Genomic DNA, 63,704 nt, shown 5'->3' with positions numbered 1-63,704 from the left:
TGTGTATACTCCTCAGCAAAATGGAGTTGTTGAACGCATGAACATGACTCTTTTGGAGAGAGCAAGGAGTATGCTGAGTAACGCTGGTTTGCAGAAGGAGTTGTGGACAGAAGCGGTGGCTACAGCTTGTTATGTGATAAATCGATTGCCATCGACAGCGATAGGTTGCAAGATTCCTCAAGAGGTATGGAAAGGACACCCTTGTGATTATTATAAACTAAGAGTGTTTGGTTGTGATGCATATGCTCTAGTGCCTAAACATCAGCGAACTAAATTAGATCCGAAATCGAAAAGGTATATCTTTGTTGGGTATGGTGATGGAACAAAGGGATTTAGATTGTGGGATCCTACTACCCGCAAAATCATCATCAACAGAGATGTAAAGTTTGATGAATCCTCTCTTGTACAGTTAGATGTAGATAATAAATTGAAATAGGATGATGTATCTGATTTTCAGCAAATTCAGTTTGACAGCACTACTGATGATAGTCATGATGACCATAGTTCAGATTCTAGTCATGAACAGGTTTCAGAGTCAGATTATGAACAGGGTTCAGATGGAGGTCATGAATAGGTCTCAAATGGCGATCATGAAGAAGTTCCTACAGATGGTAGACAACCAATTGTGGAAGCACCAGAAACATCCTTAAGGATGTCTACAAGGATCAAACGTCCTCCGAGAAGGTATGATGATTATGTTACTTCAGTTGCTTTGACCGCTAACGATGATGAACCTTTGTGTTATCAGGAAGCTGTAGAAGGTTCAAAGAGTGACAAATGGAAAGCAGCCATGAAGGAAGAAATGATGGCCTTAGGTAAGAATGGCACATGGGATCTGGTTGAACTTCCCAAAGGCAGGAAAACTGTGGGATGTAAATGGGTTTTCAAGGTGAAACGGGGTGTGAATGATTCAGAGGACAGATACAAAGCAAGGCTGGTTGCAAAAGGATTTTCTCAGAAAGCTGGCATAGACTTTCATGAAATATTTTCACCAGTTATTAAAATCGTTTCAATTAGAATTGTGTTAGCGTTAGTTGCTTTGCTTGATTTAGAATTACAGCAACTAGATGTTAAGACTGCGTTTTTACATGGTGATTTAGATGAGGAAATTTATATGGAACAACCGGAAGGGTTTGTTCAGCATCGCAATAAGAAATTTGTCTGCAGGCTCAAGAAGTCATTGTATGGTCTGAAGCAGTCGCCTCGACAGTGGTACAAGAAATTTGATTCTTTCATGTTGAGTCAAAAATATATAAGAAGTGAATATGATCATTGTGTTTACTTTAAGCAGTTAAGTAATGGCATGTTCATTATCTTAGTGTTGTATGTTGACGATATGCTTTTAGCAAGCAAAAGCATTGAAGAAATCAACCGGTTGAAGACTCAGATGGCAAGGACGTTTGATATGAAAGATCTAGGAGCAGTAAGACAGATTTTGGGCATGGAGATTTTCAGAGACAGGAGCAATGGTAAGATGTGGCTATCACAACAAAAGTATATTGAGAAAATACTTGTGAGGTTTGGTATGAAGAAAGTGAAGCCTGTGTCAGTCCCTTTAGCTTCCCATTTTAAGCTTTCTTCCAGTTTATGTCCTAATACAGATGAAGAAAAGGATTTTATGTCTCGAATTCCATATGCCAATGTAGTAGGATGTTTGATGTATGCGATGGTTTGTACGCGACCATATATTTCACATGCAGTTGGGGTTGTCAGCAGGTATATGGCAAATCCGGGTAAAGAACACTGGTCAGCAGTGAAATGGGTGCTTCGGTATTTGAGAGGCACAAGTAGTTATTGTATTACTTACAATAAGAGTAGTGAATCTGTTTGCAGGTATGTTGATTCTGATTTTGCAGGTGACTTGGATAAGAGAAGGTCAACTTCAGGGTACGTCTTTACTCTTGCAGGTGGAGCTATTAGCTGGATGTCAAAGCTACAAAACATTGTTGCTTTATCCACTACTGAAGCAGAATACATTGCTGCTTCGCATGCTTGCAAAGAGGCGGTTTGGTTGAAAGGTTTGCTTGGTGAGTTTGGTAGGTTACAGGACAACATCAGGTTACTTTGTGATAGTCAAAGTGCAATACATTTGGCTAAGAATCCGGCCTATCATAGTAAATCAAAGCATATTCCAATTAAGTACCATTTTGTAAGACAGGTAATCACTGAAAGGGGAGTCTCTCTTGAAAAGGTGCATACAAAGGAAAACTGTGCAGACATGTTCACGAAACCAGTTTTGTTGGAGAAGCTGCGTTGGTGTTTGGCTTCTCTTGGCTTGCAAAAAAGATAAAAATAATAAACAAACAGGGTATCAGGCTAATTGTTGTCAAGGTGGAGATTGTTGAGATTTTTTCTGTTTCACAAAGTAGGCAAAAATATCTAATGTGTGACAACAATAGGAATTTGTTGCTAGATTAGCTCCAGGTTGTTGGGAGTGAGTTAATGCATCCTATATTTGCTGTAGGAGGATTTATGAGGTAGTTAGATCCTCTTAGCTATAAAATAGGTGTCCAGATGGATTGGGTGCATAGTGTGAGCGTTTGAGAGGAAATTAATTCTCTTGTAATCTCCTATTTTGATAATAAGATTGCCGATGCCTATGTTTGGTGGACGTAGCCCAGAATGGTTGGGTGAACCACATTAAACCCAGTGTCTCTTTTTGTGATGTTTGTGATCTGCTGTTGCTTATATTTTTGTTTAGCTGCACTGACTGCTCCAACAAATAAAAATGACAAATATTCCTTATACTCAACAATATGTATTGTGAATCATATGTCAATTCTATATTGAACAAAAAAAAATCGACACATTTTCTTCTTATTGAATAACATGCAATTGAAATATTTTAACTATATATATTACATATAAAAATATTATATTTAAAATATTTATTTGATTTTAATAAAAAACACTTATCAATATAATAATAATATATATATATATATATATATATATATATATATATAAACTTAATCTTAAATAATAATAAATTAACACATCTATCTCATACTAAGATATAAAAACTACATACAAAATTCACTTTTATTTACGCTGTATACATAAATTTCTTATTAAAAAAAACCTCTCACATGCCATATCCTCCAAATACAACAACACTTTGTTATGGTGTAAATAAGATTATTGTAACTATAATTGATACTCAGATATTATTTTTAATTATTTTAAACATTTATTTTTAATTTAATATTAATATTTTTTAATCTCAAAATAGTAATAATAAAATGTAATTTTTTAAATATAATATAATATATATTATTGTATAATTTAATAAAATAAAAGATTATTTTATTATTAATGATATAATATACTAAAAAAGTGGCAAGAGGGAAAGGGATAAAGGGATATTAATATATTTTGATAGAAAAATAGTTGCCTGATATTTTTGGAAACTTGGATGAAAGACCAATAACAAAAAAGAATGGTATGGTTTCTATATTGGATTGAATGTTGTCAGAGATAAAGGTATTTCTAATCTCACTGTTTTAGGAGACTCTCAGATAGTCATACAACACTTGAGCTTTGGTTCCTCACCAAAGGACAACTTATTGAAACTTCTTCTTCAAAGAATTTGCTCTGTCATTGGCCTCTTCCATTTTGTCTCCTTTTTAATATCTTATGAGCAAACATGATGCAGGAGCATCTGACCCTTTTCTTAATTAAAGAAGAATCCAAGTGGAGCGATGAAGACGTGGACAGTCAAGCTGGAAAACGGGAGGAAAATCTGCTCAAAAACAGATTTAATGAGGATTTGGCGGATATATTATCTGCGTGCATGCATTATGGAGCTTTCGTTGGAGGAAAATAAGGATCAGATCTTATCGATCCTTCCGATCTAACATTCTTATATGTATATAATAAGACACAGATAGAGAGCGTAAGAGGCAGTGTGATAAATAGACGTTTGTGAGAAAAATTGAGTGAGATGTAGCCGAGAGTGAGCTTGTTTCTAAGGCTGAAATGCCTTAGCCTGTGATTGTTCTATATAATATATAAAAGCGTGTTTTACTGTGAGTTGTGTACGCCTGTATATGTGTATTGTATAAATGAATTAAATCCTGTGTTGAGAGCTGGTTGATCGACCATCGATCACTCGTGGATCGATGGCGATCTAAAATATCGTTTAAACGTTTATATATATGAAGTCTAATTTGAATTGACAGAGATTGTGAACAGCGTGGAATGTTGGGTTATGTAATTGCGTAGTGAACCCAATGTGTGAAGGTGTTAGTCATAGGAGAATGAAATCTCAAGTCGCAGAGAAGGTGGTATGGCAATTGTGTGGAAAGGCGTTATATCGCATAGCAGATTCAAATCTAGTGTAATAGATCGACTGAGTTACAATATTGAGAAGCGGATAAGGTATGGATGCACAGGATCCATTGGATCACTGTGATCAATGGAGCGTATAACATCGCATCGGATCAGCGATGTATGATCTTCGATCACCGATTGATATTAAATCGGAGTTGAATGTGCATGCGACCACCAATATTTATAAAGACGGCTATATTATGTTTTCTTTTAAATCCATATATTTTCCTGTAATTTGTATTATGAGTGGCGCGGGGTTTTAACCCTTAACGCCTATATTGTAATAAATGAAAAGGTTTAAAAGTTTTAAAATGCTTCCGTTTCAGCTAAGTGGGCCCATAACCCACAGGCCCACGTTCGAATTTTTATATGAAAAGAGATTTTGGCATACCCCAAGATTTCTTTTCATCAAGTGGTATCAGAGCAGGGAAAGGATTTCCTGCGAGAAGAAGAATGCAAGCAGAAGGGGAAAGAGGTACAATGAGTTAAAGCTGGAGAGTTTATGGTCTTACTGTCGTGCAGATGGTGGCAGGGGAAGGTGAGAAGATTTGCAGCAACCTAGAGCAAGGTGTGCTCAATTGGTTCCAGAGAAGAGAACCAGAAGGATGCCAAAAGACCGAGTGCGGAGGGCTTGGTGAGGTATCGTGTAACAGAAGGAGACTGTTACTGCAGAGGTTGGTTGCAGCTCACAGAAGATCATGAAGGCAGTTCCACTGACGAGATACAGTGGGTAGAATTGCTGAGGACCAGGAGAAGTATATGACCAGGAGGTCATAATTTTTTTTACCTCGGGAGTCTGATGCAGGAGCATCTGACCCTTTTCTTAATTAAAGAAGAATCCAAGTGGAGCGATGAAGACGTGGACAGTCAAGCTGGAAAACGGGAGGAAAATCTGCTCAAAAACAGATTTAATGAGGATTTGGCGGATATATTATCTGCGTGCATGCATTATGGAGCTTTCGTTGGAGGAAAATAAGGATCGGATCTTATCGATCCTTCCGATCTAACATTCTTATATGTATATAATAAGACACAGATAGAGAGTGTAAGAGGCAGTGTGATAAATAGACGTTTGTGAGAAAAATTGAGTGAGATGTAGCCGAGAGTGAGCTTGTTTCTAAGGCTGAAATGCCTTAGCCTGTGATTGTTCTGTATAATATATAAAAGCGTGTTTTACTGTGAGTTGTGTACGCCTGTATATGTGTATTGTATAAATGAATTAAATCCTGTGTTAAGAGCTGGTTGATCGACCATCGATCACTTGTGGACCGATGGCGATCTAAAATATCGTTTAAACGTTTATATATATGAAGTCTAATTTGAATTGACAGAGATTGTGAATAGCGTGGAATGCTGGGTTATGTAATTGCGTAGTGAACCCAATGTGTGAAGGTGTTAGTCATAGGAGAATGAAATCTCAAGTCGCAGAGAAGGTGGTATGGCAATTGTGTGGAAAGGCGTTATATCGCATAGCAGATTCAAACCTAGTGTAATAGATCGACCGAGTTACAGTATTGAGAAGCGGATAAGGTATGGATGCACAGGATCCATTGGATCACTGTGATCAATGGAGTGTATAACATCACATCGGATCAGCGATGTATGATCTTCGATCACTGATTGATATTAAATCGGAGTTGAATGTGCATGTGACCACCAATATTTATAAAGACGGCTATATTATGTTTTCTTTTAAATCCATATATTTTCCTGTAATTTATATTATGAGTGGCGCGGGGTTTTAACCCTTAACGCTTATATTGTAATAAATGAAAAGGTTTAAAAGTTTTAAAACGCTTCCGTTTCAGCTAAGTGGGCCCATAACCCACAGGCCCAGGTTCAAATTTTTATATGAAAAGAGATTTTGGCATACCCCAAGATTTCTTTTCATCAAAACAATGGGGAATTTGATGAGCAGATTGATCTTTCTTACCAACTAGAGGTTACTCAAATGGAAATCAATGGCGATAAAGGTCAACTCTTCCATCCATAACATCCTGATGAGCCCTTGAGAATATTATTATACCACATCAACCCCTCCAAACAAAGTCATTATTGCAACCAATCATTAGAGAAATTTTGAGGTCTAAAATAGGCCTCAAAACAAAAGCGTACAACCAAAATCAACTCTATAAGAACCAATAGGATTCAAGATTACGACGTTGAAAATAAAGACAAGAAATGTTAAAAATAACATCAAGAAAAATCCTAATTTAATTTTGTCCTTGAATTAAATTGGGAATAAAATTGTAACTCCACATCTCATGACAACTTGTAATAGTTAACTAAGTTAATTTGATTTAGTTAGCTCAGTTAATTCGAGTTGAGGGTCTAACTAGAGTCATGTAGAGTGTCTCCTACAATTAGGAGCACTAGTTGAGTTTATTTTGAGTTGTAATTATTTAATTCAATCTAACTGAGTTAAAGTCAGTTAAACTAGTTCCAACTGATGGAGGAATTAGTGGGAGGTCTAGTAGTGGGGTGTAACCTGCAGTAGTGGGGTGTTGTTAGGTCCCTATAATACTAGTGTATTCCCTAATTGTTATTGTCAGTGTAGACCCCTTATTGTTGTTTTTGTGCCCATGTAGTGCCCATACTATTATTATTGTGCCCCATAGAATCCCGCTATTGTTATAGTCGTGTCCTTACTTTATTATTGTTATTGTGACCCCTTAGACTCCTATATATAGAAAGGAGGTTTTGTTATTTGAATCATCCAATAATTGTTCATTTGTGTAATGTAAAAGATGTTTCCCCTTCGAAGAGGCTAATTTTTAAGTCGTTGATCTATCTCTTCTTCTATTTTGTGAGCTAGTTGCATAACATTTAGTATCAGAGCTTCAGATTCTAGGGTTTCGCTTCTTCAAATAGGTGGTCTTGGAATTTTCGCTATAAATTTCTTTCTACAAGGCTTCTGAAGCTGAAATTTTTACCACGTGGATCTTAGATAGCTTGGTGTAGAAAGTTCAGATCTTGATTCACTATATTTCCAGAGATATACTCTGAGGAAGTTAGGGTTTTCGTGGGCTCCAGAATTATGTCTCAAACAGGTGACCTAGGGAAAATCATCATAAAGTTTTTTCTACGAGGCTTTAGAAGTTGAATTCTTTACCACATGGAGCCGCAATTGCAGAGAAATTCATGTAAAAAATTCAGATCTTGGTTCACTATATTGTCAGAGATATACTTTGAGGAAGTTAGGTTTGTGTAGGCTCCAAAATTCTGTCTCAAATGGTGACGTGGGGAAACCATCATAAATTGTGTTTCAGGCATCAGATTTGAATTCTATAAAAAGTGGATGAAAGTGCACAGACTGTAGGTTTTCGTGTAGTAATTTCATGGTATAAGTTTGAAACAGTGACACATGGAATCCTGTACAACTTCTCTCTACTAAACAAGTCCATAATCACGTCATCTTTAGAGATTTGGCATAACCCTTTCTTGAAGAATCCAATCTCGATCAAACTTATGGGGTTGGAAGGATGACTCACAGAGCTACGACAGGAAGAAATTTCAGAACTTGGAGATAAGAAATTACAGAGTTACAATCGTTACAAGGTAGAGATCCTAAAAGCAAGAAAAATGTGTGTATTTTTTAAAAAATTACTTTTGTTTGAAAAATAAGTTTGAAGTGATTCAAAGGGCATAGTGAAGCACAGATATCATTGTTTAATTTCAAAATTCCTTGAAGCAAGGAAATGGAAACATCTAGTAAGCAACCAGAAAAATTTACTATGATACATGAAGAAGAGGAAGAAATGCAACATGATATATCAAAATTACGAGACCGAGTGCAACAAATTTCGATCTCGCAAAGAGTAACATAAAATGAAATGGAAGCTAAGATAGATGGTTTGAAGAATGGTATGGAAGCTAAGAGGGATGGTATAGAATACAAAATGAAAGGAAACATGGAAGAATTAAAGAATGGTTTAAAAGCAGACATGGAAGGTTTGAAGGAAGGTTTAACAAAATTGCTGTAAGAAATGCTTCCTAATGGTGAAAAGGTATTTGATGAAACCCATGATGAGAAAAAAATAAATTTAATCTTGATTTTATAGACTCTAACATTGGATTGAAGGCCCACCATACTCCAAAGATCGATATGAGGAAGTTTGATGGCAAAGATTTGGTAGCATGGATACTACAAATGGAGCAATATTTTGATCTTCATAATGTGCAACACATGCAAAAGGTACGCATTGCAACTTTGTATTTAGAACCCAATCAATTTATGTGGTATGAATGTCTTTGTTCTCGTAAACCACTTGTCACTTGGTCAATTTTTATGGAGCAAATGATATCACATTATGAGGATACAAAGAGCAACATCTTCTTTAACCAATTGATAAATCTCAAACAAAAGGTTTCAATGGCAGAGCACATTAAGGACTTCCAAAAATTTAATATAAGGTTAAATGATATTCTAAAGGAGCATAGAATTGATGTCTTCATAGGGACTTTAAAGGATAACATCCAACATGAGGTTCACCTTTGGGAACTTGATTCATTAGATAAGGCATTCAGGTTGGCAAGAAAACTTGAAAGAAAAATTATGGCAACAAGGAAGCCTACCACTCACAACTATAAATATGGGAGTGTTTTTTCTCCTAGCCTTCCAAAACCTACAAGGTTGACACCACAACAATTGGAAGAAAAAAGAGCAAAAGGGCTTCATTATAGTTGTGATAGAAAATACACTAAAGGTCATAAGTGTGCCGAGAATAAATTAATTTACATATATTGGGAAGAGGGGGGATAAAAGGAACAAGAAACGTAAAAAAATATGATATACACCAGGAAAAAACCCCAGAGAAAGAAGAAATGAATGTGACCATATCTTGTAATTCATTGGCAAGAATTACCACTCCTCAAACTCTTAATATAGAAGGACATATCAAGAAGAAAAAGGTAATAGTGTTGATTTTTTCGGGTAGTACCCAAAATTTTATTCATTGTAAGATAACCAAGGAATTGAATTGCTTGCTATATCAAACACCAAAGTGTTAAGTGATAATTGCAAGTGAAAGAATCATAAATTCCTCTAGAAAGTGCCATAATATCAAGCTATCCATGGGAGAATATGTATTGAATAGTCCAATGTTTTCCACTCCAATGGGTGGTGCCGATGTTGTACTAGGATTCCAATGGTTACAAACTTTGGGTATGATAGCTTTTAATTTTCAAGAACTTTTCTTGACATTTTTTTGGGAAGGAAAGGAAGTTGAATTAAGGGGCATCGCAGGGAAACCAGGAAAGATAATCAGCTGTAATGGCATGAAAAATCTTCTAAAGAAATAAAATCGAGGCGTAATTGCACAATTATGTTCATTAGAGGTTCAAACATCGAAATCGTCTATTTCTCTAGATGTCCAAAAAGTCTTGGAAAATCATTATAAGGTTCAAGCAACGGAAGATCACATCGAGCATCAAAAACAAGTTCTGCAAATCTTAAAGGATAAACTCACTTTGGCACATAATAGAATGAAATAACAGGAAAATCAACATCGCAACAAAATAAGTTTTGATGTAGGTAACTGGGTATGTTGATGGTTACAACCAAACAAACAAATGTCCCTCTAGCAAGATAATAAGGATAATAAATTATCACCAAAGTATTATGGTACTTACAAGGTGTTGTAAAAGATTGGTACTATGGGATACAAATTGGAGCTTCTTGCATCTTCCCGAGTGCACCTAGTTTTCCATGTTTCATGCTTAAAGAAGGTTATAGGTGACAAGCTCCGAGTTCAAACAATATTGCCAGAACTTGATGAGGAAGGAAAAATCATATTGGTACCTGAAGCAGTTGCTGAAAAAAGAACTCGACAATTACGAAATTGATCAATTTCAGAGTATCTCATCAAGTGCAAGAACTTACCCGCTGAAGATTCCACATGGGAGGATGAGAATTTTATACAGAAGCATCTATAACTACTCAAGCGTTGAGGACAACACCCTTTGAAGGAGAGGGGCATGTTAGGTCCTATAATACTAGTGTATTCCCTCATTGTTATTGTCAGTGTAGCCCCCTTATTGTTATTTTTGTGTCCATGTAGTCCCCTTATTGTTATTATTGTGCCACATAGAATCCCATTATTGTTATTCTTGTGCCCGCACATTATTATGTTGGATTTGATTATATTGTGACCCCTTAGACTCCTATATATAGAAAGGATGTTTAGTCATTTGAATCATCCAAGAATTTTTCATTTGTGTAATGTAAAGGAGGTTTCCCCCTTGAAGAGGCTAATTTTGAAGTCGTTGATCTATCTATTCTTCTATTTTGTGAGACAATTGCATAATACGTGCTACCTATAGTAGTGGGGTTTTATTTGTCGAAAAGTGGGGTGTCACGTGGTGATCAACTAGTAAACTGAAGATTCACTCATAATTTACTCATGCATGTCAGATCATAGAAAGACCCAGTTGAGATTATATTTTAAGGACAATGTACTATCAGTTGTAAAATTATCTAAATTAAACAGATGGTGCATGCAGTTGGAGGAAGGCCTATGAGCATTGCACAATTCATAATTGAGGAATTTCCACATTAAATAGGGGCTAATTCCTTGAGGAACAACGGAAGGAAGTAGGATCTTGGAAGGCTAGGAATTTGGTTAAGTATTGGACAAAGGTAGTTAGTCAGGCAAAGGATAGAAAATACTTGTTTAGGTTGAACTCAAGGTTGAGCATAGCATATTATATTCATCCAAGGCTTGCCTAGGAAGCAGTGAGATAGATAGAGACAATGTAGAGGTCTATATTTGTAGAATTTTCTACATGGTATCAGAGCTAGATTTGTAGAAATTTCTACATGGTATCAGAGCTAGATTTGTAGAAATTTCTACATGGTATCAGAGAAAGATTTGTAGAAATTTATACATGTTATCAGAGCTAGATTTGAAGAAATTTCTACATGGTATCAGAGCTAAAATCACAATAGAAGAGAAGAATTCGAAGTTGTCCTTCTAGATTGATGGAACTCTAGTCCAGGGCAGATCTAGAAGACCCTATGTGCAAACTTCTTAATGGAGCAAGAAGGTTGGTATTGGGCAGATCTAAAAGACCCTATGTGAAAAATTCTTAATGGAGCAAGATGGTTGCTAGTGGGCAGGTCAGTGAGCCAATTCTTAGTGACACAAAAATGAGTTGTGATAATTGATATTGGCTAATTGAGGAGCAGAGAGATTTCCGCGGGGAGATCGAGACTTAGAGGAAGTCTAGTTTCAGAGGGAGCAACCCTATGGAAGCTAATACTTTAGGATATGGGGAGATCATACTTGTTATTGCAGTGGCTGAAGCAGCATTACAAAAGTTAGAATAGAGTAGTAGCAACAATAATATGAGTAGATCAAATTTATCTCATGCATGAAAAGCCTTCAGGATGAAGGCAAAGACTAGAGATTTGGTGGTTGAGAGGGAGCATGAATTACCTCTCAACATGCAACCTTAGAAGAAGCCTCAGCAAGTTGTGGAGCAAACAAAATTGGAGAAGCAGAGAGGAGACAGAGTGGAAACATCCACTCAAGCAGAGACTTCCAGTAGGGGGAAATTTCAAGCCAAGTGGGCAGAGAGAGCACATGCAACCATACCTCTAGGTGTGAGGTGGGGTGATATTAAACCTTAGTCTGAGAGTTTCAAAAATTGGGCAGGATCCATTGAGGTGTTTTTATCTCATGGATCATTACCTTGCTACGGGGTCCCACTATATTCAGTAGCAGGAGGATCAGTGTCAGTAAGGTACTGAGGAGTGCAGAGCAGAGTTGACAACAAAGCAGGAGGCTCAGTAGTAGAGTCAACAACAACATAGTTTTCCTAGTAGACAGTTGCAGACACAATTGATTCAGTTTATTTTGTTTGGATGCTTTTTGGTTGCAGATGTTGCAGTAACAACAATAATAGTGATAAGAGTTGCATGCACAACATCCGAAAGGTACCGGATCAGGATAGATTTGAATTCCTTTCTCGTTGAGAGGGAGTGTTGAAAATAGAAACAAGAAATGTTAAAAATAACATCAAGAAAAATCCTAATTTAATTGTGTCCTTCAATTAAATTGGGAATAAAACTGTAAATCCACATCTCATGACAACTTGTAATGGTTAACTAAGTTAATTTGACTTAGTTAGCTCAATTAATTTGATTTGAGGGTATAACTAGAGTCATGTAGAGTGTATCCTACAATTAGAAGCACTAGTTGAGTTTATTTTGAGTTGTAATTATTTATTTCAGTCTAATTAAGTTAAAGTCAGTTAAACTAGTTCCAACTGATGGAGGAATTAGTGGGAGGTCTAGCAGTGGTCCCTGTAGTAGTGGGGTGTAACCTCTAGTAGTGTGGTGTAACCTGCAATAGTGGGATGCAACTTGCAGTAGTGGGGTGCAACTTGTAGTAGTGGGGTGCTGCCTGTAGTAGTGTGGTGTTGTCAAACGGTGGGGTGCTACCTGCAATGATCAACTAATAAAATGAAGATTCACTTGTAATTAACTCATGCATGTCATATTAGAGAAACTGGAGCAAAAAAAGTTCCTTCTATAGATTAATTACTGGAATTTTGTAACAACTTGTCATCATAGGATTGGATTCAGGTTACATCACTCTTCTTTGGAACATCAATTTGTTGTTTCTGTTCTGAATGGTCTGGATACGAGATTTGTCTACTCTCATGATTCAGATGCTCATAGGGAACTTTTTTGGTTTGACATTCCCTTATTAAGTGTGTGGAAATTTTTTGATTTACTTCAGGGGAAGATGTCGTTGAGTTGGTTACAAAACCTTCACTTGGGATGTTAATCATCTGAACTGCAACATCTAAGTGTGTCGTTTCTTCAATTGACTTGTCTTCTTGAGTTGTCGTATTCAATGTATCGGTATTCGTTCCCTTATCTTCAACTTGGACTGTTACGACTGAAGATTTTGATACTTCTTCTTGAGTAAATTGTTCTAACTTGTCTTTTAATTCTTACTTATCATCCTTAAGTTTCTTAATTTGAGTGAGTAAACTTTGATTATGGTTTCTCAGACGTAAAATTTCTTTGGTTTCTGATTCATCAACCTTATTTTCAATGTTTTGACTTTTAAGTTTTTTATCTTTCAGATCTATGATTTGTTCTAATAAATTTTTATTAAGGTTATTTGAACGTAAAGTTTCCTCTTCTTGTTGAGATAAGTGCTTCTTGAGTTCTTTCTTTGTGACTTTAGTCTTCTTCACTTGCGCAAGTAATTTTTTGACGTGGTCCCTGAGACGAGAAATTTCTTCGTCTTTTTCCATTATTTCTTTGTAATGCATATCCACACTATTTTTATGTTCGTGTTGTAACGCTTTCTTGTTTTACCAAAGTTTGGTTATTTTGTCTTTCTCTTGATCTTCCAATTTCACTTTCTTGGTACACTAGATTACATCATTTTGTGGGAGTGTTGATGGACGTTCAACTTGCAGTTGGGATTCCATTTTAATTCCAGGGAGAAAATATCGTAATTTCCATTAATTTGTTGAAAATTACATGCTGTAAATGCCATAGGGATATGCAAGTATTGTGACCGTAGTCAGTTGAGTAGAGTTTGAATCGTAAGTTCTACAAAAATACCCTATATTGGGTGTACTAGTGGCTACTGTTCATATACAAGATAATTACATATTAAAAAAATTCACCAATGGTGTTTGTTGTTCTATTGCCAAAAATTGGTATTACAAAAAAGAAAAATAGTGTAAGACTGTTGATATTAGGGCCTGTCTGCCCTCCGTAGTTCTTGATCTATATATGGTCTGTGGAAGAATTGATAGGTCTACTCAAGTGTGTGCTCTGTGATCATCCATTCTCCTTGATGACAATGCGTTGCCTCATTTGATAGCTTGTCTGCACCTTCATTACGCTCCCTGTAAATATGAGTGCATGAGATATGAACAAAATGTGTTTTGAGAAAAATAATGTCATCCAAAATAGTTTTGAGAGTATATGCATGGCATGATGTTGTGTTTTTGAACCAGTTTATGACTATTTTGGAATCTCCAAATATTTGTATGTGTCTGCACTGTTTGAATATTGCAAAATATAATAGTCAAAAAATTAAAACAACTAAAACTCTAACATCTGTCGGCAATGCATCTCATATATCTATTTATTGAAATAATAAGAACAATATTCTACTTATCTTTCACATCTTGAAGATGAACCACCATTGTTGGTTCGAAATGTCGATCAAAAGAAACCTAATGCGATGAATCTGAAAGAAGATCTACACAACTATGACGATCGCAAAAACCTAAAAGATAAAATATAAAAGGTGTCGGAGTGAAAGAAACTCTGCATAATTATTTGTAACCTCTCCCAACCCCATGCAAATGTGAAAGTAATGTGTATTAGATAAATAAAGTATTATGCCTCCACCACATCCTTGTACTTGTGCGGCACCATCAAAGTAGGTCCAGGGGTGTGCTTTGTCGATTAGTTCATGTGTGATGTTCCGAGGCTTAAAAGCTTGTTTTTCTGTCGGGATTTCCCCATAGGTCATACATATTTTTGGTGGAATCAGTGTCCAAACTATCTTCCAGCCCATAAAATAATGTTATTGCGGCACATCCATATGTGCCAGTTGACCAAAAGCAACAGGTTCCTAGCTCTTGGCTCAGTTGCAGATTCCCACCACCTTTCCCAGGCATTTGGGATATCGTCCCCACTCCAGACATGCAGGATACTTAGTGTGTGCCAGACATGAGACCAGAGAAGTTGGGTTGTGGGGCATGAGAATAAATGGTGGTTCGATTCCTCCTCTGCATGGCATAAAACATACCAAGTCGGGCTTGGGAAAGCCCGTTTCTTGAGGTTTGGTCCTGTAGGTGTTTTATCCATTATAATGTTCCACATCAGTAATTTGGTGCACGGAGGGGCTTTGAACTTCCATAGATGTCTCCACCAGTTCATCATTCTTCTAGGCTTGTGTCCAACATGTATAATATCATACCCTTCCTTAGAGGAGTAATGCCCTTTCTTAGTATATCCCTAGATCAATTCATCCTCCTCGTCTCTTAGGCGCACATGGGATTCTATTAAAGTTTACAAACTATTTCTCCACTGTCTTTTCCATTGTTCCAAGATGTTCCATGCCTCCCCTATATGCCATGCTTGCTGTAAGATAGATGCGTTGCGAGGGTCTCCGAGATGTGCGATGAAATGGACACCGTTGAGGTTTAGTAGTGTAATCAGTTCTTGTGGGAGCTGAAAGGCATATCTGCTGCCAATCCATGGATCAATCCCAATCCAGACTAACTCACCATTCCCAATCCTCCAAATGAGGCCCCTTTTAATGATGGGAAGAGTGTTGATTACTGCCCTCCAGATTACTGATATACCCTTCTAGTTCAATGTGGGTTGTCTTAGCCGGTCCAATGCTGTGTTAGGCCAAATGTATTTGTGGATGACCACCTCCGACCAAAGGCTCTTGTGCTTCAGGAGAAGCCAGCCTAGTTTTGCAGCTAGAGCCTATGCGAAAATGGGGATATGCTTTAAACCCCAATCGCCCCATTTTTTTGGGGTTGTAATCCTGCTCCATTTGACCCATGCAAAAGGCTTTCCTTCTTTTTGTCCCTTCCAAAGGAAATGGCTGTAGAATTGTTTGATCCTACGTAGTATCCCTTGGGGTATCCATGCCAAGGACATCCAAAAGACTGGGGTTGCTTCCAGCACTTCTTTTATGAGCACCAGTCTTCTAGCTCTGGATAGTAAGCAGTGGCTCCAAATATTTAATCTTTTTTCCACCTTTGAAGTCCAATCTGCAATTTTATAATTATCTACTTTAATCTTGAAACCCAAGTACTTCAGACCGTCCTTCAGTGCCAAGGTTTGGTAGGGGAATTTTTGTAGATCAAGTTGAGTCTCTTGTTGTGTGCAATCAGAGAAGGATATGGTGGATTTATCCCTATTTATTTCCATTCCTATAGCAACACTGAAAAGTTTTAATACCTCTGTGAGGGTGATGATGTCCTGAATTCCCCCATCAAGGAATATGAGTATATCATCAACAAATAGTAGATGAGTTAAAAGGCAATGATCCGTGCTCTTGAGGCCCCGGAGTTTCCAGCTCTCTTCTCCATCGCAATCAATTTGCTCAGGCCTTCCATAACCAGAAGGAAAAGTAGGGTGGATAAGGGGCAACCCTGCCTGATTCCCCGCTCCGCTTGAAAGGTACGGGAGGCTGATCCATTTATAATGATTGCAAAGGAAATTGAAGTAATACACCCCATAATCCATCTGATAGACACCGATGGGAACCCCAGGTGGGTGAGTATCATCCTTAAATATAACCAGCTAACCTTGGTAAAGGCCTTTGAGAGGTCAATTTTGAGCGACACCCCTTTTAGGTTCTTCAGCTTGATGGAATGGAGGGCCTCTTGGGCAGAACCAATGGCTTCATGAATTTGTCTATTTTGAAGGAAAGAAAATTTCTCCTGAGAGATGTGTTCAGATAGGATCGGCTTGATGTGATTTGCTATTATCTTTGCAATAATTTTGTAAAGACAGTTGTAGAGGGATATAGGACGAAAGTCATTGAAGGAGAGCGGGGAGTCTGATTTGGGAACGAGGGAAATAAAAGTAGAGTTTATGGGGGCATATATGCGTCCAAGGATTCAACTTTCTTCTGCCACCCCAAGCAGGTCTGGTCCAATGATGTCATAGAAAGCAATAAAGAATTCCACAGACCATCCATCCGGTCCTAGAAATTTGTCCTTCTTGAACCACTTAAGGGAGCTTTCTAATTCCCCCATGGAGACAAGTTTTACAAGGTCCTCCATCCCATCAGGTTCCAAAAATCCAGGGAAATGGCCTGCAATGTTAATGATTTCAGCAATAGAATTACCATGGGGGGCTTTGAAAAGCTGCTTGATTGGAGAGATACCTAAATGGGTGAGCTGTGGGTGAATTTTGGCTATCTGATCCTGGTCCGAGGGCATCTTCTAGATGGTATTGTTGGATTTCCTTCCATTTGTGTATTTATGGAAGAACTTTGTATTGCCATCCCCTACTTGAAGCCAGATTACTCTGCTTATGAGTCTCCACGTTTATTCCCGGTCAAGTAGGATCTTAGATCTCTGAGCCTCCAAATCTACCAGATGTAGCTTAGCTTCAATGGATAAGTAACCATGCCCACTTTCATCTGTTAAGGAGGCCAACTGAGCTTCGATGTTCGCAAGGGTGTGGTCATCCCTAACCTTTTTCCTTTTTTCCCATTCAATGGTTAATCTCTTTAGTTGTTTCAGGTTGTTGCAGAAACAGCCTTCATATGGTCCATGAGTGGGGGTTGGGCTTGCCAAAAATCCGAAACCATCTTAATGTATTCAGGGTCCTTTAACCATGTGGAGTTAAATTTGAAAGGTGGCCTAGGTTTTCTGGTTAAGCCAACCACTTCCAAGTATATGGGGGAGTGATCTGAAATGCCCCCCGAACCCACCCATTGCTTGAAGATGGAGAGGGAATGGATAAGTTCGTCCTAAATGAGGTATCTGTCAAGCCTTCGACCAAGGGCTGCTTCTCCAGTCCATATTGATATAGAAGGGAGCTCAGCTGATTAGAAAGAGGGTCTAGTTGTGAGTGGTGCACCCAGGATTCCTCATGTCCATTGGAGAAATTCAGGTCTCCTCCGAGAATTGTGGAATTGCTGATCAAAGGATTTTCCAGAAAGGTTTGCTAGAAGGCAAGCCTGTTTTGATTTGGAGCATATATATTAATGATACAAACCTGTTTTCCTTATTCAGTCGAGAAGATGTCCATGCCCAGGAAACCCTGTCCTCCCCAAGAAGAAATCACCCTTATAGATAAAGGATTTATCCCGATGGCTAGGCCCCCAGATCTGCCTGCTGCATCCAGGGCTTGGAAGTGCCAGCCGGGTAAGATGGCTTGAAGGGTCCTAACAATCTGTTCAGATGGCCCTAGGGTTTCCTGTAGAAGGATCATGTCACAGGGTATACATTGCAAGAGTCGCTTGAGGGCCAATTTTTTTGGGGGGCTGGCCAAACCCCAACAGTTGTATGAGAGCCACTTCATTAGGGAACAAATTCAAGGGTGTTAGATGCTCTAAGTTCCATTTCAATGGTGTTCTGGCGCCCCTGGGACACATCTGCCCCCGCAGATTTGATGGCTTTGGAAATATTTAAAGGTCTGCCCGTGATGGGTTTGAGCTCGGAGGAGGGGGGAGGGATGCCCAGTCCTAGTAGGTTAGGGTTAGTCAATGGATGAGAGTGAAGATTGTAGGAGTGAGAGCCCGAGGCAGTAGGGGAGTGGAAGGGATGATGGAAGGGGCTCAGGTCTTGTACTGTCGACAGAGTGGTAGAAAAAATAGGGGAGCGGGGCTCGAGCGCACAGTTAATGGGGGTATTCATGCACGAGAAGGATGCAGATTGAGCCAGGGATGCATTTATATGATTATAAAACAGAGCAGAGTGAAAGGGAGAAGAAGCATTACCATTGTAGGAGCAGCCTTTGCAGCAGACCGGGATCGAGTCAGTGGAGGGGATGTAGGTGGTATTTGTGGAGAATTGGTTTACTGAGCAGTGACTCCATTTGCAACCTTTAAGTGATCCAAACCTGTGGGCTACTCATCCACAAGTGGGTCTTTCGGCTGGCAATGATTCGTTCCCCTTGCAGCCGCCTATGTAGTAGGAGTTAGCAGTGGAAAATCCTTGTAGAGGTGGCTAACCTTATGGCATCTTCTGCAACGAAAGGGAACACCTTCATAGTCCAGATTTTGATGACGCGAGAAATGTCTCCAATGGAGGGTTATCTTTTCCTCCAGCCCTTCCCTTGTATCCAGATGCACCAGGATACACGCCATTGTCATGATTCCTGTGTTTTTGAAGGATTGATCATGTTCCAAGTAAGTTCCCAGGGCATCTCCAATGCACTTGAAAACTACAGGGGTCCAGAACTGCATTGGAAGGCCCGACAAGTGGACCCAGATCGACCCAGCACCCAGTTGTTCCCTCTCTGGATCAAATAGTGGATCCCATCTTTTTAGCAATACCGAAGCAAACTTTATGTGCCAAAAACAGGATAAGATCTAGTCTGTGTATTCTTCCCTATGGGAATGCAGGGCAAACCACCCTCAAGCCAGTACCTTGACGATGGGAAATTCTTTGAGCAAGGAGCCCCAAATCTCCGTGGTCTAGAGCTGAAGACGTTCAACAGAGTAGTTTCTACCACGCACATGACCCACCAGAACCTTCTTTGTAGTCTCTGTAACTTCACCCATCGAAATGTCTTCGCCCAATGCTAGGTTAATGTCTTTATCCACTGTTTTAAGGCACTTGCCTTTCTTGGGTTTGTTCGAGCGGCGTGCAATCGGGTAGTCCTTGAGAAGACCACGACAGCCCTGATTAACAGTCTAAGGGGTGGACGAGGTAGATTTAGGATTAGGTATCGGAGAGCTGAAATAACTTGAGCAAATGGGGGCATTAGGGTTAAAGCCTCCAGGGTTTAGGGTTGCACTGGAGAGGGCAGGGTTATTGGGGGGGTGGCCCGGATGAAGGGATGCGGGAGGTGGAAGGGGTGCAGTGCGACACAGAGATATGGGGGAGCTAGGGTAAAGGAGCATCGAAGGTGGGCGAGGATTAAAATCAACATGTTGTCGCTTAAGTATTGTCATTAATTGTTCTATATCTCTTGCGATTGACTATTTTTGTGCATCACTGAGAGATTCCATTTTTTTTTAATTTACTTCTTTTTTTCACCTTTTTAATCATTTTTTTTAAAATAATAATAATAATTTTTTTAATATATATTATAACTTATATATATATATATATATAATTTTGATTTATATATATTATATAATTATAATTATATAAAATTTATATATACTTTTTTCTTTTATATAAATTGTACTTTTAAAAAAAATTAATTAATTTGATTGTATAATTAAATTAAATAAGTTATAGTAAATTAAATTAATGATATAATATGTAACTCTCTAATATATAGTTACTAAAAGGTCTGACGTTTGAAGGGGTCACAACCATTGACTACGAACAGTCACTTGGTCGTGAAAAGAGAAGTCGGCGATGGCAAGAGTGAACCGTCAGGCTGCTAAACGACAAAAGTGTCAGATAGTGGGAAAACGCGAGCTTCAGGCGGCTTGTCCTCGACACCACGACTGCAGCGTACGACAACTATAGTGCCTTGTTGGTTGCATGCTGGGGTTGGTTAAGTTGGTGGAGGAATTGGCAGGGTTAGCGAGCGGAAGAGAAGACAATTTGGCGGTTGTATATTGTGGTTGCGACACGGTAGGCAAACATATATGCCAGGGTGGCGGCCGGGAGTTATGTTACAGGGTTGCAAGCGGAGGTGAAGGTACAATGGGTGACTATGGTCCCATTGTCAACTTATGGTGACGGTGGAACAACAACGCAAGGTTATCGTGAGAGCGATCAAACAAGTGATTGGAGGTTCCAGTCAAACGTCGGGGAGGCGGCTAAGTAAATTAAAGAATTTCATTTTTTTTTCTTTATTTTAATAATCCTTTTATTTTATTTTATTCCATTAGTATTTTCTTTGAACTCTTTTTTGTTTTTGTTTTTATTTTTATTTTTAATTTTGAAACTTTTTTTTATCACTTTTTAATTGTTTTATTAATAAATAATGGCAAAAGGCCTGATTGGCAGTATGGAGACACTCCTACTTTTCGTAGCGAAATGCTTCAAACTTGACAGAAACAATGTTGACAAAAAATTGTTGGCCAAGGGCCTGGTGATCAACCAACGTGGCTCCGATACCAAATGAAGCAAACGAAGTTCATACTTCCCATTAAATACTCCAAAAAACTTGGAAAATACAGATATCCATGAGGATACAAATATTATATATTAAATGTATGAATGAGAAAGATGTTACAATGAGAATGAGAGGCTTGCTTATATACCAAGCAGGTGTCTCTTAATGGAGAGCCATGTCTCATTTAGACATGCCTCTTCAGCCTAATTAGTAATTAGCTAATAATTATTTATGATTATTGTCATTTACATTATTTCCTTTATATTTATTCATAACATGATACAAATACTATATATTAAATTTATGGATGAGAATGATGTTACAATGAGAATGAGAGGCTTGCTTATATACCAAGCAGGTGTCTCTTCATGGAGAGTCATGTTTCATTTAGACATGCCTCTTTAGCCTAATTAGCAATCAACCAATAATTATTTATGATTATTGTCATTTACATTATTTCCTATATATTTATTCATAACAAAAACACGAAGTTGAGATTGGAGTTTAGGGACAGTGTACTATCAATTGTAAAATCACCAAAATTAAATTGATGGTGCATGTAGTGAGAGAAAGGCCTATGAGGATTGCGAAATTCAAAATTGAGGATTTTCCAAATTAAATAGGGGTTAATTCCTTGAGGAACAATGCAAGGAAGTAAGAGCTTGGAAGGCTAGGAATTTGGCTAAGTATTGGCCAAAGGTAGTCAGTCAAGCAGAGGATAGAAAATAGTTGTGCAGGTTGAGCTCAAGGTTGAGCAGAGCATATTGTATTCATCCAAGGCTTGCAGAGGTCTAGATTTGTAGAAATTTGTAAATGGTATCAGAACTATATTTGTAGAAATTTCTACATGGTCTCAGAGCTAGATTTGTAGAAATTTCTAAATGGTATTAGAGAAAGATTTGTGGAAATTTCTACATAATATGTCAACCATGGAGGATGATTCACTATTTTTGGAGTAATAAAGTATAAAAATAAAAATAAAAAATAAATAAAAAAATATTTCCAACTCATATTTTCAACTTATCTCCCTAAGGTTTTACTCAAATTTCGAGCGTGAGCACTTTTTGGATGCAAAATTTAATTCCTCATCCAAGGAGTACCCTTGTTTCATAATTACGATAGACCTTGCTACACGAAAAATAAGAAATACATGGAAAACATGATTGCAATCACATTTTTCATGTAGAAGGGTCCATCAAAATCATGCAACATGGGTACTCCTTGGTCGAGGAATTAAATTTTTCATCCAACGAGTGTCACGCTTGAAAGTTGAGTAAAATCGTAGCGAGAAAAGTTGAAAACTTAGTTTTTTTCTATTTTCCCTCTAAAATTTGATGATGTAATGTAATCTTGTTTTATTATTTCCACTATCATTTTTACAGTATTCCTTAAGAAGCCCATTTTAGACCTCAAAATTTCTCTAATGGATATATGTTATAGCCTCAAGATAAGTCTCATCGGTCATCGCCTCTGATCCTCCAATAGAAACACATTGAACGTGGCTCTCACGGTCACAATTGCTCATGCAATGGGAATTATGGAAAATTAAGTTCGTCACCTTAAAGTTATGATAGGTATATTGGATTTCATCTTCAAGGGTTTTCTCAATCATTTCAGGAGGTTGGGCAGTATACTTCTCATCGTTCTCCTTGTTTCAACTACAAGTGCACACTGAAATTTCTCCATATGAAGAATTATGACCCACTTCATGACTCAATCAACAAGAGGCCACCATTTCCTTTGTTTTCGATGAAATACAGAAGTAGCAGGTTAAAATTGTTCATTTGGAGGATGAAGTTGATGCGTACAGGGGGAAAATTGAGGACATTAGGCACACCAATACATCTATGACTCCGCCAATTGTTGATGCTCAAGTTCAATAGTACACAAGAAATTTTGATCTAAACCAACCGGTTGAGGAGTTAGTTGACTCTCCAATCCAATGAGCAATTATTTTAGATGCTTGCTAATTTTGTCAAAGTTCTGTAGAATCTACATTAGCAAAGATTCCAAGTTAGAATTTTAATATATATATATATATAATTTTTATTTATTTATTTTTTAATTAATTAATTAATTAAATTTTTTTTTTTTCTAAATATGACTAATTCTATTAATGTAACAAAAAATAGTACATGGAGGCACTGGCCTCTGCAGATCCTATCTCAGATTATGCCTTTTTTAATAAACAATAACTGAAAATGACTGCCCTCATCAAGGAAACCGGTGCAAAACTAGAGGAGTGTGCTTCCCATGCAGGGGAACTAGCCTGTAAAACCATAGTGGAATATTTTGTTGAACAAAACATCAAAATTGACAACAATTACAAAAAGAAACAACAGAAAAGACCCCTAAGTTTGGTGACCGGGAGCTCAAAACCTGAAATAATCTGTGGCAGCTAGGTGTCATTAGGTGGCGGAGGTTCTTCCACAATCAGACACCTATATGCCTCCATGTCATCTTCCTCGTGATGTTGAGCGCTCGTCGTTGCTTCCATATTCGTGTAGCCACTTGGAATATTGTGTCCCTGAGCTGCGCTTGTTCGGTCCGGAGCTTCACCATGGGTTCTGCATGTCCTAGAGCTGCTACCAGGAGTTTTCCTTCTGCTAGTGTTGGTTTGCTCTTGAGTGTTGCGAACCGGGACGTTAGAGCTTTGATGCTCCTCTCTGAAAGCGGTTGAAATGGTTGAAATTATGCAAGGGCATTCCAGCGTGCAACGAAACTAGAACTGGGTGGAGTGGCGGGGATGCTGTGTCGGGACAGAGGCAGTAGGCGGTTGTGGATCATCTTCAACATGCTTAGAGTCATCTGTCTATGCATGCCCCTTTCCGCTATGGGTGACGGGATAACGACCCATGAGATGAGCCGCCATCGAGCGGGAGGAGGATTCCGAAGGGGTAGAGTCAGAGAGGGGCAGCGGGGGGGGGCGAATCGCTCTTCCTATGCTACTACCTCTTCTACAACACATCCTGTGATGTAGACGAGGCATAGTTGCATGGTTGAAATTAGGTCGATGAGGACTAGGAGGGGCAGAAAGAGGGATGGAATGGCCAGTGGGAGCAGGAGAATAGGGAATTCAAGGTTTAGAAGCAGGATTCAAGGCTGAAGCATCAGTGCGAAAGCAACAAAGTAGATTATGCGAGAAGTGGGCACCTTCTACCATTTCAATACAACAAAGAATCTGGCAACGTCTCCCTGTTTTCGTGTGCGAGCTTGGCTCTGCAGCAGCAGGGAGGCAGTTGCAATTCATAGGAGGTGGAACAGGGGGAAGGCGGTTTGAAATTGCCATCTTGTGGATCAGAATGAGGTTTCCTCGGTCCACACAAAGCATTAATACGCCATTAATTTCGGCGGTGAGCTTCTGGGTGGAAGCGTGGGTGGTCATGTGGCCGCTCCATTTGCCAGCCCAACTTTGCCGCACTGTACCAACACCTTTAATCACCCGCATCTGGGAGTTCTGCATCTTTCTGCACCAGGTTAGTGCATTCCTGTAAATGAGAGCTGTCATTTAAGATGTCAAGCGAGCCTACGTTTAGAACTCGTTCACTATCCACCCCTAGATTTTCCAGGAGATCCGCCACTTTATTGCCTTCCCTTTTGACATGTTGGAATGTGATTGCTCTATTGGTTAAGAGCCATTTTTCTATGAGCTCTAAACGAGCCGCTAATCTCTAGCTGTTGGCTACTTTGTGGGCAAGTGTTCCTTGGAGTATTTGATTGGCGATGTTAATAAGGATTTGTGAGTCTCCTTAAATTACTATAGGAAAAAAACCATGCTGCTGAGCTAAGCACAATCCCTGCCACAATCCTTCTAATTCAGCTGAGTTGTTTGTGTCCCAACCTATTGATCCAAAGAAGAGCAAAAGTGGTTTGCCTCCATGATCCCTGAAGATGCCTCCATAGCCTGCCATGCCTGGGTTGCCTTTGGAGGCTCCATCAAAATTTAATTGTATCATTCCTTGGGAAGGAGGTTGCCATTTACTTGGAACTTTGGAATTTTGAGAGAGGTTGCTGGAGTGCTAATGAGTTTGTGTAATCCACAGATGCCAATTCTCCCATATGTTTTTCTCCTGAGGTAGGGTAGGAAAGTCCTCTTCATGCCATTTTTGAAGAGCCAAGGTTTCCTGAAGGTTGTTGAAAAAATACTCCATATAGTCTCTAGAGGAGTGCATAGATTCTTAAAAATGCGTCTGTTTCTTTCTTTCCATAAAGTCCAGATGAGTAGGTTTGGAATAATTTTACATAGAGATTTTAGCAATCTTCTCTTGTAAGGATTGATTATCCAGTTACGGATGGTGTTTGCTATATCCCCTGTTACTCTACCCCTTTTTTGACATCTAAAGTCAATTTTTTCCCATAGTTTATTGGCAAGGTGGCAAGTGTCCATAAGATGTTGTATTGTCTCTTCCTGTTGGTTGCAATTGGGGCATCTTGAGGGCCCGTGGAAGTTTTTTTTCCTTAGATTGTCCCAGGTGAGTATCCTTTTTTGACATAACAGCCAGAGAAACGTCGAGATCTTGGGCCAAATGCCCCGAGACCAGATTTTGTCCCACATAGGGTCTTTTACATCCTAATTGCTAATCAAGAGATTATATGCTTCCTTTGTGGTAAAAGTCCCACGTGGTGTATACCCCCATCTCAGAATATTCTTCTTGTCTGAGAATCTAAGTTTTCTTTTCGAGAGTTCTGTGTCAATCTCATTGTGGATTTGCTCTATTCCTTGTCTAATTATTTATGCCACTTTTAGCCATTTTCTATATCCTTGATTGAGGACTGGAACCCAGTGTTGATTGACTTTTTCCTTCTGTTGCAGTGCCCAAACATCTGTATGTGGAGGTTTGAACAAATTGCTCAGCCGTGGTCTTTGTTGCCAAGAGTCAACCCAGAAACGAGCATTCCTACCATCTCTGATTTCCTAGAAACTGTGCTTCTATATCATGTTGTTGTGTTGTCTTGCTGCATTCCATATTAAGGAGCCCTTTTCAATGGGAAGAAGTGTGATTAAATCGTCTGACGGTTTTTTATTTGCATATTTGGCAGTCCAAAGTGTAGCCCACGGTGTGTGTGGAGCTGAGAGCCATTTACACCATATCCTTGCTCCCATAACAACATTTCTATGTTGAGGATCTCGAAGACCCACACCTCCATATTTTTTAGGAAGGCAAACTGTCGTCCATTTGACCAATGCCCATTTTCTATTTTGGCCTGAGGATCCCCATAGAAAGTTGCGTTGTAAATTTTTGATTCTCTTAAGCACCCATTTTGGTTCCGCTAAAACCGAGAAAAGATATAGAGGCATCGATTGTAAAACGGCCTTAACCAGCACCAAACGACTAGCCAAATTAAGGGCTCTAAAGGTCCAGGAAGAAAGGCAAGCTTCAAGCTTTTCGAGGAGCAAATGCCAAGAGGCATGTTTAATAGCTGAATTGGTCAATGGGGCACCTAAATACTTTGAGGGTAGGGAGGCTTTAGAGAACCTGAGGATGCGAATTATAGAGGTTTGAGTGGAGGGGGGAGTGTGAAAAAAGAATATTTGGGATTTTGCATTGTTGATGTTGGCTCCAGATGCTTCCGAATATTCATCAAACAGGGATTTAAATATTAATGCTTCTTGAACTGAAGGGTGCCCAAACAACATGTTGTCATCCACAAACTGTTGATGTGTGATGGTTGGGGAATCATGGAGAGAGATGCCTCTGAGCTGCTGAGATTGAAGAGCATTCTTTATTAAACATCCTAGCCCTTCAACCATTAACACAAAAAGAAAGGGAGAGAGGGGGTCTCCTTGACGAATTCCTCTTGAGGGGTGGAAAGGACGTGAGGGAATGCCATTTACTAAAATGGAGAAAAAAGTAGAGGAGACAAGATTCATTACCCATCTAACCCACGGAGGAGAGAAACCAAAGGCAGTAAGCATTCTTTGAATGTAGATCTAGCTTAATTTGTCAAAAGCTTTTGAGAGATCAATTTTGAGAAGCATACCTACTTTTTTGTTTTGTTTTAATGAATGAATGATCTCATGTGTGAGGATGATGCTGTCAATGATTTTCCGTCCTTCTACATATCCTGATTGTTCTGGCGATATTAGTAGGGGAAGTAGCGATTTCAAACGGGAGGCGATGACTTTGGAGATAACTTTGTAGATAACATTGCAGAGAGCTATTGGCCTAAATTTGTCCAGAGTTATAGAATGACCCTCTTTAGGAATGAGTGCAATAAAGGTAACTTTTAGAGGTGGAAGCAACCGATGCAAAGTTCTAGATTCTTCCACAACCTACCAAACATCCACTTTGATGAGATCCCAGAATTTATGAAAGAAGTTGGAGGTAAAGCCATCTGGTCCAGGAACTTTCCCCTCTTTGAGTTGATTCAACTTCCTGTAGAGTAACCAGTCTAAGGAGTAATTGATTATGTTCTTCTGTGATGATTTTAGGGATATGCTGGAGAATATGTTTTATAGCTGGCTGTCTGTTGATTTGTGGTTCCTGATGAACGTTTTTGAAATGTTGGAGTAGCTCTCTTTCAATATCATCGTGTTCTTCTAGCCTTTTTCCCTACTGATTCTGAATTTGTGTGATGTTGTTGTGCATTATTCTCTGTATGGTGGTGTGGTGAAAGAATTTCGTGTTCCTCTCTCCCTCCTTTAGCCATTTTACTCTGGATTTCTGCTTCGAGAGGATCTCTTCTTGCTTTATTCTTTCATTCAGTTGATTTTGAAGGTTCTATTCCTTTTCTATCAATGCTTCTGACGTTCCTTCATTAATTATTTTCTGCTGAATTTCCCTCATTTCTTGTGCTAGAGCTCTTTGGGATTGAAAGGTATTTCCAAAGGTCGTTTGATTCCATTGCTTGATATGTATTTTGAGATGTTTGAGCCATTGTTGAAGTTGATACATTTTTTATCCTTCTGGGGGAATGAAACTTTTCCAAACTGAGAGGACCAGATTACTGAATTCTGGGTGGGTAAGCCAAAATGCTTCAAAATGGAAGGGTATCCTTGTGGAGCTTCCAGGTCTTTGCCATAGCAGAGAGATGGGCCAATGACCTGACCTAGAAAGAGGCAAGATTGAGGCTGTAAAGTCTCCTCCTAAATGAATTTCATTATTAGATAACAAGAAACGATCCAACTGCGAGGCTATTTGCTGCGAGCCCGATATTTTATTGTTCCAGGTGTACATTCCATTGTTAAAAGGCAGATCAATGAGCCAGTTATTTTGTATGAAATCCTTGAAGTGGCCGCTTTCCATGTCTAATCTAACCCGACCTCCATTCTTTTCCTCAAGTTTAGTGATCATATTGAAGTAACCCCCTATATCAAAGAGGATGGTCTCTGGTGGAATTGAGCGTTGCAATTGTTTTTAGCAATGCCAATTTGTTCATAGCATCCTGAGGGAAATAGACATTGGTGAGATGTTCATGGACATTGTTCCCAATAATATGAAAAGTTGCTTGAATGAGATTATGTGTCGCATGAAAATTAGTGAGCGAAATAACTTGTGTATCCCATGCTATTGTCAGTCCCCCTAAAGCTCCCGAAGCGTCCACTACTACTGAATGGCTTCCTAGCCAGGCTTTTGAAAGAATGGTGCTAAGAGTATTACTATTACATTTTGTTTCTTGCATGAAGAAAATTTGAGGTTTCTCCTGCTGTATCATGTTTTTGATCATTCTGTACTTCACACCGCTATTTAACCCTCTTAAGTTCCATGATGTGAGCTTCATGGTTCAAGATTGGGTAGCGGTCTCTAGTACTTCGTTAACTTGGAATATCTTCTTGACTCCACCAACATTTCCCCAATGATGATGGTTCTTTGTAGATCTGTCTTTCTTCCTCGTTTCTTGGTATCTTTGGAAAGGTTTTTCCCATCCCATTGACTACCTGGTTGAATCCCTAAAGTTCGCTGCTGATGTGCTCTAGAAAGGATTACCTCCAAATTTTCTAGTTGTCTATTCGATATTTTATCAAACTCTTTCTTTCTGCAGGCTTGCTCAAGGCTGAATATATCCAGATCCCCAATATCAATACTTTTAGGGTCCTCTTCCATATGTTTGTGCTCATCGCTTCCCACTACTAAGTCATTTGAATGAATTGGTTCTTGGAGAAAGATATCCATTTCCATTCCATTATACCTAGATTCAGATTCCTTAGAGGGATTGGATGTTGGGATTATCAAGGCCTGAGGTGGCTTCAAGGATTTTCTTGTGTCTGAGGCTGGATTACTGAAGATGACTTGGGTATATCTTTGTTGTGGGTGGGGGGTCCAGAGTCATTCATAGCTGGTTGTGCTAGGATATCAAAGTTGTTGCTGGTGGAGGGTATGGATGAGATGGCTATGGGATTTTTTGTGCTTGAAGCAGGCTTTGTGTGGTGCTTTTTTCGGATATTGACTTTAGTGAATCCTTTTGCATCAGTATTTTCTGAGGTGGTATTGGTTTTGGGGGTTACATTTTGGGGGCAATCACGGAACAAATGACCATGTGCATGGCATTTTCTGCATCTAAAAGGAACATGTTCATAATCTATAGGTTGAATCCATTCAAAATCATCGTGATATAGACTTACCGAGTCCGAGAGTGCCTTGTTTAGATGCATGTATACACAGATGCGAGCTTAGGAGGTATAACTTCTTAGTTTTGTTTCTTCAGCTATCTTTATGAAGTCACCCAGACCATGTCCAATGTTTTTTAATGATTCTTCATCCCAGTACTCCAATGGAATGGAGTACAGGCGGATCAATATAGGTGCCCAACTGAAATCCTCCCTGCCCAGATTGAATATTTCGATCCAGTCTCTAAGATACAGGCCCACGGAGTTGAAGAAGTAGGGGCCGCCGTCTAGGACTCTGTTACGATCTTCTATGCAGTTGAAGACAATCGTAAAGAAGCCTTTAGGTCCGAGTTGCAGGGTGACATGTCCTTTAGGTTTCCATTTGGCTGTAATCCATCCCTGTAGGGCTTTCTCTGTCGGCCAGAAGCCGATAAATTTCCCTATGAGAGCATGGTCCTTCATAAATTGGATTTGGGCATTGATCCGGTGACCAGGTAGTTCTATCTTGGGTCGCTCTGCTGCAATAGGTTTGCAAGTGGCCGAGGTAGCTTTGGGGATCTCTCTGTTCAATGTAGGGTTGTCTTGCTTCTGAGTCTGAGGCATTGCCTCTATGTCCTGTGGTGATTTTTGTTTCCCTTGCTTTACTGGGTCAATCTGCGTTGCAGTGCTGTCAAGTTGAACCATGTCAAAATCCCTTTTAGTCCCATTGCGAATCCGAGTCTCACTGCTGCCGCTGGGGGGAGGCTCCAAGTCCCCCCCGGAAGGGGATCCATAGCAGTGGGTATGATTGCTGAGTAATGCTGTCGCCAGAGATGCTGAGTTTTTGCAGTCTGGCATTGTTTAGAGAGCTTCAGATGCTGCAGAGTTTACCAGAAACCCTAAGCAACCATGAAAACTCATCGTCTCATGCATATTGTTGTAGTCAAGTAGATCTAAGATATGTAGCCAAAGGATCTGATATTTTGTTGATCATACTTGACCTCCACCTTCTCACGCTAGATTTCATTTATTTATTTATTATATTTATTATAATTATTTATTTATTATTATTATTATTATTTATTATTTATTTATTTTATTTATTTTTATTTATTTTTATTATTTATTTATTTTCAGATAGGTACTAGTTTTCATGTACTCAAGAAGAGTAACTTGCAATAGTGTTGGAATTGAAATTTACTCATTTATGTGTAATTTTTTATTATTATATAATATACTAAGTGTGAACTCACGAAGATGATGGCCTCAAAAGTAGCAATGGGGACATCAAGGATGTGTACCCATAGGAATGTGTTCATGTTCCTAGGAACATGAATCCATTCCTAGGCATCTAAGCTCAGGAAAGTTTGAGCTACCAACCAATACACCACCCAATTTATCGTATCGACATGGCTCAAGAACACACATACATTCTTAGGAACATGCATGCATTCATAGGAGCACACACTTATTATTGGTGCAACCACTATTTTAAGCACCCACAACCTGATTTTTTTATTATTTTGGGACCATGTGATGTGTTTTTAGGACTGTGGTTGGGCAAATTTATTGATTACTAGTCCATATTGAGCACCAAGTTACAACCATACATAGTCTATGGAGTCCACGTAAGCATTCTAATGGATTTTTGAATTTTCCTTATTTTTATTCATTTTTTAAATAAATTTTATTGAAAATTGATAAAAATACCTAAATAATACCCTAAGCATAATGACCATATTCAATTGTAGGGAAATTGGTTACTATGGAACCTAGTTAGAACCAAAAATCACCATCACCAAACCAAAATTTAGATCAACCAAACTTGAATCATGAACAAGGAAATCCAAATGATGAAATTGATGCATCCTTGGCTACTTTGATGTCACTGATACAACATATCCAAAATACTAAAGAGTATTCATGATTATCTCTAGCAACTTCATTAAAATGAATTGTATCATCCATCTCCAATACCCAAACGTATTTAGCCAATGTTTCTAATTACACGACTAGAATGCATGAACATTGTTGAGCCGGTCTAAATAAAGACCAAATTAGAGACACCAACATTTTTTTTTTCTCTGTAAGACTAGTCTAATTTATATTACAAAAATAAAAAATTACATCAAAATTACACCAGGGCCGTGGCCCTGCATCTCCAGCGAGATTTTCTCCATGAAAGACCCTTCTGAGTAGCATCATTACAAAACAGAGACATCTGAATCGATATAGCCAACGATTGAATCGACACAATAAGCTTGTAAACCGCCACAATGGACATGTGAACCGACATGGTGGATTGACAAACCGACACAATGGACACATTGACTGACACGGTGGACATATAATCCGACATGGATGACACATAGACAGATCGACAAAGAGAGCAGTAAATCGACAAAGAGCTTGAGAGACAAACAAAGAGTTGCTTTCCTGGCAGCGGAGGACAGAGTGACGGAGGAACTAGTCCTCATCAGTTGTTTGGGGCTCATCCTTCGCCGGTCCTTTGAGCTTCTGCGAGACCTCTGTATCCTTCGCTGGTCCTTTGAGCTTCTAAGAGCCCTCCATTTCCGAGCGCAGCGACAGCTGAACTGGCTCACTAGGGCCAGCTTCCTCAGCTTGAGTTGCTTTGGTTGGCCTCCGCATATCGACCGCGGGGACCTGCATATCAACCACTGGCACGCCCAGGTTGTCCAGAGGCCCTCTGTGACTATTACAGTGTTCCACCATGACAGAAAATATAAGTGTGTTGTTCTCCAGCGTGCAAGGAATTCGATAACGAACAGCCGGGTGCTCCAAATGACCGCATTCAGGAATTTCTCCCCACCCACGCACAGTGCCGCGTCCAACAGTTCTGTATGAGCCTCTGTTGTGCTCAGAAGCAATTTCCGCCGAGGAGGAGGGCGAATTGACTGGGCGCTGAGTGGCTGAGCGGCCCCTAGAACCTCCCCGACGACTGCTCATCCTGGGCCTCTCCCTCTGCATTGTCAAATTACCCTTCGGACAAGAATTCCACTGAGTAATTGTGCTCTGAACCAGGGAATGTTCCTCCTCTGCTAACGTCTGCTCGGAATTTTTGCAGGAATGAATCCAGGCGACCGGGGGAGCGGAGATAATGAGCGCCATTTGCCTCGATCTCTGCTGCACAATGAATGCCCTCTGAACCAGCCATAAAACCAGCAATAACGCCGAGTTAACGGAGCCTCCCAGCACATTTAATTCCTCTGCGATCTGGTGTGTCGTGGCTCGTCCGGGCTTACACCTGCCCACGTGACGAGCCTCTTCCGACACCTGCCTATCACGCCATGTCATCACCCGCATCCGGGAGAGGGAAGTCTTTTTGCACCAGAGCGATGCAGTCTTTTTTGCACTGAGCATCATCAATCCTATCCAAGGAACCTAAGAAGTAAGGTGTCGACTGTAACACGCCATGATTTGCCATTCTATCTGCTACCTGGTTAGCAGTTCTCCTAACATGATTGAAGGATATGTTATGGGGGACATGAAGCTTTTCCTCCAGGGATTCCAAGCGGCTTAGAAGCCTCCAGCTTGCTGCGATCTTGACTGCTTTGGCCCCTGCCTGTATTCTTTTAGCCGCCTCTATGAGTATAAGAGAATCGCCTTCAACTTCAAGAGGGGAGAAGTGGTGTTGTTCAGCGAGACATATTCCTTTCCAGAGACCTTCCAGTTCTGCCGCGTTGTTAGTATCTGTGCCTAATGAGCCATAGTATAGATGTGCCACTTCTCCTGTGTGTCATCTGATGACTCCCCCAAATCCTGCAGGGCCAGGGTTACCTTTGGCTGCTCCATCGAAGTTCAGCTTGTAGGAATTGAGTGCAGGTGGGGACCATGAAGATTGAGAGGCGGGTCTGATAGTTGGAGTGGCAGTTACCTTGATTAAGGCCGAGAGATCAAGATTCCATTCTTTCAGAATGCGGCGCTCCTACTGAGTTTCGGGCATGTCATTGTCATTCCAGGCCCTGATGGTCAGGGTTTCTTGAATGTTTTTTTTGAGGATAAGCCAGAGGTCGTCTATAGATCTGGAGGTATTGTTGAAGATTCTGTGGTTGCGCTCCTTCTAGAGGGTCCAGTACAGAAAACCTGGTATAATACTCCACAAAGAGTTGAGAATCTGGCTTTTGAATGGTTTTTTGGCCCAGTCCCTTATATTTTCCGTGATATCCGCTTGTCTTTGGGTCACTCTCATGTTGCATTTGTCCACTTTCTCCCAGAGCTGCGTTGCTAATGGGCACACTTCCATTAGATGACTAATTGTTTCACAATTAGTGTTGCAGTTTGGGCATCTAGAAGGCCCGACAAATCCTCGTTTTAACAGATTGTCCCAAGTGAGAATGCGTTTTTTGCTTAGTAGCCATAAGAAGGTAGATATCTTGGGCCATAGTCCTAAGTGCCAAACTTGTTCCCAAATTTGATCCTTGACCGCCTGGAGATTGGAATAGCGCAGGTGATGGGCTTCCTTTGTAGTGAATGTTCCCTTGGTTGTGTAGCCCCATCGGAGTTTGTCCTGCTGCTCGGAGTGGCGGATTTTCCTGCTTATGAGTTCCTGATCAATATCTGTATATTGTTCTCCCTACCAATCTATTTGCCAGAGTCGTGCTGGTTTCCATGTCTGAAAGTCATGCTGTGTGGATGGCTGCCAAAAATGATGTACCTGTGTGATGCTCTCTTGCTTCATATTCTCTTGCCAAAGAGGTTTGTGAAACAAATTTGCAAGTTTAGGTAGTTGCTGCCAGGAGTCCTCCCAGAATCTAGCAATTTTGCCTGAGTGTATTTCCCAGAAACTATGTGCTTGAATGAAGCTGCTTTGAGTTTTTGCATTATTCCATATGAGGGATCCATGTGCTGTGGGGTTGATTCGGATGAGATCAATCCATTGGCTGCCGTTGGCGTATTTTGCTTGCCATAGTTGCGCCCATGGGGTAGTTGGCTTGGAGACCCAATTCCACCAAATTCTTGCTCCCATTGTGTTATTGCTTTGAAGCGGGTCCCTAAGGCCTAATCCGCCTTCTGATTTGGGTTTACAGACCTCTGACCAATTGACAAGAGCCCACTTCCGGTTCAGGCTTGTGGAACCCCAGAGAAAGTTGCGTTGAAGATTGCGAATAGCTTTCAATACCCCTTTTGGAGCTACCAGGATCGAGAACAGATATAGCGGCATTGCTTGTAGGACTGATTTGATTAGAACAAGCCTACCTGCCAGATTTAAAGCTCGGAAAGTCCAGGAAGAGAGTTTTGATTCAAGTTTATCCAAGAGAGTCCGCCATGACACCTGCTTGATAGCTGAGTCTGAAAGAGGAGCTCCCAGATATTTAGAGGGCAGATGGGAGATTGTAAATCCCAGAATTCGGGCAATATTCCTTTGCGTGGAGGGAGGGGTATTGAAGAAGAAAATTTGAGATTTTGCAGCATTGATGGAGGTGCCAGAGGCGTCAGAGAAGAGGGAGAGAAGTGATTTGAAAGCAGAGGCTTCTTTTGCGGAAGGGTGTCCGAAGAGCACAGTATCATCAACAAATTGCTGATGAGTTTGAGGAGATCGACCATGGAGAGAGATGCCTTTGAGAGTTTGATTGGAGACTGCCGATTTGAGGAGTCTGCTGAGCCCTTCAGCCATTAAAACGAAGAGAAAGGGTGACAAAGGATCCCCTTTTCTGATGCCACGCGAGGGCCGAAAGGGAGAAGAGGGAGAGCCATTCAGAAGGACAGAGAAGCTTGGAGAGGAGATTAGGTTCATGATCCATCTTGTCCAGGTTACATTGAATCCAAAAGCTAAGAGCATTTTGTGAATGAAATTCCAGCTAAGCTTATCAAAGGCTTTGGAGAGATCTAATTTAAGGAGCATACCTGGTTTTTTGAGAAGCTTTAGAGAATGTATGACTTCGTTGGATAGTATTATTCCATCCATGATTTGCCGCCCTTCAACGTAACCTGTCTGTTTTGGAGAGATGAGCGGTGGAAGGAGCGGTTTGAGTCGATTCGCAATGACCTTTGAAATAAGTTTGTAGATCACATTGCACAGCGCTATTGGTCTGTATTTCTCAGGTTTGTTTGATGCCGCTTCTTTGGGTACCAAGGCTATGAAGGTGGAGTTGAGGGCTGGGAGGACCCAATGCATGCTTCGGGACTCCTCCACTAAATCCCATACTTCAACTTTGATGAGTTCCCAAAATTCATGAAAGAAATTTGCGGTGAATCCGTCAGGCCCTGGTGCCTTGCCATCTTTGAGCTGAGCCATAGCTTCTTCTACTTCCTTTAAGGATGTAGTTTGGAGCAATTTGTTGTTGTGATCCTCATTTATAATTTTTGGAATATGCTGCGTGATAGCTCTGATTGCTTCATCCCTGTTTCCTTCAGGTTCTTTAAGAATGTCCTTGAAGTATCCTGTAAATTCTTTTTCCATGTCTTCATGAGCCTCAATTCTTTCACCCTGTTGATTGTTGACAAAGGTGATGTTGTTGTGCATACGCCTTTGTATGGTAGTTTTGTGGAAAAATTTTGTATTTTTCTCTCCATCTTTGAGCCAGCTGATTCTAGAGTTTTGTCACCATAAAGTTTCCTCTTGTTTTTGGCGCTCTTCAATTTGATTCCAGAGGATCTGCTCCTGTTGAGTTTGTTCTTCTGTGCGGCCTTCCAGGATGAATGTTTGTTGTAGAGCCTTCATTTGCTATTCCAATTTTTGTTTGCTTTCCTGTATGTTGCCAAAATGAGTTCGGTTCCATACTTTAAGGACTTGTTTCATATTTTTCAGCTTTTGTTGAAACTGGTACATCTTAGCTCCCGCAGGCGGAGTGTAAGATGGCCAAGCATTATTGACCACATCCTTGAAATTGGAGTTGTTGAGCCAGAAGGCCTCGAATCGAAAGGGTCTGTTGCAACGATTGCCTGGTCTGGACCATTGGAGCATAATCGGCCAGTGATCTGAGCCTCCTTGGGGTATAATTGAGGCATTAAAGTCCCCTCCAAGGTGGATCACATTGTCTGAAATTAAGAATCGATCTAGCCTTGAGGTGATGTAGTGAGCACCTCGGCGTTTGTTGGACCAGGTGAATGTGCCATTGGAAGTGGGGATGTCCATGAGCTGATTATCTTGAAGGAATTGCTTGAAGCCGCTACTGTCACTGTCGAGCCTGGTTCTGCCTCCTTGTTTTTCTTCCAAGGATTTTATTATATTGAAGTCGCCTCCTCCAATCCATAAGGGGAAGTGTCTGTTGTGATTGAGAACGGAGATCGTGTCCAGGATATCCAATTTTTGCTGGATTATCTGCGGGAAGTATACATTGGTAAGATGCCCATGGATGTTGGTTCCGATGAGGTGGAAGGTGGCTTGAATTATATGAAGAGTGGCGTGAAAATTGTCTAGAGAAACAATCTGCGGGTTCCATAGGATGGCAAGACCCCCTGAAGCCCCAGAGGCATCTACTGAAACTGAGCTGCTGCCTGCCCATATTTTATTGCTTAGTCGGTCTATCACTGCACTGCTGCTTTTTGTTTCTTGAAGGAAGATTATAGCCGGTTTTTCTTGCATTATCAGATTTTTGATCATTCTGTGTTTAGAGGGACTGTTGAGTCCTCTTACATTCCATGAAATGAGCTTCATGTAGACTGAGATTTGGGTTTATAGAACTTGGTCAACTTGGGGAATTGCCCCGAATCCATGAGTATTTCACCTACTATTATGGTTCTTTGAAGATCTGTTTTTCTGCCCCTTTTCTTTGTATCTTTGAGGATCTTTTTTCCATCCCAGTGACTGCCTCCTTGTATTCCCAGGATTTTATGGTGCTGCACCTTGGTAAGGACTCCTTCAAGTTTGTCTATTTGCCATGGGGGGATGGAGTTATACTCTTTTTGTTTGCATGCTTTCTCCAGTTTGGAGATGTCTAGCTTGGAGATTTCAAGCTCTTCTAGATCTACGTCTTCCGGATCTTCCTCCATCACGCTTGGAGTGTTGAGGTCCTCCTCCTCTGCAACTTCATTAAGGCTTAGGGCTAGAGCTACATCAAAATCCATATCTGAAGCTTGTTGAGTTTCTTCCAATACAGTTTTCCCTTTAGAAGGGAATATGGGACCCAGATCTGTAAACACTTTGGCTTTCTCCATGGACGGGGTGGGAGCAGAGATGGAGGATGCTGGGTCAGAGGAGAGCAGGGGGTTGGAGCGGATAAGAGAAGGCGAGGGTGGGAGCGGCTGATCCGAAATTACAGAGATGGGGCTATCTTGATTATCATGCGAGGCAAGAACAGAGAAGCGATTCTGGGGGTTCGCTTTAAAGGCCTGATCTGGAGCTGCTTGGTTTTTCTTGGCATGCCTGCGGCGGGTGGGGACTTTGGTGAATCCTTCTGAGTCCTTATTGGAGTCATTAGAAGGAGCCTTGGACTGAGCATTGAAGGGACAGTCTCGGAAAAGGTGGCCATGCTCATGGCATTTTCGGCAACGGAAAGGGATGTGCTCATAATCTAGAGTTTGTTTCCATTCATAGTCATCGTGAAAGAGACTTACCGTGTCTGCAAGGGTCTTGGTCAGATGCATCTGGACGCAGATCCTAGCATAAGAGGTATATTTGCGAGTCTTTGTTTCTGTTGCTACTTTGATGAAGGTCCCCAGTCTGTTGCCAATGTCTGCCAATGTTTCTTCTCTCCAATATTCCACGGGAAGGGAATACATTCTTATCCAAACAGGGGCCCAGCTGAAGTCTTCTTTATCAGGGTTGAAACGGGGCTTCCATTCCGTTAGATACAAGCCTGAAGAGTTAAAGAAGTATGGGCCTCCTTCGAATATCCTTATTTTGTCCTCTAAACAGTTGAAGATGGATGTGAAGAAGCCTTTCGGGCCGAGTTGCAGAGTTACTTGTCCTTTGGGCTTCCATTTTGAAGCTATCCATCCTTGTAAGGCTTTTTCTGTGGGCCAGAATCCCAAGAACTTTCCTATGAGTGCATAGTCCTGCATGAATTGGATTTCCCCATTGATGCGATGGCTTGGCAGTTCGATCCTGATCGGTTTTGCGGCTTTTGGAATACATGTAGCTGAGGTCACCTTTGTCGGAGGTGTCTCTGTTTTAGCGTGCTCATTAGCGCCTTCGTTGTCCTCTTCATTCTGAACAGAATGCGTCTGCTCCCCATTCATTCTTTGCTTGTCTTTCTCAGATTCTCGTCCTGTGCCTGCGGGGTGCAGAGTCACAGGCTTCTGCATGTTGTTAGCTGAGGACGGGTCCGTTGGAGGGGAGGCAGAGCTCTCCCCTCCTGCAGCGAGAGCCATAGGTGGCTATCAGAGATGGAACCTGCGGCGACGATGGCAGGTCTGTTCAGCGGCAGCTAGGGTTTGGAGGCGGCAGCTGGTGAATCGCATCAGAGCGTTTTTTCCAACCGACTTAAGTTGTTTTTGTTTAGAGACACCAACATTGCTAAACAAGTTTTTTTTTTTTTTGTTCATTGACCCAAGAAACAACTAGTCTCTAGTAGTTAACAAAAAAAAAACATTTGTATGTGCACCTACCAACCATTTCGAGACCAGTGGATGGATAGGTGGTCCATGGCATTTGATAAACCTCCCTATAATAATAGCGAGGTATCACTATATTTCCTAAGGAAGTTATGGGTAGAGTCTGGGACAGGACTCAATGTCAACCACCTTGACATAGGGAGAATTCTATGGGGTGGGATGTGGGTATGCAAAAGATAGACAAAACACTAATCACAACCTAACATCAGGTCCTCACCCACCTAGAAAAACCACTAACTTGCCTTCCTAGCATCCTCCAATTATGGATAAAATTATTGAAACCCATACGACTTTAGCCACATTAACTTATGGATAAGATTATTGGCAGCTTGGTAGCATCATCCCAATAGGAGCCACCAACAACTAATGTTGTAGAAGGGGTTAGACCATCCAACTTTGCATCATAGTTTGACTAGTAGAGGCCAGATGGAGGCTCGCATGAGCTTGATAGATATACCAACTATGGACATACTTGCTATAGGCAGATGTACAACAATAGGCATTGGATTTTTATAGAGGATGTCTTTATCTTGATCATATATATATATATATAGATATAATATTGTATGTTTTCTTTATATGTCTAATTATATGTTATTTGTAATTGCTACACCTCGATAGCACTCTCCCCACCCTTACAAATGCATCAACCTTAGTTTTAGCCACTGATGTTGTATTGGATTTTTCTTGCTCATTTGGTGTACCATGTACTCGGGTACAATGAATTAAAGTTATTCCTCCTTGCAACAATTTTCATATGTTTCTACTGCATGTTATAGATTCTTTTAACTTGGGTGTAATTCTAGTGTTTGTTTAATTCTTTTACAAATTACAATGGAACCAAGTGAGGAGCCATGCCCACCTGGGGTGGACATATCATCCCCTTCCTAGGTATCATGTGTCAATTAATTAATTTTTTTTTAATTTTTATTTCATTATCTATTTTGGTTAACTAATTAAGATATTATAAATGTGCATGTGATTTCCTTCATTTTCCTAGTTTTTCCACTCGATCCCCTACATATTATTCCCCATTTTCCACCATTCCCCCATTAGTTGTCCATCAATATCGACATATTGCCCCAATTTATGGTATTTAGCTTACCTTAATTGTGAAAATTTCATCATTACTATGACCCACGAGTGTTGATCGTCACTCACCTCCACCACATTTGCCATCTTATCCACATGCAAAGGCTACATCCATAGACCTTCCAGTAGTCTCCCCCCACCCCCCATTTTTAATATCACTATTCCATCCATGGTGCTTCTCCAATAGCTCCCATGCAGTCCCTCGACGATTAACCCATGATGGCAGTTTAGTGGATGCAGTAGTGGTTGTTTCCTCTAAGAAAGATGATCCAGGTGTATATTGGTGGCCATCCTCCTATTCCATTTGGACCCCCAACGCTGTCTCTTTCAGTTTTTCAGTTTCTTTAATTATAGCAAAATTTACTAATCTTGGTAGTTTTTCGAGTCCCAAACTTCCGGAGCTGTTTTGAGGCCATAAACGACGTTTTTAGTAAAAACAGAGAGACTGGAAAAGTCTCAAAAATCTTGCTAGAATGGTTTTGGCCTACTCTTCGAGATCTTAGAAACGGGGTATTATGATAGCCACACGGAGATCATATGCCAAAGTTACAACCCCGGGAAATTGATGTACAAATTTACCCAAACGGGGCCTACAATTTTGGTGCTTCATCTCCTAGGATTAGATTTCTGGATGTTTAGGGTTTTCAATTGTTTCTCAATAATAAATAGGTCTTGGAGCCTCATTGTAACACAGTTCAAAGGCATGTATCCGCCACATATCTTCTCAGAGACAAGCTACCATCGCCCGAGCTAGTTTATTTCCATTTTGTTTGTAAGAATATTTCAGTATTCTGATATTAATGAAATTAAGTGTTGTTTCTGCTGCATTTCTGTATTTATGGTTATATCTATAATTTGTTGCATTCATGTTTAAGTTCAAATCAGTGGTATCAGAGCAGTCTTATCTTTCTCTGTTTTTCTTTGCATGTCCCCAATGAGGTCAAGGTATAAGGAGTTAGGGCTCGATCTGGTTGAACCTTTGCAAGACCAACCTCGCAAACCCTAATGACCTCCCATGGCGGAAGAAAATAAAGATGAGGGGGCACGAGATCCTTTCAAAATATTGCTTGAGGAAGTCCTTGAGTGACAGAGGAACATGATGATTGATAACTTTGCCTACATCCTTCGACGACTAGCTACATGCGACACATCTTCATCCAGCAGCTTGAGGCACCACTCCTTCTAAGGTACAAGTTAACTTCGATATTCCCATATTTGAGGGCCAAGTAGATGCAGACGTTGTAGATAAATGGTTGAATCTATTGGAAGGATATTTTTCAGTTCATGACTTTTCCAATCGAGAAAATATTGCTTTTGCACTTCTCAAAGCTTCCCCACATGTCAAGGACTGGTGGGAAACCTACTATGAACAAAAGGACGAGAGGGAATTTTTATTATTTTTAGCTACATCCACTTGGGATTCTTTCCGAGATGCCATCAAGGAATAATATTACCCTATCGGGAGCTATGAAGATAAATACATAAAGTGGACCATGCTACGACAGGGAAGGGACAAAGATGTGCTAGAATTCACAAATATTTTCCAAACCCTCCACACTAAGTTGGGTATCAAGAATTCTAAGTGGCATTTGGTACTCAAGTATTGTGATTGTCTACACAAGTAAATCTAGGATGGATGGAGTTCCTGGACATCTCCTCACTCGACACAACATACCGATACGCAGTCGAGATTGAGCAAAAATTTAAACAAAAGAAGAGAGACTTTGGATTTGCGTATCCGAAGCAAGGAAAAGGTGTCCCCCAAGGCACAGAGAAAAGGCAAAAGCCAAGGCGGGGCAACCCAAGACAACCCGCTAAAGTTGTAAGAAAAGAATAACACCATGAAGACAAAGAAGGACACACGAAAATGGTGTGAGTTCCATAAGAGCTCTACTTACAACATAAGTGAGTGCCAGACCAAGCAATCACTGGTGGCTGAGCTGAAAGCCTTTGAATTAGACACATGTTCCGACTCTGAGTCAGAACCCAACAAGGGGAATGACAAAGAGAAGCAAATCGTTGACGTGAAGCCCAGTGCCACCATGGCCACCACCAAAATCTAGAAGAATGACCCTGAAGATCTAGAGGAGGGGGAACACCTCCTCCACTCACAGATGTGGCTGAAAGGTTCTTTGCTGCAATTCATTGTTGATAGCGGGAGCCAAAAGAACCTCATTTTAGCCGAGGTTGTGAATCAGTTGGGACTACCGATGATAGCACATCCACAGTCGTACACCATCAGGTGGCTTCACCAAGGAGGAGATCTCCACATTAGCTAGCAGTGTCACCTTCCCTATAGAATCAAGCCCTTCACAGATGAGGTATTGTGTGATGTTGCTCCTCTTGAAGTTTGTGATGTATTATTAGGACAACCATACTTTTGGAAGCGTCATGTTTTATATGAGTCTAGACCTCGCTCTAGGATTATTACTTTGGGAAATGAGTTGTAAAGGATAACGGAGGTAGCCTTGCTTACTGCCCTCTCTTTGATCGCTGCAAAGCAATGCAGTAAGGTCATTTCTTAGACCAAGAAATTTATTTTCCTTATGAATCGCCCCAAGGGAAATAAGAAGGTTGTGGCCATGGATCCTTCGCACAACAGCAGTAGATGGACAAGGTCGCAGAGGAGTATAGGGACATTTTCGCCTCACCTACAAGGGTATCTATGCATTGTCAGGTCAATCACTCTATCAATATGACCCCGGGCGCGCCGCTACCCAATGGACCGATCTATCGATGCTATGTTCTAGAGAATGATGAGATAAAGAGGAAGACTGAGGAGTTGTTGTAGAAAGGGCACATCAGACCAAGTTGATCACACTGTGGGAGCCCAATCGTATTGGTACAAAATAAGGATGGGACTTGGAGAATCTATATTGGCTATCAGGCATTAAACAAGATCACTGTTCGGAATAGGTACCCAATCCCATGGATTGATGACCATCTAAACAAGCTCAAGTGGGCCAAATATTTCAGCAAAGATTGACTTGAATTCTCGCTATCACCATGTGCTTATTGAACCCTTCGATGTGTGGAAGATTGCCTTCAAATTCAAGGAGAACCTTTTCGAATGGTTGGTCATGCCTTTCGAGTTGACAAATGCCCCCACAACCTTCATGAGATTGATGGACGACATATTGTGACCCTTCACTAATGCACTCGCGGTGGTGTATTTAAATAACATTTTGATATTCAACCAGAGTTGGGAAGAGTACCTCCACCATATTTGACAGGTCCTTCAAACCATGCAACAACACAAGCTGTGTGCTAATTTGGAGAAATGAACTTTTGGCATGACCCAAGTTCAATATATGGGATACATCATTGATGAGAAGGGTGTGGATGTGGACCTAACCAAGATACAAGTCACTCAGGATTGGCCATCCCCAACCACTCTAACAAAGCTCCACGTCTTTCTAGGTCTTGCCAATTTCTACCACAGGTCCATGTTGGGGTTCTCTCATATCACTTGGCCTTTAAGTCAAGTCACCAAGGGCGGAGCAGAAGCAATTTTTTTTTGTTCTGAAACCCAAAATAAGGCGTTTTCTGAGTTGAAGCATCACCTATGCTTTGCACTAGTGTTCACATTACTAGACCTGCAAAAACCATTTGAGATGTAGATCGACGCCTTCGACTATGCTATTGGTGAAGTTCTTACTTAGTAGGGGCATCCAATGGCTTACCACAGTGAGACACTTTCAGACACAGTTCGAAAGTATCCCACTTATGAAAAAAAAATGTATTCCATTATGCAAGCTTGTAGTCAATGGAAGCATTACATTAAGGGGAAGGAAATGGTCATCCACATAAACCACTGGCCCCTGCAGTTCATACAGACACAAGGGAAGATGTAAAATGATCACCATCAGAAATGGTCCACATAGCTGCAACAATTCCATTTGAACATTAAGTATAAGAAGGGTAGCACCAATAATGTTGCAGATTGCCTCAGTCGAATACTAATCATGGCACTGATCACTGTGCTCGACTCCTGGGGGCACGAGACTTCGGAGTGGACGCATCTTTATGAGAGCTGTCCGGAATTTGACAACACAAACCAGACACTCTTGGAAGGTAAGCAAGTTCCAAATTTTCACCTCCAGGATGCATTGTTATGCCACCTAGGACACATCTGTGTTCCTTCAAGCGAGTGTGCCAAGATGATTTGGGAGGCGCACTACAGACGGGTCGCTGGACATTTAAGAGTAGATAAAATAGTAGCAGTACTGCAGAAGTATTTTATTGGTTGAACCTTCATCGGGATGTTGGGAGGTACATTAAATCCTTCACTACCTGCGCCATTGCCAAACCAACCATCAAGAAGGAAGGCCTATATACTCCTCTGCCTACTCCTAGTTGACCTTGGGAATCCATCTCCATGGATTACATGTTGAGCCTTACTTTTACTAAGCATGGAAATGATTGCGTTTTCGTGGTTGTCGATAGATTCTCTAAGGTAGCCATTATGGCGGCCTACAAGAAGATTATCACAACAAAGGTCACTACTAAGCTCTTCTTTGAGCGAGTGTGGGTACACTTTGGGATCCCACAATCCATTGTTTCTGACTGGGACAATAGATTCCTATGTGCATTTTGATCAAGTCTCTGGTCGATGTTGGATACCAAACTCACTAAGTCCACGACTTTCCATCCCCAAATTGATGGCCAAACAGAAGTCGTCAACAAGATGATCATACAAATTCTGCACAAGTACAACTTGAAGCATCCACGCACATGGGATGAAAGCCTCCCCTATGTCCAGCATAGCTAGAACAAAGCTCTACACAACTCAACGGGCCACAACCCCTTTCAGGAAGGGCTGAGATTTCAACCATTATGTCCTATTGATGTGGCCATACCATTTTCACCTACTCAATAAGATTCAACTCATGTCCAATCCGAAGTCAATAGGGTTAACAACTTCATTGAGAACATTCAACATATCCTTTAGCAGGTCCATGATATGTTGGATAGAGCCAATGCTAAGTACAAGCAGTGCCATGATCACCATCAGGTGCTACACAAGTTCCAGGTGGGCGACAAAGTTTGGCTACATTTGCAGAAGGAGCACCTTAGTGGACCCCATCACAAGCTTCACCCACTCAAATATGGGTCATACACCATCACTAAGGCTATAGGGGACAATGTTGGAAATACTGAGAGGGAGGGTGAATCAATATTTCTTTTCAATTGTTACTTTCACCAGTTAGATCACTTATATTTAGAACACAAACTGAACAATAGAAATAAATTCTTTTATTAATAAAATCTTTATAATGAATCAAGTACAATATAGGTAGGGCTCCAACCCTAGAAGAAGACACCCGGGCTCCAACTTGGGATGTGCTAAGCACCTACTTGGACTTTAGTGAGGCTTCGACCTCTAGGGCTTTGACCTATCTTATCCAAGGCACCAACCTTGAGTTTAGGAGCACTAACTCCAAGGATACCAATCCTATAGCTTCACTTTTTCAAGATATGTTTGGTTTCATGGCTCCCAAAGTTTTATTCACCGAGCCCTGTCAATCTTCAGTTATCTCTTCATTTAGTCTCCACGTCACATCATCAATGACAACCTTGTTCTTCACATGAAGGTGTCACCACCGCTCTTCATGTTACCCAAACAAAATCTCCAAGGTCACCTCATGATGACTTCAATACATCATGGTCACCAAGGGTGTCTCCAAGATTAGCTTCAATATGCCCACAAAGTAAGCCCACAAGTCAACTCAATAAAGCCCAACAAAAACTGCCTCAAATAAGCTCAACAATTTTTCCAATCAAGAATGTATTCAAACACTTATGAACTGCCAATCCTGTGCTTCCAAAGTTTGTAATAAACTGCCAACTCAAGGTTTGCAATAAATCTGTATCAAGCTCCATTTGTCCACTGAATGTTCTTCAAAATTGTCCAAAGTAATGTTCCAAGTGTCCTCTGTCCATGGTTTCCAGATGTTCCCAATATGTGACTGTCCTTGGCTGCCAATGCTTAACTGTAGCTACAATCTTCCATAGGATTGCTCCACGATTTCAAAAATGCTTTATCTTCAAAAAAAACTTCACAGCCTAATGGTCTAACTGTTCAAGACTTCTTAGGCACTAATCAAGATTAATTATCTGATATAGTTAAGGTCTAAGCTAGCTTCACTGTTTGACTTACTAACCATAGAAATTACCCAGGTCCGAAGCATCAATTGTTGAGAGTTCTTTGATGATCTATACCTTCAATCCGACCTTCCACAGGTGCCTTTCATCCACAATTTGTTGTAGCATATATAATCTGAGCCTTTGAAACTGTTTCCACAGGTGACCAAGGTTGTAACTCTGGGCTTCAAGGTATCACAGATCTGTTTAAAGTTTATTACTGGTGAGTCCGAGCTTCACAAGAAATCCAGCAAGAGACCAACCCATAATTCTTCTATTTTCGGCCTTCTGTTCCAGATTATCACCAATCCATAATCACATTCCTTGTGAGTTCACGAGATGTGAACTGCTTTCTTCTCTTCGTATTTTTATTTTTCAGATCTTTTTTCACGTTCATTTCAACGCATCAAAACTTATATATCTTTATATGAATATAATTTTAAACGGACATCATGAAGAAAGCCGACCTATAAATCTGTCTACTGTTTTGGTGGAGTTGGCATGTAATTCATTCATAGATTTTTTATTAAATATGCAACATTCAGTGTATGATACATTTCAAAGGTATTTTTGAGGAAGAGATGTCATCTTTAGAGAAGCTAGCATGATTTAGTGGAACCCACAAATATTAGACAGATTCAACGTTAATATGAAACCCATACCTCCAGCGTCCAATATGTCCATCAACTATGCAACATCTAGTTTAAACATTTGTGCAGCTTGCACGTAATATGCCCATCCAATATGCTGCGTTTTTTTTCTTATGTAGTATTTGGCTTGGGCATCAAACATGTTATTTATTTATTTTTTATATGTCCAACATAGTTTACGACACATATGTCAATCTTTGGTCTGCCATGTGATGCACATGAATTATATATGTCTGCCATGTGACTATTATATCTCACCAAAAGTCTTGTCTGCCATGAAAAAGGCCTTGTCTGCCAGTGTATCCCATCTGCCATATACATGCTGCAATTATACATTGTCTGCCATGTATGGTCATAGGGAACAAGTATGTCAGCTTTGTCTTCCATTAAACGTTATAGGGTAATGGTAGGGTTATGATGTTTTCGTAGATGCTTCAGAATTAAGAGTTTATTTTAATAAGAGTATTTATTTTTATATAATAAAGGCATCGTTAAAAAAGGTTTTCCATTTTATGGATAAAAGTATATTCGATAGGATTTGGGTATTCATGTAAATATGGTGTGTATGCTTGAATAAGGTTAGGATATTATATGGAATTTGCATTAATATTTTAATGCCTAAAGATTTATCTAGGGTTTTATTAGGATATGTAAAAGCATTAGGATAGGGTTTTATATGAAAGGTCTTCACACTTAGAACTTTTTCAATAGTTTGGATATGATTAGGATTAGGGTTTGCTTCAATGGGGTTAGAGCATTATGAAAAGCTAGGATTTCCCTAGGGTTAGGGTAACATCGCGCATCACAAGAATATTTTCCATCTCGTCAATGCCATATTGACATCAATGACAACCTTGACTAACAATCTCCCCCTTTGTCATTAATGGAAATATTCTTGCCCTTCCAACATTCTCTCCCCCTTTGACACCAATGGAAAATGGGGTGCCCAAGTACTCCCCTTTTCAAGATGCTTCTTTTCTTCATTGGTATGTTACTCCCCCTGTCATGATGCTCTTCTTTCTGGCAATGTGATCCATGTTATATGTATTTCTTCATGTGATGAACCAAATTACCCTGACTGCATAAACTCTTCTAGCTCATGAAAACTTGTTGTCTTGTAAACAAGTGGAAGAAGTATTCAAAAGTAGTTCATTGGATAGATAAGAGATCATGTTCTTAAATGGAGTGTTCCTGAGAGATGATCTATGAATGTCCAGATATGACTCATCAAGGTTTTCATAGGATCCATCCATGAATAGCTTCTGCAAGAATGTCTAATCATCATAAGCTCCTCCTAACTGTATGCATGATTTTCCTTTTGGCAGTCTCCCCATCAAATGCTTAGATTGTTGAAGATCAAGTCAACAACATCCGTTGTTGGCTGGAGAGTTCAATAGATTTTCAGATTTTATTTGCTTCCTTCTCCATACTTGTGTAACTTTCTTCTCTAGCTCGGTTCTAGCTTGTGTAGGGGCCCAAGTCAAGTTACAGTCACGTGCCATATGTCCAATGTTATGACACTTAAATCACTCTCTATAGTTCATGTATAAAAATCTATGACTTCTTCTTCCAAAATTGCTTATCAGAGATTGACGGGGACCATTATAATTATCTTTGTGATATGCCCTACAATATTTTTCCATGTGCCCAAAGTTTGTACAAGAATAGAAATAACCAAGAAATATACTTTGGTACCTGGGAGAAGAAGGTTTTGTTGATGTACTTCTGAAGTCTTTTTGCCTTGGGATCCTTTGATGATAACCATTGCTTCTTGCATCCTTGACACTATCTGCATTTCTTCTTGGAGTAGGATTTCTTCCAATGTCAACTTAACTCTTGCCTTTGCTGGAACGGGGAGCATTAACATTCCTTTATGGCTTTCCTCACATCCTTGTTTTTTGAAGCATTAGGGTTTGCATCATTCTTTCTTGAGGATTCATCTGCGTAGCCAAGACCTGATTTATCGAGGGGAGACCTTTGATGACTTAGGATGCCATCTAGGGTTTGAGAACTTTTTAAGTTCTTATTTATCAAGTCAACTTCCTTTTTAAGAAAGACAATTTCTTCCTTCATTTTCGTGCATTATTCATCCTTCTTTGATAGAATGATATAAGTTTCTTCCTTCATCTTGGTTGCTTCACATGATTGGGGCTTAAGTGAAGTGATTTCTGATTTTAACTTGGTGATGTCACCATCCTTTTCTTCTAATTGGCATATCATGGTGATTATCTCCTTTTCTGCTTCATCAACTTTTCCTTCTATGAATGTCAAAGCTTCCATCACCTTCTTAGTTCCTTGTGCTTGTTTCCTTGCTACTTCTAGTTGATATCTAAGGGAGGGTACCTGTTACACAAAACTTTGTCACTGTCCCTGTACTCCCCATTCCTTGATCCCAGAGGACCTCTACAATGAACCCCGCATGCTTTGTCTTCATGGAGAAACTCCCATTATGTCCCTCTTCATGAGCATATCATTTCCCTTTTGAACCATTTCCCCTAAAACTTTTGTTTTGCGCAGTTTACAAGGCCGACGCTAATTACCTTTGTCTCCCCTGCGCCGAAGTGCAGAGATTAGCACTATTACCCACGCTGATCAGTGCAACTGAGCTATGTTCCAGTCGCACTGGTCCTGTTATGGAAAGTTTTTAAATTAGAGCTGCAACTTCCAGCTCTAGAGGCTCCGTAACGGAAGTATGGTAAATGGTTTGGCCGGATGGGGTCAAGGATGATATTTTGGGCTCCTTTCCCCTATAATGATAGAACTACCTCAAGGGATAAGTCCTTCTCCCATGAGAAGATGATCCATCTCCCATCCATTTTTCCTATATAAACCTCCCTTCTTTCCAAGCACAAGCTAGTTAGAGTGTTGGCTAAGTGTGAGTATACTATTTTGATTAGACAAGCAAGCTATTATTAGTTGTAGCCATCTAGTTGTGTGAGGGAGAAGTGTGTTTGGTTTGGAGTGAAGTCTAAAGGGAAGAGCCTTTAAACTATTGTTATTTGAGGCCATCATGGAATGCTAGCAGAATAATATTACATATTCGTGTCTTAATGCTTCTTGACTTGTTAAGTAGGTTGAATTCAATTTGTCTATTATTATGTTTGTGTGCTATCGTTGTTTACTTGTTTCGGGAACTTGAAGAAGGAAGCGAGAGATTTCTGGAGTGAGCAAGCGAGGACATCATCAAGCAGGATAAGCAACCAAGAGGTAGGCCCTCTTGATTGATTCTAACCTAAGGAAATCTTCCATAGAATGTATCTGTTGTGGCTAGACCCATTATCAGGCTGGAGGAATTCGTTCGTGTCTGCACTTATAACTTTACTTCACCACAAATTGGCAACTCCACTGGGGAGATCCCATCTTTTGTTTGTTTTGGATTTCATGATTTTGTGAGAACTTTACTAGTTTCACATTTTCCCTTTGGTTATGTGTCTTTTCTCCTACTTACTAGCCAAAGTCTAAAATTCATAGTAGTAGATATGGTCCCTGGTTTGAATTCTATTTTTATTTTTTCTCAGTTCCCTCGGAAGGCATGTTTAATCAGTTGACAGTCACGTCAACCAGCCTCTGGCGCTTGTTGTCAGTTAGGCAGTCGCATCGATCCCTGTCAGTGAAGATTAGAGCTGGACCCCTGATCCAAGTGGATGTTGGTGGCCACCCACCTATCCCATTTGGACCCCTGCAACTGTCTCTTTCAGTTTTTCAGTTTCCGTAATTGTAGCACAATTTACTATTTTTAGCAGTTTTTTCGGGTCCTGAACTTCTAGAGCCGTTTTGAGGCCCTAAACGAAGTTTTTTGGGAAATATGGGGGCAACATGGGTTCGTGGACCGATGTTTCCCTTCCCAAAGTTGTAGTGCTTGGATAGATCTTTCTAACGAGCTATTATACGCGTCAAACGGAGGTCGGGTGCCAAAGTTACGACCCCGGGAAATTGATGTACCAATTTACCCAAACGGGGCCCACAATTTGGCGTTTCATCTTCTAGGGTTAGGTTTTGGGATGCGAAGGGTTTTCCATTGTTTCTCAACAATAAATAGGCCTTTGAGCCTCATTGTAACACAGTTCAGAGGCATGTAGCCACCACATCTCTTCTCAGAGATGAGCTACCATCGACCTAGCTATTTATTTCCATTTTTTGTTGTAAGCATATCTCAGTATTTTACAGAATGAAATGAAGTATTATTTCCATTGCATCTTTGTGTTTATGGTTATCTTTGTAATTTGTTGCGTTCCTGTTTAAATTCGGATCAGTGGTATCAAAGTGGTCTGCTTTTTCTCTATTTTTCTTTGCATGTCCCCAACGAGGTCGAGATATAAGGAGTTAGGGCTTGAATTGGTTGAACCTTTGCAAGACTAGCCTCGCAAATCCCGACAACCTCCCATGGCGGATGAGAAGAAAGATGAGGGGGTAGGAGATCCTATCAAAATCTTGCTCGAAGAAGCCCTCGAGCGGCAATGGAACGCGATGATGGATAGCTTTGCGCAGATCCTTTAGTGGCTACCCAAAGGTGACGCATCGGCTTCCAACAGCTACTCTGGAAACGCCACATCAATTAAGGTACAAGTTAATTTCGAAATCCCCGTATTTGAGGGTCAAATAGACGCGGATGCTATAGATAAATGGTTAAATCTGCTAGAAGGGTATTTTTCTGTTCATGAATTTTCGAGTCGGGAAAAGATTGTTTTCGCTCTTCTCAAAGCAACCCCCCACGTCAAGGACTGGTGGGAAACCTACTGCGAGCAGAAGAATGAAAGCACAGGCTCACTATTTTTAGTTGCACCCACATGGGATTCATTCCGGGATGCCGTCAAGGAGCAGTACTACCCTGTCAAAAGCTATGAGGACAAATACATAAAGTGGACCACGCTGCGACAGGGAAGGGACCAAGATGTGCCAGAGTTCACAAACATTTTTCATACCCTGCGCACACAGTTGGGTATCAAGGATTCTAAGCTGCATCTGGTACTCAAATACTGTGGCTGCCTACATAGATAAATCCAGGAAGAGATGAAGTTCTTAAACATCTCCTCGCTCGGAACGGTGTACCGATACGTTGTCAAAATCGAGCAAAATTTCAAACAGAAGAAGCAAGACTTTGGATTTGCAAATCCTAAGACCAAAGGACAAAGCCAAGGCGGGGTGACCCAAGACAACCTGTCAAAGTCGCAAGAAAAGAATAACACCACGAAGCCGAAGAAGGACACAGGAAAGTGGTGTGAGTTCCACAAGAGTCCCACTCATAACACAAGTGAGTGTCGGACCAAGCAGTCGCTGGTGGCCGAGTTGAAGGCTTCCGAATCAGATGCAAGTTCTGACCCTGAGCCAGAACTCGACAAGGGGAATGGCAAAGGGAAGCAGATCATTGATGCGGATCCCAACGCCACTTTTGCCACTGCGAAGATCTAGAGGAGGGGGAATGTCTTTTCCACTCACAGATGTGGGTCAAGGGTTCGCCGCTGCAATTCATTGTCGACAGTGGTAGACAAAAGAACCTCATTTCAGCAGAGGTCATGAAGCGGTTGGGCCTACCGACTACAACACGCCCGCAGCCATACAGTATCGGGTGGCTTCATGAAGGACGAGATCTCAAAGTTCGCCAACAATGCTGCCTTCCCTATAGCATCAAGCCCTTCACAGATGAGGTATTGTGTGATGTTACACCTCTGGATGTTTGTGATGTGCTATTAGGCCAGCCATACTTGTGGAGGCAACATGTTGTGTATGAGTCAAGGCCTCGTGCTGTCATTATTTATTTGAATAATTCATTATACAGGATACTGGAGGTAGCCCCACCTACCGCCACCTCTTTGATCACTGCTAAGAAAGGCAGCAAGCTCATCTCCCAGACTAGGAAATTCATTTTCTGTCTGATTCACTCCCAAAGTAAGGGGAAGATCATTGCTACATCCATGACCCCTGCGAAGGGTTCCTCCACGCAGCAGCAGCAACAAAGGGATACAGTCATGACAAAACACAGGAACAACTTCTCCTCACCCACAGGGGTACCACACAAGTTTCAGGTGGGCAACAAAGTCAGGTTGCATCGACAGAATAACGCCTTACTAGAACCCATCAGAAGCTCAGACCACTCCGACATGGTCCTTACAGCAGTACCAAGGCTGTGGGGAAGAATGCTTTGGAGCACATCATTCCTCCATTCCTTTTCCTACACCAAGTGTTCAATGTGGACCGTCGTCGACCATGCTTCCCACCATTACTGGACACATCAAAGATTGCAGGACAAGTTCAGTAGATGGAGGAACTCAATGCAATGGGGACCATTGCTTCCTAAGGGGGGAGGAATGATCCAGGTGGATGTTGGTGGCCACCCACCTATCCCATTTGGACCCCCACAACTGTCTCTTTTAGTTTTTCAGTTTCCGTAATTGTAGCACAATTTACTATTTTTAGTAGTTTTTTCGGGTCTTGAATTTTTAGAGCCGTTTTAAGGCCCTAAATGACGTTTTTTGGGAAATCTGGGGGCAAAATGGGTCCATGGACCAATTTTTCCCTTCCCAAAGTTGTAGTGCTCGGATAGATCTTTCTAATGAGCTATTGTACGCGTCAAACAGAGATCGGGTGCCAAAGTTATGACCCCAGGAAATTGATGTACCAATTTACCTAAATGGGGCCCACAATTTGGCGTTTCATCTTCTAGGGTTAGGTTTTGGGATGTGAAGGGTTTTCCATTGTTTCTCAACAATAAATAGGCCTTCAAGCCCCATTGTAACATAGTTTAGAGGCATGTAGCCACCACATCTCTTCTCAGAGATAAGCTACCATCGCCCTAACTGTTTATTTCCATTTTTTGTTTGTAAGCATATCTCAGTATTTTACATTAATGAAATGAAGTATTATTTCCGTTGCATCTTTGTGTTTATGGTTATCTCTGTAATTTTTTGCGTTCCTGTTTAAATCCGGATCAACCCCAATCTTGGCCAATGTGTTCTGCTCTTGTGTTTTTGACCCCGTAAGCCTTTTTGACTATTTTCTCCCTGATTAGGAAGCTACTTTTCGTTTGGTTTCGCTTTCTTGTTTGCTTGTCATCTTCTTGTTTGATTGCTTGAGTCATTGAGTGGTCAGCGACACTAGGGCATCTAGCTAGTCGCCCATTCAGCACCTTGTGGACTCATCAAGTCCGGTTGTGGGTGTGTTTGCTCCTTGCATGTATTCTTTGGTCCTTTTACGCTTTGACCTCTTTTGCACAAGTTTGAAAAAGGTTTCGTTTACTAGCTTGAATGTCTTCTTCCGACATAGATTACATTATTGGTCTTGTGTTTGGAAAAGTCGGTGTTTCATTGATCTGAATGAACTTCTCTTTTCATGTTTTCATCTGCTTGGAGAGCTCATAGTCTCGAAAACGTTTTCGTTGAAAGATTGTATGTGAAAAGTTTGTTTCATTGTTTCATGAGAAAGGATTAAACTCTAGCTTGTTGCATCATTATGATTTGCATCTCTTAAAAACTATAATTGCATCAACATTTTGAAAAAGAAGAGAATTTTTTTCATTTTGAAAGGACTGATAGATAAGTGATTCTCAGGAAATTGGGAATTGGAATGCATTTTTCATTAGTTTATTTTTTGAAAAAAGTGAAGTAGTGAAAGATCATTTCATTTTAGTTGCTTGATTGTTTGCATTTGATTGAGTGGTTTCTACCCTATCTAGTGTAGGCATTTCATCGAATTGAAAGGGTCTTGTCCCATTTAGTTTCATTTTAGGTTTTTCGAGTAGCATTGATAAGACCTAAAAACTGAAACTTAACTCAAGATCAACTCTAAAATGAATTCAATTAACCTAAGGCACATTTGAAATTAACGATCATATCTAAAAGGTCTAGGCTAGAGATGTGTTCTGGCGTCTATAAGCCTAACAGTTGTCGTTAGCTTTCGCATTAGACAACGCTAGCATAGATTTGTTCTCCACGTACTGTCGAGTATATAACGGGAGACCCCACTAGGCTGGAATCCTTTTATCCTTAGGAAGCCGAGTCGGTCGCCTTGCGAACATGATACACCGAACACAACATTCGAGGAGATTGCATGCTCGTACTTCTTGGTTCGTCAGGGGTTATTCTGCAGTTCATGGTTACCTGGTAATCCTATTTACCTAGATCATCCAAAGTATTCATTTGATTTTTTGGACTCATTAAACTTAAAAGATCATTCGAGCACTAGTCCTTTCAAGCTCGTTTCCAATCGAAAGTGATAGAGTCATCTTTGTTTCTTTCTTGACTCTTAAAAAATGAAAGAACATCAGTCTTTTATGCATCTTAATAATTGATTTCCCATGATCCAAAAAATCCTGTTAGTGTTTTTGACCAAATTGCGAGTTCCCTTAAATGGACATTTTTAAAGCCTTGAAGTTATTTGTTCTATCGATTAAGACAAGGTCATCATGGTTGAACCATCAGGTTCACCTAATTCCTCTTCCTCTCCTCCGTCTGAAAGATTTTCTAAGGAGTTGTTTCCTGATTTAACAGAGTAACTTGAGGACCAAAATTTTGAACTCACAATTGTTTTGAGTGTTCAACCTTTGTCATCTCATCCTTCTCCCACTTTCGATTCAGGGTGATCTGCTGATCTTGGCCTGGAATCTCCGGATAATCTCGTTCGAACTCTAGAGAGCCCACCGACCAGTGACGGTCAGCTTGGACTGGTTATCTATCCTCTGAACCCTCTATTTGACATTGTTGAGATATCACCACAACGTCCTTACAGTTTGTACGACCAACCGGGTGTTCCTTTGGAACTATCCCTCAATACACATTCGACCATTTGTCGTCGTTTGTTTTCAGACATGGAACTCGAAGGCGATGCTCCAGCCACTTCTCCAGATAAGTCCAAAGTTTCTACTCCACACACTATTGAGGGAGAAGAATTGCAATTTCAGTTTCCTCCCGAGGGTTTCCCTTATTCAGAAGGTATTCTTGCCAGCTTGCCACCCGGCTATGTGTCTTTAGGGCACTTATTTTCAGGCACACCTAGTGCCTCATCACTCTACCATGATCCTGTTTGGGCATCAAGGGTCAGGCCTACGTCAAGTTCGTTCATCCTGAACATGACCTCCCAACCAGTTGTTACTTCAGTCCTAGTGCAACCCACCATTCGGAATACTCTTGTATCATCCATCCAAGTTACATGTCAGTCACACTGGCGGTTTCAAAAATTGTTTCTGTCAGTTCTTTTGTCCCATTAGTCAGTGGCCAGATTGTGCCACTGCCTGGGGGGCAAAACCTGAATGTCTCTATGGTGTCAGGTGCCACTGATGTGAGCAGCTCACAAGCTCACATGATTGGTATAAACCAGCCCTCTTCTGGTATTATTTATAACCCTGTTGACCTTACTAGATCAAGCAATGTCTAGTACCAACAAGTTGGTCCATCTGGATCGAGCAATGTTTAGTATCAACAACCCTATGGGGCTCAATTCCAATACCAAAATCCTTACATTCCATATGGTTCTCAAGGATTGGTCAAACAACCTTACACCTACCAACCTGGGTAGTACATCTAGCTTGGCTATGGCCAGATTTAGTTCGGTAATTTCTCGGGCACTATGCAAGTACCCTTGCAATGGCAAGGATAACTTTTGCACTAACTAGGGCAGCCTTTGTTACCGCAAGGGAAACCTTTGTTGCAGCAATGGTTTTCTACGCAACAAAAAAGGCAGATTATCCCGCAGCAAGGCCACCTGTAACAACCACAAGGTCAGTCCTTTCAACAGTTGCAGCAAGCCGCGCAACAACATATGCAATATGCTCTACATACCTCTCAACCCATACCTTCGCAGGGCCAACCTCTGCAGCCCCAGGGAAAAATTTTGCAATTGCAAGGTCAATCCTTGCAAAATTAAAACCAACTTGGGTAGAGACAACCCTCGTATACATATCAATGAGGTCAACCCTTAAAGGGACAGGGTCAAGGTCAAAACCTGCAACAACAGGTGTAGAATCCTCTTGTTCAGGGTCAACAGATTCAGAATCTTGTTGGCCAAGGGCACCAGGTACAAAGCCCCTATGTCCAAGGGAAACAAGTGTATCAACCTTATGCCCAAGGACTGCAGGTCCAAAACCCTCTTGTTCAGGGACAACACACCCAAAAACCCTATGTTCCAGGACAACAGGTCCCATATCCATATGTCCAAGGTCAACATGCTCAACAACCTTTTAACCCATACATTTCCTATCAACAACCTGTTCCTAGACAGTTTCAAGATATTCAAGGTCCGAATCCTCCCTTTGGTCAAGGTAATTCGCAATGGAGGCAACCTCAGATGCCATATGGCCAAAATCCCCCACTGTGGGGCCAAAATCCTTATCAGCAGGGATGGGATCCTCCTTATGGGCCCACTTATTGACCTCCCATGCCTTTTAACACTCAATTACCTTTCTTGGATACACTTGAGTTGCCAGATGTATCGCGTCTTACGAATGATCCGATCCATCATTTGCCATACTGGCCTCTGTTGCCATCCAAGATACCAAGTGATTGCCCAAAGTTCGATGGAAAAGCTAAAGAAGATCCTCATGCCCATGTGATGACATATTGCTCGTCGAACTTGTACGTGGATGATTCCATTCATCTTCATGTTTTCCAACGAATCCTCATGGGTGTCGCAGCGAAATGGTACATCAAGCTACCTTGAAGTACTTTCCATGACTTCAATTTGTTGGCCATGGCTTTCCTCACGCATTTTCAGCTGCCGGTTCGTTATGAAACTAACACCTATTTTCCCACATCGCTTAATAAAGGCATTGCGACGCACATCTCTGATCATATCCATGAATGGAGATGCAAACATCGCCTGATCAAGTTTGAGATAGCTAATCAGTTGCTCACTGAATGGTTTACCAAATCATTCATAGCCCCAATTGCTCACGACATAACTATGGGTGGATGCGTCACTGAAGAGCAAGCCATTGCCCGTGCCTAGTACTTGGATTTGGTCTACTCTCAGTCTGACACCTTATACGAGTTGTTACCCAATGCTTCGCGGCTATCATCTGATCCTGCAGCATCAAAGTCACCAGTTGTTCCTCCCGTTAATGGAGTTATTGGTTCAGTATCCCAGACCCCTGCTAAAACTTCTTCCAAACAGAAGTCAGTCTCGAATGCTGCTCCTAATAGTTCATCTCAAAATCCACCATGCCTTGGTAAAACCTCAAAGGTCCATGTTGTCTAGTTTACCGTGGCAGACAAATCCTTAAAGGGAAAAAAGAAAGGAAAAGGAAAAGCTAAAGCCAATGCCCCAAAATAGGGTCCCCCCAAATTGTCTGCTGGCGAATCTTCACAATGGAAACCTAAGTATCCCTGCCTCATTTGTGAGGAGGATTACTACACTAAGGATTGTCCACGACGATCCGAAGTTAGTCGCTTGCTCAAAGGGACCCCTGTTGTCCTTAAAGAGCCATTTCCGTCTCAGCAGACTCAAATGGTAGACCAACCCCGATTTGCTTCCTCTGGGTCTCAAGTGTTCATGATGAGCATGCCCATTAATGCAGCTACCCCCTTGAAAGATTATCAAACTCAAGCTCCGATAGCAGGGAAAGAAAAATAAGTTATACCTTCTTCTTCTACCTCGAGTTCTGGCCCTCTACAAATCAAGCACCCTAACCTTGATTCCACTACGCGACCACCCTCTCAAGGTGTGTTGCATAAATCCCCATATAATCCCAACGCCCGAGCTGCTCAACACTACAATATTGTTGAAGATTTGGCTCAGGCGCCATCAGCCATGTCGGCTCTCGAGGTACTCCAAAGCTGCCCATCGCAACGGAAATCTTTGTTCTCAGCTATCGGGGGCATCGATCCCACTGATTCTAATTTGATATGTTTCGATATGGAGAACCATGTTCCATGGCTCCCTCATGAGATTGCCTTCCTTATTTAGGTAATCATTAACAAGAAGACCATCCACCGCACTGTCATTGATGAAGGTGCTTCTACCTGCATCATGTCAACTGCATGTTGGAAGGCTATTGGTTCCCTTGCACTGAACCAATCTCCAAACACTTTGGAAGCTTTCAATGGGCGTGATTCGCGACCCTTCGGTGTCTTACCTAACCTTGCCATCACCCTGGAAGGCAAGACAGTGCAAGTCGAAGTAGAGATTGTTGACGCCAATCTCAATTATAATCTTATACTCGGCCGAAGTTGGACTCATGCCATGCATGCCGTGGCCTCCTCTTTGTTTCGTGTGATCCATTTTCCCCATCAAGGGAAGATTGTCACCATCGATTAGTTGTCTTTATTTGCCTCTTCCTCCTCGGATGGCAATGTTCTGTACATCAAGCACTCTGGTGCTCCCTATGAGAGTGTGGGGGCAGGTCTCTTCAAAGACTTTGCCTTAATGGGACTTTTTCGACTCCCAACTCCTCATGTTGCCTCTGTTAACATGGTCTCGGTCAAATCTGATCCCTGGGTCATACCTGCACTATATCTTGTTGATACTTGGGGCGAGGTCATGCCGCTTAGTCCCACGAAAGTCAATTACGTGGAAATTATTTCGGCTTCGAACTCTACATCCTATGATTCTCATATATCGAAGACCTCTCTCGATATGTACTCTCAATCCCCTTGGTTTGGCACTTTGGAATCATCTGATCCCTTAGCCGAGACCTTCCTCACCAATGAAGGTATCATGGAAATAATGTCTCGCAAGGAACCACCATGGATCGATACCCATCATTGCTCCTCGTTCCTGCCTCGCCTAGTGGTCATGTCTATCGATTTCGAAGAGTCCTCTTCTCCATTTCTACCACCGACTGTTACTCATGAAGTATGGTAAGAAGGAAATTTGGGTAATATTACCCAAACAATGTCAATTGACATTTCTATCAAACCCAGTGTCGTTGAAAACGTTCATATTGGGGTATCTTGTTCTCCAGATGAAATGAAGACATATACTCGTCTATTTGAAGAATTCCATGATGTGTTTGCATGGTCTTACGAAGAAATTCCTGGCATCGATCCTAGCATTGTGGTGCATGAAATACCAACGTATCCGCACGCGAAGCCTGTTCGCCAACGGCTTTGCCCGGTGCACCCTAAGAAGGCCACTGCTATTAAGAGTGAATTCGAAAAGCTTCTCAAAGCTGGGTTCATTTACCCCATTCCCCTTACAGATTGGGTGTCCAATATTGTCCCGGTGACTAAAAAAAGGCATGATCCGTGTTTGCGTGGATTATCAAGATCTTAATCGTGCATGTCCTAAAGATAACTATCCTGCTCCCTTCATTGATAAAATCATTGATGAATGTGCTGGGAGCGAGATCTTTTCCTTTATGGATGGTTTTTCTGGTTATAACCAGATTAACATCACACTAGTTGACCAAGAAAAGACAACCTTTATCTACCCATGGGGTATGTTTGCGTACAAGAAGCTCCCTTTCGACATCAAAAAGGCTAGAGCCACATTTCAATGGGAAATGTCCTATGCATTTCATGATATTTGAAACATTGTCCAGCCTTACTTGGATGACCTTCTTGCCCATTCTCGTAAGCACCAAGATCACCCAAACCATCTTCGACAGATTTTTCTATGCTGCAGACACTACAACATTCAGTTAAATCCACACAAATGAGTTTCCTGCGTGGAGTCAGGACGACTCCTCGGCTTCATTGTTTCCAAGGACGGGATTCACCTAGATCCGCTAAAAGTCGAGGCTATTGTAAATTTACCCCCTCCATCTTCACTGCACCAACTCCAGAGCCTGCAAGGAAAGGCCAACTTTCTCCGTCGTTTTATGCCCAACTATGTCGGTCTACTATAGGATTTACCCGGTTTCTCAAACAAGGAATTCCCTTTGCATGGGATGAGGTGGCCCAAAAATCTTTTGATGATCTTAAAGCCATCCTCATAAATTCTCCTCTATTGAATCCACCAGACTATTATCGAGATTACTTCCTTTACCTAGCCACAAACCTTAGCACCATTGCTATGGTTTTGGTTCATGACGACGGCAAAGGTAGCGAACATGTGATCTACTACCTTAGTCGGAAGCTCCTCGACACTGAAATGCATTATGCACATGTCGAGAAGTTGGCTTTGGCTGTTGTTCAGGCTGTTCAATGTTTTCGGCACTATATTCTTTTATGTACAACTACAGTAATTTCTGAATGCAACCCTATGAACTATACCTTGACTCGTCAGTTGCTGGGGGGCAAGTATTCTAAATGGATTTTTATCCTGCAAGAATTTGATTTTGTCTTCCCTAAGGCCAAACCTAAGAAGTCACTGGTTTTCACTGAATTGATTTGTTCCCTTCCCTCCAAATCTCTCCCTGCTGGTGCAAATGAACAACTTCCAGATGAGACCCTTTCCCTAATTAGCACCCTTGATCCATGGAACGGTGATATAATTGTGTGTCTCCAAACCTCCACGTTCCGGTCTGCGTTGACCAAGGATGGGCATCGAAGGATTCAACATCATTCCCAACCCTACCGTATTATTGGCGATACTTTATACCGTGTCAACATCGATTCTGTTCTTCGTCGACGCCTCACGATCGAGGAAGCTAAAAGAGCTCTCAATGATTTCCACTCCAGGGCATGTGTTGGTCATATGTTTAGTTACGCTACAACTTAGAAAATCCTTCACGCTGGTTATTTCTGGCCGTCTATCTTCAAAGACTGCATTCTTGCTATCTACAAGTGTCACGAATGCCAAATTTATCAATGCAAGATGCACGCCCCACCCGCTCACCTACACCCTGTTATTACCATTGGCCCCTTTGCCAGATGGGGCATCGATTATATGACATGTAACCCTCGTTCGGCCGGGGGTGTGGGGGGGGGATGGCTATATTATCGTGGTTGCAGATTATTTTACCAAATGGGCCAAAGCAATGCCTACATATTCTGCAGATGGTAAGACGACGACTCAATTCCTTTTTAAATGTTATTTCCAGGTTCGGCGCACCCCAAGCCATTGTCATAGACCTTGGCTCCCATTTCAGAGATTACATGATGGCAGAACTGACATCCGCATTGGGCTTGTGCCATGATGGCTCGACCCCATATTACCCTCAGGCCAACGGCCAAGTTGAAGCCATGAACAAGGTTTTGGTCACCATGATTTAGCGTACTATTGGGATGCACAATTCAAATTGGCATCTCATGCTTTTTTCAGCTCTGTGGGCCTACTGAACTTCAACCAAAGACGCAACTAGTTTCACACCATTATAGCTGGTCTATGGTATGGAAGTAACATTACCAATCAAATGTGAGATTCCTTCACTCAAGTTAGCTGTTGAACTCCTCCCCAAAACATCACCTCAAGAGGAATGCCTATTATATTTAGAACGACTGGACAAGACTTGCCGTCTCGTTGCCTTGGTCATCGAAGCACAAAATAAATGGGTTAAATACCATTTCGACCAGTCGGTCTCCCCTCATGCTTTCTCTGAGGGTGATTTGGTCCTGCTATACGACCAAGCTAATGATAAGTTGGGGGCAGGCAAGTTCGAACCTATGTGGCATGTGCCCTATATTGTAAAACGTGTTTTGTAGAAAGGAGCCTATGAGCTTATTGATTATGAAGGAAATCCTCTCGATAAGCCCTGAAACGGGCTTTACCTCAAAAAGTACTATGCTTAGGTCATCTTGCATGGTTACTTATGTACAGTAGTGTGTGATTCATTTTTGTACAGTGTGGTTTTGTGTGATAGTTTTCAAACAAATTTCCTGTTTACTATATTGTTCTTGCTTTGCAGATGTCTGCAACTCCTCACGTTGGTTTCACTGATGGTTCTTGCCGAAGTACCCGAAACCTATCATCCATGACATGGGCTATCTATAACCCTAACGGTGAGTTGATTAACCTTCAAGGTATCTTCCTAGGTCATATAACCAACAACATCGCTGAATATAGTGTGGTTATCGAACTATTATCAGAAGACATCACCCTGGGTATCAGGGAATTGGTTGTCAACCTGGATTCACAAATTGTCATCCTTCAAATCAACGGGAAATATTTCGTCAGGAACCCTCAAATATTACGAATGAATCTTCGTATCTGTCTATTGGAAAGACATTTTGATCATATTACATATCATCATATTCCTAGATGCATGAATACATTGACAGATGCATTGGCTAATTACGTGTTGGATAGACATTTACGAAACATGTAAAAGATAAGACAAACCATTTGTACCATAATAGACATGAAAATACAACATATATATATGTGTGTGTGTGAGAATGTTTGATACATCAGAACCGAAAAAATAATATGTGTGTCTATAATAACATCAGTGGCTCGCAGACATCGTACATTTGTGGCACGCAAGCCTCAAATAATATGTAAGTGATGGACCTAGGAACTACTCAGCATGTTGGTCATGATAGCACAAGACAGATTGTGTGACACGACTCAGCAGTCGACGGATCCGATCTGAGACTCCCACTATGTGCCTCTGGTACCGCCGAGGCATGTCTCCTTTTTGATCATACTCCAGGATAACATGAGTGAACCCCTCGAGTTTCCTTGCAATCTCTTCCTCGTTATCGCTCCCTTCCTGATAAGGGGCAATAACATCAATAGGAAGGGGGACGTGCCTGGCTATCGGGGACATCCCGGCCAGCCGCTCTGGTCCAACATCTGCATAGACAATAGAAATGTTATAAGCATGCATATACCAAAAACAATTAAAAAACATCAAAATCAAAAATTTGATTTT

General features: G+C 40.9%; 1 protein-coding gene across 1 annotated transcript; it reads right to left on the bottom strand.

Annotated features, from left to right (window-relative positions):
• Window positions 1-36,303: 36,303 nt before the first annotated feature.
• LOC149138153 (uncharacterized) lies at window positions 36,304-37,236 on the bottom strand. Its single transcript, XM_089450266.1, has one exon. The coding sequence runs from the start codon at window positions 37,234-37,236 to the stop codon at window positions 36,304-36,306; it is 933 nt and encodes a 310-aa protein (XP_089306392.1).
• Between the last annotated feature and the right edge of the window lie 26,468 nt (window positions 37,237-63,704).

This window comes from Pinus tabuliformis, chromosome X (genome assembly GCF_031772625.1).
Source record: "Pinus tabuliformis cultivar Carrire ecotype Pingquan chromosome X, CPIR1, whole genome shotgun sequence".
In the NCBI taxonomy this organism is placed as follows: domain Eukaryota; kingdom Viridiplantae; phylum Streptophyta; class Pinopsida; order Pinales; family Pinaceae; genus Pinus; species Pinus tabuliformis.
The sequence above is the reverse complement of the archived record's forward strand: the minus strand, read 5'-3'. Positions and strand labels throughout refer to the sequence as shown.

What these genes read in the sequence shown, in the direction of transcription:
- LOC149138153 (XM_089450266.1), bottom strand. Translation starts at nt 37,236, where the DNA reads ATGAAGCTCATTTCATGGAATGTAAGAGGACTCAACAGTCCCTCTAAA.